The 72089-nt window shown below is 46.2% G+C and overlaps 3 protein-coding genes across 3 annotated transcripts in view; 1 reads left to right on the top strand and 2 right to left on the bottom strand.

Moving 5' to 3' along the window:
- LOC121003946 (gastrula zinc finger protein XlCGF26.1-like) overlaps positions 1-1012 on the top strand; it is a 12494-nt gene extending 11482 nt beyond the window's left edge. The window contains exon 7 of the mRNA XM_040435915.1: positions 1-1012. This exon is cut by the window's left edge and continues 1777 nt beyond it. The gene's annotated coding sequence lies outside the window, so the exon portion shown is untranslated.
- Positions 1013-12421: 11409 nt separating this feature from the next.
- LOC121005119 (gastrula zinc finger protein XlCGF26.1-like) lies at positions 12422-30619 on the bottom strand. Its single transcript, XM_040437680.1, has 7 exons — positions 30583-30619; positions 28802-28937; positions 28506-28670; positions 28302-28425; positions 28134-28222; positions 24789-24906; positions 12422-14831 (listed from the first exon to the last, which is right to left on the bottom strand). Exons 2-7 carry the CDS (start codon positions 28877-28879, stop codon positions 13657-13659), a joined length of 1749 nt encoding a protein of 582 aa, XP_040293614.1. The 5' UTR covers positions 28880-28937; positions 30583-30619; the 3' UTR covers positions 12422-13656.
- Positions 30620-44649: 14030 nt separating this feature from the next.
- On the bottom strand, positions 44650-55088 carry LOC121005121 (zinc finger protein 773-like). Its single transcript, XM_040437681.1, has 6 exons — positions 54303-55088; positions 53611-53790; positions 53406-53529; positions 53234-53322; positions 52563-52680; positions 44650-45939 (listed from the first exon to the last, which is right to left on the bottom strand). Exons 1-6 carry the CDS (start codon positions 54522-54524, stop codon positions 45089-45091), a joined length of 1584 nt encoding a protein of 527 aa, XP_040293615.1. The 5' UTR covers positions 54525-55088; the 3' UTR covers positions 44650-45088.
- Between the last annotated feature and the right edge of the window lie 17001 nt (positions 55089-72089).

Genomic DNA, 72089 nt, shown 5'->3' with positions numbered 1-72089 from the left:
GTTTTGTTACCTGTTTTGCAGCAACAAGGGCACAAGACCCCTTTTAGTGATACGGTGGTAGAAGATACGCAGGGTAGGAATGCCAGAGTGGTGTAGGGTGGCCTAATGTCTCTTAAAGGTGTTGCACTTGTCACGGTGCTCCTACCTGGATACACTGGAACCCCAGGTGTGGCCATCCGCTGCAGAAAAATGGTAGTTGGTGAAGGGGATGATGAAATAAATTGAGTCCAGACCTTGTGATGAACTTGATAACAGCTTTACTTGAATAAACTTTCATCAGGAAACAATCTTCCAGCTTTGTCTTGGTCACCAGCAGGCTTTGGCATTAATTCTGGCAGGCAAACACACTTGGCTCTGCTACATCTGTTACTCTCTGGCTCTGCTGTGCTAACAGGATTAAATAGGAACTTTTCCTCTCCTTTCTTCTGTATGCTGCAACTTGACTTTGTAAACTAGTCTGTCTCTCACTTTATCCAGGGAACTTTCTCCTTGGCTTCAGAGGCTTAAGGCTTCTGCCTCTAGGTCAGGGATCAGCAACCTCCAGCACTCCAGATGTTACAATGCCCAGAATGCTCCATTCACCTCTATGGGAGTTGTGAGAACAACCAAGCATGTTTTCATGCTGAGAGTTGTAGTTTCCCAGCAGCTGAAGTTCCGAAGGTTGCTGATCCCTGCTCTAGGTCCAGCAGGGCTGAAGGTGCTCTAGCTGGCTTAGAAAGGGCTCGCCCAGCAGGGACAAGCTCCTGCCGCACAACCTCCCTTGGCAGGGGGTAGGCTAGACTGACCCTTTCACTAACTAAAAACTTTTCCCCCAGAGGGAAAGAAGAGAATGGAAAGAAGGTTCTATCCTCTGTCCCTGTAGCTTTGCCATGCTTGCCGCCATCTGCTGGTGAACCAGACACATTACACATAAACAGTTACAAAATCAGAAATACAAATACACATTTTGTAGGATCTGGAAATAAGTGCACAGATGACTATCCATAAGAGATAGTGAAGAGGTATAAAAGGTGGTAATATAGAAGAAAGCGTCAACCTCTCTGGTGGCCAGGACCATGGTAGCGCACATAGGCTAGTGCTTTTTCCTATATTGTGCAAGCATGACCACCACTGATGGATTGCAGGGTGGTCTGTAACCATGGAAACGAGCAGTGTATAATGTGGTGAAAAAATGAATCCAGCCAGCAAAGGAAGCCATATGGACAATACATCAGTAAGTGCCTTTTATTAACTTTCTCTACATGATAGATGCCACTTACTAAAGTGAGAGGACCGCTTTAACATTAAGGGGTATGGATTAATATACCAAAACGTGCAGCTAAGTTCTCAAAGTATACCTACCAATAGGTAGCGTAAAATTAGACAAAAGTTCTAACTGCACCAAATTTATCCGTTTTGCACATCTGCCTGGTCTCACGCTACATTGTAACAATTAGACAAAATTAGTAAATCTATTCCATTGTGTTCTACCCACTGAATGGTGGATAGCTTCCTGCCGGTGTTCCATGACTGAGAATAGTATACGTCTGTCCGAAACGCGTAGGTCATAATGTACTACTTGGATGTTATGCTTTTAATGTGCTCTAATAAAGGAGAAGACTTTATGGACTTGGTGCTGGATTTCCCGTTTGGTTCATTGAATCTCGGTGTCTCGCCCCCACCTCTGCTGGTAGTGCACTAGTCATAACACATTGGGGCAGATTTACTGGTCCTAGGGTAGGAGAGTCCAAAGACGCCACAAGTTTATCACAGAGGCTCAGGCTGGATGGTAAATGGGGTGCACAGCTAGACAGTTCTAACTTTATGGCGACAATTTTTGGCTTACTTTGCGATAGAATTTTGTGCTGCAGTTTTGGTAAAATTGTTGCATCTTAGGTCACTAGTGCTGAACCACTCCCTCTTAGTGAGCTAGAGGCAGTGGATTTTTGTAAAACTAGATGCATAAAATTTTGCAGTAAGGTTGGCGCAATCACATAAGTATATTTATTTTATGCACTTATATTGCGCTACTATATTCCACAGCACTTTACAGACATTCGCATCCTGCTGTCCCCTATGGAGCTCACAATCTAAGGTCCCTATCAGTATGTCCGTGGAGTGTAGGAGGAAACCCACGGAAACATGGGGAAAACATACAAACTCAATGCAGATGTTCTCATTGGTCGGATTCAAACCTAGAACCACAGTGCTGCAAGGCACCAGTGCTAACCACTGAGCCACCGTGCTGCCCACATATCACAATTGTGTTATACCCAGTGCAGGGCTCGGGGGGGGGGGGCGAGGATGACTTCTCCCCTTGATGTTCTTTCACCCTATGTGTCGTGCCCCACCTCCGCTGGCACTGCCATGGGCATAACACAGTCTATCAGTTTTTCTGGAAACTTCCTTGAAACATTGAAGAACAAAGTAAAGTCACACATCATCCAAGAAAACGGGAAAGTACTGAGGACGTGTGAAATTACCAAGATGTGTCTGAATCCAAAAAGAAAATGGGATTTCATATGAGTATAAATAACTACGTATCAAAGCTTGGAACCAGTCATTAATAAATGTTTTTTTTAAATATTTTTTTTTGTTCAGTTTTTCCAGAACAGAAAAGAACAAAACAATTGTCAAGTCCGTCCACAGTTGTCTATGTGATGGATCCTCACAAAAGTGAACCAGGGTTGCCCTGTCTATTTGTATTTATGGTGAAGACAGTGGTGCATCAGGAGAGAGATAGCAGTAGCTCGATACAGTGGCTTAGCTACGGTAAGGTGGTGGAATCACAAGGGTTTACTAACGTTTCTGGAGATTGAAGACCATAGATTTAGAAATATTGTGTGAGGCGAAAGTGCCAGGAGTCCAGGCATATGTGGGACATACGGTACCCGTATTTTTCGGACTATAAGACACACCTAAGATTTGGAGAGGAAAATAAGAAAAACAATATTTTCCATCAGAGCAGAGCCCTAAATCAGACCCCCATTCTAAATCAGACCTCAGATAAGACTTCCATTCTTCATCAAACCCCCAAGCACCATCAGCCTCTGATCAGACCACCCCCAACCTCCATCAGACCCCTCAGTCTCCATCAACCTTAGACCAGCCCCCATCATACTCAGATCAGACCCCCAATCAGCCTCAGATTGGACCCCATCATCCTTAGATTCGAGCCCATAGGCTTCAGATCAGACAAAAAAAATAAAAAATTACCTCACTTGCTCTAGACGGTGCTGCCACACTGCAGATCTAGGACTCACTGATTCTTCCAGTTCACACAGAGTCAGGTTATAGTGCGAGCCTATGTGCACTACGTCCTGATGCTGTACACGGTCAGGACACAGTGCACAGTGGGACCCGGAAGAAGACCAGGGAGGGTAAGTACAGCCAGCGCAGCGCTTCCCTCACCTTTCTGTGACTCCTGTATGCAGATCACTAGTGTTGATCGAGCACCAAAGTGTTCGGGTGCTTGAGTAGAACACCTCAGGATGCTCGGGTGGTCTACCAAGCACAATGGAAGTCAATGGGAGAACCCGAGCATTAAACCAGGCAGCCCCTGCTCTGAAGAGGGGAAGGTGCCTGGTTCACATGTAAAGGTCAGAAATTGTTGGAAACACCACTGAAATGGTTCGGGAACAGCATGGGGAGGATGTCTGGAGGCATCTTGGACCCAGGTCGCTGATGGGAACGATGTTGTCCAAGTAGTACGCCACTGTTATAGACTGACAATAATACGCACCAAACTGAAGATAAATTTGATTTTAGAGGAAAAATTGTTTGGAAACATTCTTTCCTGTATATTTACTTGTATATAAAGTGCAAGTGCTGCCAAAAATTACAAGGAAGAGGCACTCCGATACAACCTGTATATCACATAAAGGAGGGCCTCATTCACATTGTGGTACAATTGTTCAGGTAGTGAGACTCCTACACTCATAAAGCCTATGCACTAAGGGAAAGGGCTGCCAAAAATTACAAGGAACCGGCACTCCAATACACTCTTTGTTACACATAAAGGAGGGCATCCTACACAGCCTTGAAAAATTATGATTGATGGCCTGCTGGTGACCCTCAAAAACATTAGGAGCAAGGGCCTGCTGGTGACCCTCTAAAACAATAGGGGCGAGGACCTGCTGCTGATCCTACCATCTAAAACATTAGGGGTGAGGGTCTGCTGCTGAGCTGACCATCTAAAACATTAGGGGCGAGGGCCTGCTGCTGATTCTACCATCTAAAACATTAGGGGTGAGGGTCTGCTGCTGAGCTGACTATCTAAAACAGGGGCGAGGGCCTGCTGCTGATCTGACCATCTAAAACATTATGGGCGAGGGCCTGCTGCTGATCTGACCATCTAAAACATTATGGGCGAGGGCCTGCTGCCGAGCTGACTCTCTAAAATATTAGGGTCGAGTGCCTGCTGCTGATCTGACCATGGAAAAAATTATGGGGCAAATGCCTGCTGCTGAGCTGATCATAGAAAAAATTATGGTTGAGGGCCTACTGATGAGCTGACCCTCTAAAACATTAGGAGCGAGGGCAGCCTAATAAGCATGTTGATATGATGGAGGAGGACGAGGACGAGAACCATATACCCTTTTTAGTGGTGGAAGGGGTGCATGGGAATACAGTGTATTCAATACACCATAAAAGCCACATTTAAAGTGCCTTTATGTTCAGCCGCTTTCCTCTGGTGGAGTAGGGAAGTCAGGGGCAATCCAGGCCTTGTTCATTTTGATAAGAGTCAACTGTCAGCATTTTCAGTTGACAGGCGGATGCGCTTATCAGTTATTATGCCCCCATCAAATACCCGCTCTGACAAAACGCTGGCAGCAGGGCAGGCCAGCCCCTCCAAGGCATAGAGTGCCAGTTCATGCCACATGTCCAGCTTGGACATCCAATAGTTGTAAGGCACAGAGGGATCACTGAGGACGCTGACACGGTCTTCACCATCTTCCAAACCTTTTCTCTCCTTGTGACACTAGGCCGCGCATCAGGGTGAGGTTGCTGGCGGGGTGTCATGAAACTGTCCCAGGCCTTGGAGAGTGTTGCCCTGCCTCTGTTGGAACTGCTGTGTCCCCCTCGTCTTCCCTCCTCGGTTGCCCAAGGAACTACGTACTCTGCAGCCAGCGTTGTCAGCTGGAAATTTTTGGAGCAATTTTTCCACAAGGACCTTCTGGTATTGCACCATTTTGCTAGTCCTCTCCACCACAGGAATGAGAGATGAGTTCTCTTTGTAGCGGGGGTCGAGAAGGGTGAACAACCAGCAATCGGTGTTGGCCAAAATGCGTATAACGCGAGGGTCACAGGAAAGGCTGCATAACATAAAGTCAGCCATGTGTGCCAGAGTCCCAACAGGCAAGACTTTGCTGTCCTCATCAGGAGGATGACTCTCAATCTCCTTATCCTCTACCTCCTGCTGTGGGTACTACCGTCATCATCTTGTAACTGTGGATGCTCAAGAGTTTGGGCAACAGTGCACACGATCTCCTCATGTACCTCTTCAAGAGGGCTTGGCGAGAGGCCCAAACCAAGGAATGGCGATGAAAAGAGCTCCTCGGAATATCCAAGTGTGGGATCTCTTGTTTGGCAAGACTCTCCATGGTGGGAGGAAGGAGGATCAGGGTGAGGATTCTGTTGACCAGACTCTTGGCTACTGAGACTGGACTTTGTGGAAGACAGGGTGGTGCTTAACCGACTGGAAGCATTATCTGCTGCAATCCAACCGACCACCTGGTCGCACTGTCCTGCAAACTGGGACATGAAGCTAGGTATCGTGGATGAGTGTGTTTCTTGTGATCTGGCAGCAGGCACAGTTTCACCGCGCCCAGTGCCACGGCCTCTGCGTGCACCATCAGCAGCATGCCCATTTCCTCGTCCCTTACTGTTCGCCTTCTGTTTATTAAATAGTATATATTCTTTTTAGTATGCGCACACGGTAAACAGGAGATGTAGCGCAGATAATGTCGCTGTCCGGAGCGTCTATGGAAAAAGTCATAGATATTTTTAGAATGGGCAAACGTTAGACAGGAGATGTAGCGCAGGTAATGTAGCTTCCCGCAGCGGCCAAACAATTGCAAGCTATTTAGCGCAGGTTGCGCTAAAAATAGATATTGCTGCCAGATACAACAATAGTCTTTAAAAATGCTTTTGGGTCTCTACAATTGCGCGCAGGTTGCGCTAAAAATATATATTGCTGCCAGACACAACAATGGTCCTTCAAAGGACTTTTGGGTCTCTAACACCAACCCTGCCTAACAAAAAAATGTAATTCAAGTCCCTACACTATCTGTCCCTTCTACAGCACAGCTCTCCCTGACTAAGACTGCCCGAACCACGTGTCATCGGGTGCTTTATAGCTCCCGATGACGCGTTCTGGCCAGCCAATCACTGTAATGCCAGTAACCAACATGTGAGTGGCGGTACTTACCTGAACGTTTATTGGAGGAGACTCGAGCATCGCGCTCAAGCACATGCGGTATTCGGCCAAACACCGCAATGTGCCGAGCATCGCGATGCTCGAGCCGAACTGGTGTTTGGCCGAGCATGCTTGATCAACACTACTGATGACCACCTCCATAATGGAAGCAGTCATTAACCTTTGGACTATAAGATGCACTGCCACTGTGTCTTATAGTCTGAAAAATATGGTAAGCATTTCTATTTGTGACCAGAACATTTTTCTCATCTCACAATGCCAACATTCATGTGAGTGACAGGAGGCCTGAGACAACAGCAGCACAAGGGAGTGTTGTGGGGATAGATCTGTGTACGGTCGCACCATCTGTGAGTGAGTTTATATGTTGACTCTGTCACAAGAGTTTCTATACACAGCTAGTATTTCCTATTTGGACAGAGAGATGGACGGCTCCCATTCCCATGTTTTCATATATGTTAAAGGATCATTTCTTGGACGTGTAAATTTGGAGTATAGAATGGATATGTTTTTTTTTTGTGGATTCTTCAGCAGAAATACCTTCTCCAGCCAACCAATGAGCACTCGTCTGGTCTGAAGGCTTCTAGGTAACTGTGTTTTACTTGTAAATAAGAGAGAAAGTGAAGAAAGACAAATCCCAGTAAGACTTTTAATTCAAAGGAAGTTGGAACGACACCGCCCCGAAGGATGGAGTCCTAGGCAAGTCTTCTTGACAGGTTAGGAAGCAACGGTGGTGGAGATAATTGTTCATCTCGGAACATAATTAAATCATCTTCATAACTGGGGACAGTGCTCTGCTGAAGTCCTGGAAGACGTTTATGGCGTATCCTTTTCATTTATCATAAATGCCTCTGGTGGTAACGCCACTTCTAGTCTTATTGTGGCCATTGAGTTTGATTTAATCTGACAATGTGGCCCTCAGACCAGAAAAGCTTATCAGGTCAGGTTAGGTCATCAGCATAAAAGATCTGGAAAACCCTTTTAAGATAAAAGCCTATTTCACAATCTGGCGAGGCTGGAGGGTGTTACATGTAGGGACTAATGATCTAAGATCCTTACTTTACATACAGAGGCTCCACAGACTTTAGTTCACAGTTCTGTCCGTTGGGTGGTGTGTTCTCTGTGCCTGCTAGGTGAGGGCGTGCACCATATGTGAAATTAACAGAATTTGAAAGGGGCCTAATCAGTGGCCGTACCTCCAATAGAGGCAGACAATGCAGCTGCTATGGGGCCCGTGGGGGAAGGGGGCCCGGCGTGTAAGATAGGCGGTGGCTCCATTCATGGCCGAGCGCTCTGTTTCTCTGCAGGGAGCTGGTCTGACCAATCAGCATAAGTAGGTCTATAAGAGCCTGCTGCTGACTGGCTGGCCCAGCACCCAGAAGAGAAACAGGACTTCAGTCATGCCGGGCTGACCCTACCACGAAGCACTGTCTGTGACTGTGGGACAGCAGCATCAAGAGTAGGAGTGACTGCAGTCTTCAGCGCTGCTTGAAGATCTGCCACAGTGATAATGAGCGCCCAGAAAAGTAAGTCAAGCAGAATGCAGCGAACCGGACCGCAGGGGCAACACGTGAGGTGACGGTGGGCCGATGGGGGTAGTAGTAGTTTGTACTCACGGTTAGCAGAACCACTTGTACACAAGAGGGAGGACGCTGCAAGAAGACAGCTTGAGAAAAAAAGTTCATGGGTGAGGGAAGTCTGGAGGCCTGGGGCTCAGGAGGAGGATATGGGACTGGGAGGGTGGCACACTATGTAGGAAAAACAACAGCCACACCGCAGTGATGCACTATATTATAGGCAGTAGCCTTCAGCAGTAGCAGGCACAATACTGTGATGGTGGGTATGGTATTGGTGCAGTATATAATAAGCAGTAGCAGACACAGTTCAAGGGGGGGTATGGTAGTGATGCACTATACTATAGGCAGTAGCAGGCACAATACTGGGGGGGGGGGTATGGCATTGGTGCAGTATATAATAAGCAGTAGCAGGCACAGTTCAAGGGGGGGGGGGGGTATGGCAGTGATGCACTATATTATAGGCAGTAGCAGGCACAATACTGGGGGGGGGGGTAGTATGGCATTGGTGCAGTATATAATAAGCAGTAGCAGGCACAATACTGGGGGGGGGGTTATGACAGTGGCGCTCTATAAAAAGGCTGAGCAGGCACATTTTACGGGGGTATGGCACTATAGAATATAATAATAAAATATAATAAGTGGCAGACACAGTTCATGGGGGGGGGGGGGGGGCGGTATGGTGGTAGTGCATTATATAACAGGAGCAGAATTACTAGAATCGCCGTCAGATCCAGCACATGCTGAACACCGCTGGCAGGTAGTCGGAAGGGCCATGGGTGGTAGTGGGAGGGGCTGAAAATAGGGAATGGGGTCCCAATTCAAATTCTTGCTATGGGGCCCAGTGATTTATATGTACGCCCCTGGGCCGAATAGTGCGTCTTCGAGAATCTCCTCTCCAGAAAAAAAACACAGAAATGAATGGAGCCTAGGTGCACACGCTCAACCTGCCATTCTGTTCATTTCCGAACACTCAAAGGCTAAGGGGTATCCGTTCTAATGGCACTCTCAATGGGCATCTACTTGCTTGGTATTTGAATGTAGTCCAATAATAAGCCACTAGAGGGGGCTGATAGAGCGATAAGGGAATACATGAGAAATGTAAATATATAAACTAACCACAAGATGGCAGTCACACACATGAGCGCTAGGTGACTGACTTCAAGAGGTAATACGAAAAGGAATATTATATCCACAGCCATCCATATCCATTAGTAAGCCACTAAATAATGTATGGCTGCCGAATAAGAAGCATGGTTTATATAAAGTGTATGTGTGCAGCACTGAAAAATATCATCTAAGATTAGGAAGATAAAAAAATAAAATACTTGACCACAAAAAAAGAAAAGAAACGATAAGCTACTAAACCACCAGATGAAGTACATGTGTCTTACAGGGGTCATAGCAAATTTCAAAGTTATCCCCTGTCCACTGAGGTCCCCACCGATCTAATGGAGCGGCAGGTTGGGTAGGAGCCCTGCCCCATTTATTCCCTATGAGACAGCCGGAAATAGCTGAGCACTGAACTCGGACAGAGAGCGAGAGGGAGAAAGGAAGGCAGGGAGAGAAGAAGGAGGGGAAAGAAATAAAGGAAGAGAGAGAGGGGGGGGGGGAGAGAGAGGGAAGGAAGAAGAGAAAGAGAGGAGAGAAAGAGAGGAAGGCAGAGAGATAATAAGGAGGGGAAAGAGATAAAAGCAGAGAGAGGGGGGGGGAGAGAGAGAGAAGGAAGAAGAGAAAGAGGGGAGAGGAAGGCAGAGAGAGGGGAAAGGGGAAATAGATGGAGAGAGATAAGGAGGGAGAGAGGGGGAAAGAAGAGAGAGGTAGGAAGAGGAAGAAAGGGGGAGGCAGTGATAGGGAGGGAGGTAGGGAGAGCGGGAAATAGAGAGAGAGAGGCAGAGAGAGGGAGGAGGAGAGGCAGAGAGAAAGGGACTTTTTCAGGCAATCACAGTAACTTTGATTAGGGTCGAATTCAATCAGACCCAAATTGAATCACATGGCCAAATTGGGCCAGTATCAAATATTTAAAAAAATCACTCATCTCTATTTTTTTAAGAGTCAGAAATTGATGCTTCAAATCACGAAGAGGCCGACGCACAGTTTGAGCTCAATGTCCAATATTTCAAATATTTCTTCTACTATATTAAATATTTTCAACACATTTATTGTCTTCTTTACGTGTGAGCGAGGCGTGCAAGCAGAAGACTGGTGACAATAAACCTATCTCCTGAGGAAGACTCAGAGGGTTGTCAGCCTAAACCAACCCGGTGCAAATCTTCACATTGCAAAGTGTTTCTGAGACGAAATCCCTCCAGCCAACCGTGTCTCACTTACCAAAATTACTTGATGGAATGAGTCTTCATTAAGAGGAACTTACACAATTTGTAGCAATAATGAATAACGTTACACGTCCTGTATTCGATCCAACTCAAAGCGAGCCCTGTCATGGTCGACGTATGATGGATTTCTGCTGTTTTGGGGAAGCATCACCATCTTTTCATTGCATCTTGTGTGGTTTCGAGAATTTACAAAACCTTTTGCGATGGTCATTATACATGGGGTAGGGTGCGGGGAGACATCTAGAATTCATATGGCACAATGCAGGGCCTAACCTATTATATAACAAGTCAATGGGAACTCGTTTATGAGGCTTTTACACGAGCTGATAAGTATTGTTTGTGTACCCTGTTGTGCTGATGACAATCGACTACTAAAGGTACCTTTACACGAGACGATTATCATGTAAATTATCACAAAATTGTGCAAAACTGCACGATTATTGAGCCGTGTAAAAGTAATGAACAAGCGAGCAACCAGCGACAATCTGTAAATTTCTCGCTGGTTCGATTGTTTGTGTGGGCACAACCATCGTCATTGGTCATTAATGATTTTATACAGGAATCGTTCAATGCACACACAATGAAACATCGCTTTGCGTAATCCTACGGTCGGCTTTAAGAACGATATAATATGCGATTGCAACTACAATGTTCTGAACGATAATCGGCGAGTCTAAAGGGTCATTGTTAAAACGTTTATTACACCCAGAAACGACTCGTAGCGTTAATCGCTTTGTGTAAAAGTACCTTAAAAGATCCGCTCAGCCGATAATTGAGTGGTGAGATGTTTAGACGGGATGAAATTTGGGTGACATTCCTGATCATTATTCTGTATTAAAGGGTCTGTTATACATTTTTTAAAACATGACATTTACGGACCATTGCTTGGTTATGATTTATGATTGCGCATACAACAAAAACGTAACTAAAAAAAATTACTTATGGGGCAAATGATCAAAACAGCTTCTGAAGCTGCAGCGTCTTCTCTGCTCCTCAGAGGAGCTAATGATCAAGTGCTAAGCAAGTGATACAGAGTTACCGTCATTGCACTCGCTGAGAATTTAATCTGAGAAGCAAAGAAGATGCTGCAATGTCAGATGCTGCCGGCTCACCGCCGGACAAGGGAGAAAGGCAAGACTGAGCATGCCAGTGAGGAGGAGGGGAGAGGGGACCCTGTGGCCACTGCCACCAATGATTAATACTGGGGGGCTTGGGTGATGGGGCACACGGCGCCACCAATGATTAATACTGGGGTTTGGGGGTGGGGGGCGCACTGCACCACCAATGATTAATACTGGGGTTTGGGGGGGGGCGCACTGCGCCACCAATGAAGATAACTCATTAATATACAGGAGGCGGGAGCTGGCTGCAGAATCACATAGCCGGCTCCCGACCTCTATGAGCGGTAGCTGCGATCCGCGGCAGTTAACCTCTCAGGTGCGGCACCTGAGGGGTTAACTACCGCAGAGCGCAGCTACTTGTCATAGAGGTTATGTGCCAGCCAGCTCCCGCCTCCTGTTGAATTTGAATGAATGAGAATTATCTTCATTGGTGGCGCAGTGGCCACAGCCCCTCCCCTTCTCTTGTCCTCCCTCCTCTCATTGGTGGCAGCAGCAGCAAAGGGGGAGGGAGACACTGCTTCCTTCTCCCCTGTGCTGCTGAGGGAACACGGAGAGAGCTGAGAGCAGCGCGATCCTTGTTCCCAATACGTTATCAGTTAGATACCGATAACGTTCAAAATCCTGAATATCGGCCGATAATATCTGCAAAACCGATAATCGGTCGATCCCTACTTCATTCCCCAGAAATTGCCCTCACCCTTTTGGTTCCACCTCCTTACCATAGATAAGTCACTGATCCCCCTGTATTGGGCTACTACAATCCCTCCTCTGACGCACCACTGGCAAAAAAAAAGGTCACAGAATTAGTAAAATTATCATCTGGATCTCAACCCCAAATATAAATAGATATGGCAGCCCTGGTTCACTTTTGTGTATTTGAAAAAAAAAAAAAAAAAAAAGATGAAAAAAAACATTTATTAATTGGCTACAAGCTTTGAGATGCAGTGTATATATATATATATATATATATATATATATTTATTCATATGAAATATCCCATGCCCACATTATCTGGATCCCATTTGCTTTCTGGATGCAGACATATCTTGGTAATTGCATACGTCCTCAGCGCCTTCCCGGTCTCTTGAATGATGTGTGACTTTACTTTGTAACTGTTGCAGTTTTTATACTATTTGTCAATAAAACAAGTTGAACAAAAGAAAATGGCGACTTCACTGATAAGTTCCGTTGTTTCAAAGAAGATTCCATAAAAACTGATAGATTGTGTTATGTTCAGGGCAGGGCCATGGGGGTGGAGCACGACACATAGGGTCAAAGAACATCAAAGGAAGAAACCAGCCCCCGGCCCTCTCATGCCCTGAAATAGGTATAATACAAAGGCTGACATTAACTAATGTGATTGCGTCTAGCTTGCTGTAAAATGTTTTACAAAAATCTACTACACCTAGCTTGCCAAGAAGAAGTGGTTTATCAGGAAAGGGGCGTGACTTAACAGGAAACAAGCGTAGCTCATGAAGCAACAATTTAGCCAAAATTGCAGCACAAAATTCCATCACAAAGTAAGCCAACCAATAGTTGATAGAAAGTGAGACAGATTTACAGTTCAGCCTGAGCCTCTGTGATAAATTTGAGGCATCTTTAAATATCATACACTAGGACTAATAAATCTGCCCCATTGTGCCATGCCTAGTGCACTACCAGCAAAGGTGGGGGGCAAGACACAAATTCAAATAACACCATCCACTGCCCCTTCAGGCTCTGCACAGGGTATAACACAATGGGACAGATTAACTATTTTTGTCAAAATTTTTACTCAGCGAGACAAAATAGGTGAGAAATCTAGGGCAGTTACACAATTTTTGTCTAACTTTACACTACCTATTAGTAGGCATACATTTCACGACAATTGTGCTGCACATTTTGGCTTATTAAGCCATGCCTCATGTAGAGCAAGTGGCAAAACACTTCATAAATGTGGCTCATGGTGTCTGCACCAGAATTCTGCCTCAACCTGAATTTGGGCCCACTTCTACTAGTACATTTGTCCAGATGTATCAGCTTTTCCTGGAGTGTTCTTTTTAAGATTATGTGACTTCCCATATTCAGGACGTGACTACGGCTTTGGCCTTGTGCGAGTATTTCTGACGTCAGCAACACTTGATTTCCCAGTAAAAAAAATTCCCACTGCTTTTGAAAATGGCTTCTCCCCAGTGTGAATTCTCTGATGTGACATTTCTCACGTTTTGAACCTATGGTTTCGCCTCTTTGTGTTTTCTCTCATGTTTAACAAGAAGTGACTTTTTCGCATAGCCTTTTCCACATCCAGGACATGAATATGGCTTCTCCCCTGTGTGAATTCTCTCATGTGTAACAAGATGCGATTTTTTCATAAACCCTTTTCCACATTCAGAACATGAATACGGCTTCTCTCCTGTGTGAGTTCTCAGATGCTCAACAAGATATGATTTCTTAGTAAAACATTTGCCACAGTCGGAGCATGAAAATGGCATCTCCCCAGTGTGAATTTTCTGATGTGTAACAAGACTCGATTTCTTGCTAAAATATTTCCCACAATCTGTACATGAAAATGGCTTCGCCCCTGTGTGGCATCTCTCATGTTGAAGAAGACTTGGTTTATGTTTAAAACATTTCCCACATTTGATGCATGAAAATGGCTTCTCCTCTGTGTGGCTTCTCTTATGTTTAACAAGGTTTGATTTAATTGTAAAACATTTCCCACATTCTGAGCATGAAAATGGCTTTGCCCCCGAGTGAATTCTCTGATGTGGAATAAGATCAGATCTTTGGTTAAAACATTTCCCGCATTCGGCACACGAAAAAGGCCTCACCCCTGTGTGAATTCTCTGATGTGCAACAAGAATCGATTTCTGGCTAAAATGTTTCCCACAATCTGCACATGAATACGGCTTCACCCCTGTGTGACATCTCTGATGGATAACAAGACTTGATCTCTCTGTAAAACATTTCCCACACTCAGTACATGAAAATGGCTTCTCCCCTGTGTGAATTCTTTTATGTTTAGCAAGATTTGATTTGGTTGTGAAAAATTTCTCACATACGGAACACAGAAATGACTTAATCCCAGTGTGAATTCTCTGATGTAAAGCAAGATGTGGTCTCTGGTTGAAACACTTCCCACATTCTGAACATGAAAAAAGCTTTATGTGAATTCTCTGGTGATTGACGAGAGACGATTTTTGGCTAAAACATTTTCCACATTCTGAACATGAAAATGGCTTCTCCTTTGCGCTTTGATGTTCAACACCCAATAGATCTGTGTTGGGAAGGGGCGAGGGTTTATCAGGGATAATGGTGTGCTCCTCGTACATATTTTGTGTGATATAATTATCTGCATTAAAATCTGAAGATATTGGATGTCCCTCTGAGCTCCCGATGCAATCATCTGCCAAGAAAAAAAACAGATTTTTATTATCGGTGAAAAATATTATAATAAACCTTGAGGGGAGTCTGTCAGCAGTTTTGACCATGCTAAACTGTTGACAGCTCTGGGTAAGTGCTGGGGAAAGCACAACAAATTTATCTTCTGTGGAGCTTATTTCATCAGGAGTAGTGTGAAAATGCACTTTTATTCTGCCAGATTATGCTTCACTATGAAGTCCTCTCTGTGCTACTTCACAGCCCCTCCGAGTGACAGCTGTAATGGTCTCATGGTTTGATGCTACAGCACTTCACATTGAAGCTCCACCTCCTGGGCATTTGCAGAAGCAGAATCTGGCAGAGTAAAAGTTGATATAGATACTACTCCTGATAATAACTCCACAAAAAGGTATGGTTGCCCTGCTCTCCTTTTTTGTCCTGGTCAGTCATCTTATATCTGTAATTTAAAGAGTTTAATGTGAAAGAAAGCTTGTCTATTAGTATGTCTTGTGTTCTTTTTTTTTATATATATATATTTTTAAATATATTTATTGAGATTTTACATATATAATGTACATTAACATCACGTAAGGATAGGATAATCCATGCACAAAGCCAGTATACATATGGGTGTATTGGAAGTTAGGGTTAAATATCACCCAGAGAATATGCATAGATATTAGATACATCATAGACAAAAACTAAATGCAAAAACGAACCGCCCCCCCCCCCCTTTCAACTGGTGCTTTTCCGTCGGGTCTTGAAAGATGGCGCCCGCTCCCGAGCGGAACGTGCGCCATAGCAACCCGATGCCTGCTGTTTCCTTCAGCAGACACCGGTGGCTTATGTCCGCGACCTCTAGTAATTACGATTACTAATCAAAGTTAGGAGCCGTTTTATTTTATTTTTTTACCTTATAAAGCCTTATTTTCAGCGATAAAAATAACACCTCTTAAATTAACATATAAAGAAGTCTAGAACCAAACAACATGGGCATTAACAACATATACAGTCGCAGTGTACAGTACCGCACACACATATACAGCGGCAGTGTACAGTACCACACACACATATACAGCGGCAGTGTACAGTACCGCACACACATATACAGCGGCAGTGTACAGTACCGCACACATATACAGCGGCAGTGTACAGTACCGCACACACATATACAGTCGCAGTGTACAGTACCGCACACACATATACAGTGGCAGTGTACAGTACCGCACACACATATACAGTGGCAGTGTACAGTACCGCACACACATATACAGTGGCAGTGTACAGTACCGCACACACATATACAGCGGCAGTCGATTTTGATACCACACAAAAAAATAAACAGAAAAAAGCCACGTGCATTCCGCATTTAAAAAAAATGGCGAATCGCGCAGTTTCATTAATTTTTTTCTGTTCCGGCGTTCACCGCATAGATTTTTTTTTAGATTTTAATTGTTTGGACTTTTCTGACGCGGCGATATGTGATATGTTTATTTATTTATTGTTTATATATTTTATATGTGAAATTGGGAAAGGGGGGGATTTATACTTAATATTTTACTTTTTATTTAATAACTATTTCCCCCCTTAGGGGCCAGAACCGGGGATCTTTTCATCCCTTGTCCTATCCACCCTGATAGATCTCTATTAGGATGAATAGGACCTCACACTCTCCCTGCTGCCCTGCGCATAGTACACACAGCAGCATGGAGCTGACTATGGCAGCCAGGGCTTCAGTAGCGTCCTGGCTGCCATGGTAACTGATCGGAGCCCCAGGATTACACTGCTGGGGCTCCGATCAGAAGCTGCCACCAATGAGGAGGAGGGGAGGGGACCCTGTGGCCACTGCCACCAATGATTTTAATACTGGGGGGTTGAGAGGGGGCGGGCGCACTGTGCCACCAATGATTTTAATGGGGTGGGGGGGGGGAAGGGAACACTGCGCCACCAATGATAATTAACCCTTAATACAGGAGGCGGGTACTAGCAGCAGATCAGCAGCAGTTAACCCCTCAGGTGCCGCACCTGAGGTGTTAACTGTGCTGATCGCAGCTCCCTGTCAAAGGCAGGGTGTCGGCTATGCGATTCTGCTGCCGACACCTGCCTCCTGTATTATTATGTGTTAAAGACGTGGGTCCAGAATTTGAGTATCAGGCTACACAGAGCGGCGCCCAGGGATGTCCACGTAGAGGCGGCAGAGTGTCGGGAGCGCCCCGGATTACTGGGGGGGCAGCCATGTGAGGGCAAATACCCAGGCGCCAGGACAGAATTCCTGATCGCCATGGCGACCTTGGATTTGTCGAGCCCTGTGCTAGCGCCGATCTAGCCGTGCATGTCCGCATCTCTATAAGCTAAAACGAGGTGACAGAATCCCTTTAACCCCTTACGGACACATGACGTACCGGTATGTCATGTGTTGTTCCGATCACCGGTGATCGGAACAAGGTGCCTGCTCAAATCATTGAGCAGGCACCTCGGCTAAATGCGCACCGCAGGTCAATTCAGACCTGCGGTTTGCGGCTTTTACCTGGTGCGGTGGTGGTGCCATCGGGTCCCCATGGGGCTGTGAGGGGGACCCGATGGCATGGAAGGCAGCGCGATGCCTTCCTGAGGCATCTGCGCTGCCTTCCGGTGAAGAGCCTGTGAGATCCAGCCCCCTGGCTCTCACAGGCCCCGGAATCTGTATGAGTAATACACACAGTATTACTCATACAGCCAAGGAATATACCCCCAAAAGTTCAAGTCCCAAAGTGGGACAAAAAATAAAGTGAAAAAAAAAAGTTGAAAAAATAAAAAGTTTCCCCCCCCCCAAAAATTCAAAGTTTCAAGTAAAAATAACCAAAAACGTAATTTTCCCCAAATAAAGTTAAAAAAAAATTGGTAAAAAATATGGGGGGGGGGGGGGAGTATACATATTAGGTATCGCCGCGTCCGTATCGACCGTCTCTATAAACATATCACATGACCTAACCCCTCAGATGAACACCGTAAAAAAAAAAAAAAAAAACTGTGCTAAATAAACCATTTTTTTGTCACCTTACATCACAAAACGTACAACAGCAAGCGATCAAAAAGGCATTTGCCCACCAAAATAGTACCAATCTAACCGTCACCTCATCCCGCAAAAAATGAGCCCCTACCTGAGACAATCGCCCAAAAAAAAAAAAAAACTATGGCTCAAAATATGGAGACACTAAAACATCATTTTTTTTGTTTGAAAAAAGCTGTTATTGTGTAAAACTACCTAACCTCTCAGATGAACACCGTAAAATATAAAAATAAAAAATAAAAACTGTGCTAAATAAACCATTTTTTGTCACCTTACATCACAAAAAGTACAACAGCAAGCGATCAAAAAGTCATATGCACCCCAAAATAGTGCCAATCAAACAGTCATCTCATCCCGCAAAAAATGAGACCCTACCTAAGATAATCGCACAAAAACTGAAAAAACTATGGCTCAGAATATGGAGACACTAAAACATGATTTTTTTTTGTTTCAAAAATTAAATTATTGTATAAAACTTACATAAATAAAAAAAAAAAGTATACATATTACGTATTGCCGTGTCCGTATCGACCGGCTCTATAAAAATATCACATGACCTAACCCCTCAGATGAACACAGTAAAACATTTAAAATAAAAACTGTGCTAAATAAACCATTTTTGGTCACCTTACATCACAAAAAGTGTAAAAGCAAGCGATCAAAAAGTCACACGCACCCCAAAATAGTGCCAATAAAACCGTCATCTCATCCCGCAAAAATCCTACCCTACCCAAGGTAATCGTCCAAAAACTGAAAAAATTATGGCTCTCAGACTATGGAAACACTAAAACATGATTTTTTTGGCTACAAAAATGAAATCATTGTGTAAAACTTACATAAATAAAAAAAAAGTGTACATATTAGGTATCGCCGCATCCGTGCGAAACGATCGTCGGGCGGCTGTTTCAGACCAGGGTCAGTAGGTATTCATTTGCACTTGCACTTTAAACTGTGTTTTCTCCCCCCCTCTGCCTGGTGAGGGCGGCACCCAGGTTTACACTCCCTTAAATGTTTGGAGTGTTTGTTTATGTATGCTCTGGATGCTATTATCGCTATATGCGCCCCACCAGGCTGATACTGTTTTATTGCGTATGGGGGGATACTAGTCCCTTATTGGTTTGGAGCTTACTCTGTTTTTTTTTTTTATACATTTATTGTAACACCGTTGTGTTCCCAGTATGTGCTGTCTTTGTATATGTTTTAACTGATATACCATCTAATGTGTTGGATATCCAAAAAAAAGAATAATTAATGAGAATTGCTCTCTGTGTGGTTGCTCTTTGAGCTGTGTAGGTGATAATCCGTGACAACCTGCTCTATAAAAATATCACATGATCTAACCTGTCAGATGAATGTTGTAAATAACAAAAAATAAAAACGGTGCCAAAACAGCTATTTCTTGGTATCTTGCCTCACAAAAAGTGTAATATAGAGCAACCAAAAATCATATGTACCCTAAACTAGTACCAACAATACTGCCACCCTATCCCGTAGTTTCTAAAATGGGGCCACTTTTTTGGAGTTTCTACTCTAGGGGTGCATCAGGGGGGCTTCAAATGGGACATGGTGTCAAAAAAAAACAGTCCAGCAAAATCTGCCGTCCAAAAACAGTATGGCATTCCTTTCCTTCTGCGCCCTGCCGTGTGCCCGTACAGCGGTTTACGACCACATATGGGGTGTTTCTGCAAACTACAGAATCGGGGCAATAAATATTGAGTTTGGTTTGGCTGTTAACCCTTGCTTTGTAACTGGAAATAAATTATTAAAATGGAAAATCTGCCAAAAAAGTGAAATTTTGAAATTGTATCTCTATTTTCCATAAATTCTTGTGGAACACCTAAAGGGTTAACAAGGTTTGTCAAATCAGTTTTGAATACCTTGAGGGGTGTAGTTTATAGAATGGGGTCATTTTTGGGTGGTTTCTATTATGTAAGCCTCGCAAAGTGACTTCAGACCTGAACTGGTCCCTAAAAATTGGGTTTTTGAAAATTTCTGAAAAAATTTCAAGATTTGCTTCTAAACGTCTAAGCCTTGTATTATCCCCAAAAAATAAAATATAATTCCCAAAATGATCCAAACATGAAGTAGACATATGGGGAATGTAAAGTAATAACTATTTTTTGGAAATTTGCAATTTCTTTTACAAATTTTGGGTAAATTTGGTATTTTTTCATAAATATAATTTTTATTTTTTTACTTCATGTTACCAGTGTCATGAAGTACAATATGTGACGAAAAAACAATCTCAGAATGACCTGGATATGTCAAAGCATTTTAAAGTTATCAGCACTTAAAGTGACACTGGTCAGATTTGCAAAAAATGGCCTGGTCCTTAAGGTGAAATAGGGCTGAGTCCTTAAGGGGTTAAGTACCGGCCAGTTAGGACGAGCATTCTCGTCCTAGGTCGGCAAGAGGTTAAAGATTATTTTTATATGACTCCTAACAGACTATATTGGGTATTGACTTGTTGGACATGACTGAAAACTTTTGTCGAATTAAAAATTACAAAGTTTAAAGTGTAACTTCTCCTACGCGTATTCGTTTTGTCATGAATATTAATGGTTTAATGCTGTCACGTGAATAAATATTAATTTCCTGGACGTCCTACGGCAGCACAGTCACAAATGATTTAAAGCTCCTAGACAGGTTAGTAAGCAGTAATGGTCAATTAACCAATCACCCTGAGCAGGAGGAAGGAGCCAGTGGATTTTTATGTAGGTCTGAAGCTGGTGTGGACAACCCGTTATATCTAGGATTCCCACTGAGGTTGTTAACGCTATGCTAGCTGCCTGAAGGCCCAGGATATTTTTGTAGAATGTATTGAAAAAAGACTCATGGTGCAACTCATCATCATCAAGACAGTTGCAAAGTAAGGTTCCTATCCACCATCTTGTCAGGTTTTTGTTTCAGAGCCTTAAAGAATCTCAGTCCAGCATTCAATGCCGGCACCTTCTCGTGATAGCTGCATTGGCTAACCATCATTTTACAGCATCGCAAGATTCTGCTCTCAGATTCATCATTTTCTAGGTCTTCTTGATAGTTTTCATCGCCCTTACAAGGGGCATTAGTGAACTACAGGATCTGTACATACAAGGGACCTTATCCTGGGGATGTAGGATCTGTACATACAAGGGACCTTATCCTGGGGATGTAGGATCTGTACATACAAGGGACCTTATCCTGGGGATGTAGGATCTGTACATACAAGGGACCTTATCCTGGGGATGTAGGATCTGTACATACAAGGGACCATATCCTGGGGATGTAGGATCTGTACATACAAGGGACCTTATCCTGGGGATGTAGGATCTGTACATACAAGGGACCTTATCCTGGGGATGTAGGATCTGTACATACAAGGGACCTTATCCTGGGGATGTAGGATCTGTACATACAAGGGACCTTATCCTGGGGATGTAGGATCTGTACATACAAGGGACCTTATCCTGGGGATGTAGGATCTGTACATACAAGGGACCTTATCCTGGGGATGTAGGATCTGTACATACAAGGGACTTTATCTCGGGATGTAGGATCTGTACATACAAGGGACCTTATCCTGGGGATGTAGGATCTGTACATACAAGGGACCATATCCTGGGGATGTAGGATCTGTACATACAAGGGACCATATCCTGGGGATGTAGGATCTGTACATACAAGGGACCTTATCCCGGGGATGTAGGATCCACAACGTCAATCTCTTGCGGTCAGAAACCTTCAGAGAATCTGAGGCCCTGTTTTCTTTAGCATCAAGGGCCCAATGAGGGCCAGACAGCAAGTAATGCCACTAGCTCGGTGGATCAGGGGATCTAAAGAGAAGTGCTACCAGTTTCATCAGTCACTCTACCTGCTTCACTGCCATCTCCTGAACTGAACGCAACGCTGCCGCATGCTCAACATCTTTGCGCTTGTGACTGCACCGCCATAGGACATCCGGGAAACAAAAATTTATTTACCTGAAATTTTCATTTCCTGTAGTCCGCAGGCAGCACAACTTTCCTTCCCTTTAATAAATGTAATATTGCCGCATAAAAATATACTGGCTCCTTCCTCCTGCTCAGCATTTATAGGGTCCAGGGTGATTGGTTGTTTACTTAACTGCCTCTGTCTAGTTTAACCCAGGGGGATTTAACCCATTAATGACCAGGTGGGTGATCGCACTCCCCAGTGTATTATTATACACAGTGGGATCGTCCTCGTCAGGATGGCAGTTCTGCTTCAGGGAGGGACAGGTACGACGAGCATCTTAGGTTTTACTGCGATAAGTTGGTTTGTGGTTTTTGGGGAATATTTTAACCATGTGATTAAAGGTTAACGTTTAGCCGGAAATTTATTTGATGTGATTTTTCCAATTAAAATTTTCTCCCCTGTGCTATGGTTTACTGATAGCTGTCTTATCAGACCTGTGTAATAGTCAAGGAAATCATGAGACAGGAAGACCTGATTACTGATGCAGAGGTACAGCGACCTCCATCACAAAGGCTTGGTATCACTGGTCACCTTTGAAAATCAACACGATTATTCGATTCTCTGTTGGGAGATGTTGAAGGGTTTCTGTCACCACAATTATCCCTATTAAACAGGCTGACATTATAAATGTGCCAATGTCAGCTGAATCTATCTGTGCTATTCATTTCCTTCTGCGCCCTGCCGTGTGCCCGTACAGCGGTTTACGACCACATATGGGGCGTTTCTGTAAACTACAGAGTCAGGGCCATAAATTCCCGGCTAAACATTAACCTTTAAATATTCCCCAAAAACACAAACCAATTTACCGCAGTAAAACCTAAGATGCTCGTCGTATACCCCCGTTTTTTAGCAAATTTAAGTTTTATTATATGCAAATTAGCCTCTAGGAGCAAGGGGGGCGTTGCTCCTGCTCCTAGATGCTCCGTTCTTCCACCTCAGGTCACGCTCCCTGACATCCGTGATTGACAGGGCCTGGTAGCGTTCTTCTCCTCTTGCCGGCCCTGTGTGCTGGGGAAATCTCGCCTCTGCGCCGTCCTGTTCAGTATTCGGCGCAGTAACGCTTCTTCCACACGAGCGTGACGGATTAGGTCCGGATGCGTTCAGTGAAACTAGCACCATTTTGCAAGTAAGTTCAGTTTCATTTTTTTCCGCGCGGGTGCAATGCATTTTGATGCCTTTTTCACGCGCGTGATAAAAAAACATCTCTTAGCAACCATCAGTGAAAAACGGCGCACTTGCTTGCAGATGCAATGCATTTTTCACGCAGCCCCGTTCACTTCTGTGGGGCCAGGGCTGCGTGAAAAACGTAGAATATATAACATGCTGCGATTTTCAGGCACCGCACAAGTGATGCGTGAAAAACAATGCTCATGTACGCAGACCTATTGAAATGAATGGGTCCGGTTTCAGTGCGGGCGCAATGCGTTCACTTCACACATTGCACCCGCATGGAAAACTCGCTTGTGTGAAAGGGGCCTAAGGCAGCCGGCGAGCGTCCTTTCCCTCACTGGGTCTGCGCCGAATACTGAACGGGACGGCGCAGGGGCGAGATTTCCCCAGCACACAAGGCCGGCAAGAGGACATGAACGCTGCCAGGCCCTGTCAATCAAGGATGGCAGGGCGTGACATGAGGGGGGAGAACAGAGCCTCTAGGAGCAGGAGCAACGTCCCCTTGCTCCTAGAGGCTAATTTGCATATAATAAAACTAAAATTTGCGCAAAAACGGGGGCATACCTTAGAAAATGAATAGCACAGTTAGATTCAGCTGACATTTGCACATGTATATAATGTCAGCCTGTTTAATAATAGGGATAATTGTGGTGACACAAACCCTTTAATGCTATATGTGTCCATGTGCTGCCACTCAGTGGTTGCGATGTGCATTACACCATCAAAGGTTTCCCTAGTATTCACTAACTTGTATTGAATTTGTATCCCGAAAACCTGGACACTTACTGTATTTGATGCCTATATCCAAGCTGAATTTTAAGATCTGTATTTGAAATTCTCATCTGAATTAAACGGACGGGACATAAAGCTTAAAGGGAACCCGTCATCAATTTTATGCTGTCCATACTGACGGCAGTATAAAGTAGAGACAGGCGAGTTGATTTCAGAGGTCGGTCATTTAAAAGTAAGTGATTGCCGAGAACCAACATCACAATCATTGCAGACTGGGCATGGAAAAGAGTCCCGGCCACCTGAGAAGAGTCCTGGTTATTCATGATCTCCTGCTCTCCTGCTGATGACTGACCGTCTTCTATCTAGTTTTCTCCCTTTCTCTCTAGGAGAGAACTGCCAATCATCAGCAGATGGCGGGAGAGCAGGAGATTATAATAACCAGGACTCTTCTCAGGTAGATTTGACTCTTTTCAAAGCCTGGGCTGCAATTTTTATGATGCTGGTTCTCGGCAACCACTTACCTTTAGCTCATGAGTGACACACCGCTGACATCAGCATTTCTGTCACTATTTTATGCCGCCTTCAGTGAGGATAGCTTAAAGTTGATGACAGGTTCCCTTTAAAGGGGTTTCTGAGACTTTAACTGATGACCTATGCTCTGGATAGGTTGTAAGTTTCTGAACGGTGGGGGTCCAACACCCGGGATCCGCATTGACCAACTGTTTGAGAAGGCCCCACCGCCTAGGCCTTTTCTCAGTTTTGCCCAGGTCATGTGATGTCACGTTCATCGGTCACATGGACGAGGAGCAGCTCCGACCAATTCGAATGATACCAAGCTGCGACACCAAGAACAGCCACTGTACAACGTAAGGCGCGGTGTCTGGTAAGCTGTGAGGAGACTGCGACACTTTCAGGATCCCAGTGGTCAGAACCCCACCGATCAAATACGGATGACCTATCCGTAGGATGACCAGAGGATAGGTCGTCAGTTCCAAGTCTCGGAAAATCCTTTTTAAACACTGAACACAATCTTGTCTGCATTTTGTGGTCATTTCTCACCTGGGCGGTTGTCTTTAGGGAGGTTTCCGTTGCACTGCTCATCACCCCTCACATAGGTCTCATCTTCTTTTATTATGGCCGCAGCATCACTCTGCTTCAGATTACCCCGATCCAAAAGCTGAGAAATCACCACACAGTCCAAGTAGTCATGAGGAACATTTTACATCCATTCCCTCCTCATCACAAACGTGGTTCTCTCCTGGATCTCCTCATACCTCACCAGTTCCTCATCCCATACTGTCTGCTGGTGTCCCTTTAGGGCTCTGTCCAGGGATCCCTAACCTTCTAAATGTATACCTCTGGCCTGGAAAAGTTCATACAGTCCAATGGCTTTTAGTACCACTTCTATACTGATGAGACTCAGATGTCACTTCCGTCATCGAGAATCCCATCATGTCTATTAGCTATATCCTCCTTCCGCTTTCTAAAACTCCACATAGAAATAACTGACTTCATCATCTTTGCCCTGTGTCACTCAGCCTCCTCCGCCCCCCCCCCCCCCCCCCCCCCTTTCCGGTTCTACCTTAACCCTGACATAAGGAAAAAATGCTACTGACTGCCTTAAAGGCTATGTTCATGAATGCATTTTACTCATTTCTGGCTAAAAATCATAATTTTCAATTGGACTTTATTGAAAAAATATCGAGCCGTTCTGACACAAAGGGTTAACTGATTTTCTAACTGTGTGACTTGTACTTTCACTTTGTGCCTCTAATAAACCTTTTCTCTAAATAACTAAGACGTCATAAAAACTTACTTAAACCACATTCTTATCAGTAAGATAAGAACTGAGCTCTAATGAGTGTTTGTAATGTCAGAGAGCAGAGATAAGGAGCCCGTCAGCTCCCCAACTGACGGAAAAGAGAGAAAACCCAGCTCTGTACAGATAAAAAGGCTCCATATTTGTAATAAAGACCAATTGAAAAAATGACTTTTAGCTCAAAATAAGGACAATGCAATAATAAGAAAATTTCCCCCAAAGGTATACAAAGACTTTATAGGGTCACTGAGCTTTCAAAAAACTTTTGATATGTTAGGGCTCTTTCACACCTGCGTTCTTGTCTTCCGGCATAGAGTTCCATCGTCGGGGCTCTATGCCGGAAGAATCCTGATCAGTTTTATACTAATGCATTCTGAATGGAGAGAAATCCGTTCAGGATGCATCAGGATGTCTTCAGTTCCGGACCGGAACGTTTTTTGGCCGGAGAAAATACCGCAGCATGCTGCGCTTTTTGCTAGGGGTGCACCGAAATGAAAATTCTGGTCCGAAACCGAAACCGAAAATTCAGGATGCCCTTGACCGAAAACCGAAACCGAAACCGAAACTGCCTTTTTGCCCAAATACTTTTAAAATACTTTTTTTTTAATGATTTTATTAATAATTCTTTTTCATGAATGAAATTCATCTGTGGGTGGCGCTGTTATGGAGAGGGGGATCTGTGGGTGGCGCTGTTATGGAGAGGGGGATCTGTGGGTGGCTCTGTTATGGAGAGGGGGATCTGTGGGTGGCGCCGTTATGGAGAGGGGGATCTGTGGGTGGCGCCGTTATGGAGAGGGGGATCTGTGGGTGGCGCCGTTATGGAGAGGGGGATCTGTGGGTGGCGCCGTTATGGAGAGGGGGATCTGTGGGTGGCGCCGTTATGGAGAGGGGGATCTGTGGGTGGCGCCGTTATGGAGAGGGGGATCTGTGGGTGGCGCCGTTATGGAGAGGGGGATCTGTGGGTGGCGCTGTTATGGAGAGGGGGATCTGTGGGTGGCGCTGTTATGGAGAGGGGGATCTGTGGGTGGCGCTGTTATGGAGAGGGGGATCTGTGGGTGGCGCTGTTATGGAGAGGGGGATCTGTGGGTGGCGCTGTTATGGAGAGGGGGATCTGTGGGTGGCGCTGTTATGGAGAGGGGGATCTGTGGGTGGCGCTGTTATGGAGAGGGGGATCTGTGGGTGGCGCTGTTATGGAGAGGGGGATCTGTGCACTGTTATGGGCATAACAGTGCACAGATCCCTTTCCCCATAACAGTGCACAGATCCCTTTCCCCATAACAGTGCACAGATCCCCCCTCCCCATAGCAGTGCACAGATCCCCCCTCCCCATAGCAGTGCACAGATCCCCCCCTCCCCATAGCAGTGCACAGATCCCCCCTCCCCATAGCAGTTCCATAGACCGATCCCCCCTACCCATAACAGCCCCGGCCCTGCTGCTCACAGCATCTTTATTTTACCTTACAATCGTGAGGCTCCAGTAACTAACAACTCTGCAGGCAGAGCGGAGGGCGGCGTAACGTCACTTACTCACGTGACGCACCTGCTCCGCCCACTTTATGAATGAAGGAGGCGGAGCAGGCGCGTCACGTGAGTAAGTGACGTTACGCCGGCCTCCGCTCTGCCTGCAGAGTTGTTAGTTACTGGAGCCTCACGATTGTAAGGTAAAATAAAGATGCAGTGACAAAGTAAACCGCCCGCCCGCAGATGGTGGGTGACAAATCCCACACCCCATATTTTCGGCCGATATGTAACAATATCGGCCGAAGTGGATTAGGTGCATTTTCGGCCGATATTTTCGGCTGCCGAAATTTCGGTGCACCCCTACTTTTTGCTCCGGCCAAAAATCCTGAACACTTGCCGCAAGGCCGGATCCGGAATTAATGCCCATTGAAAGGCCTTAATCCGGATCCGGCCTTAAGCTAAACGTCGTTTCGGCGCATTGCCGGATCCGACGTTTAGCTTTTTCTGAATGGTTACCATGGCTGCCAGTCCTGTTTGCCATGGTAAAGTGTAGTGGGGAGCGGGGGAGCAGTATACTTACCGTCCGTGCGGCTCCCGGGGCGCTTCAGAGTGACGTCAGGGCGCCCCACGTGCATGGGTGACATGATCCATGTGATCACGTCATCCATGCGAATGGGGCGCTCTGACATCATTCTGGAGCGCCCCGGGAGCCGCACGGACGGTAAGTATACTGCTCCCCCGCTCCCCACTACTACTATGGCAGCCAGGACTTTAATAGCGTCCTGGCTGCCATAGTAACACTGAACGCATTTTGAAGACGGATCCGTCTTCAAATGCTTTCAGTTCACTTGCGGTGTTACGGATCCGGGGGCACCTCCGGCAAATGGAGTGCACGACGGATCCGGACAACGCAAGTGTAAAAGAGGCCTTATAGTATGTCATAGTGACATATCTAAAGATTTGATCGGAGGCCGTCTGATTGCTGAGACCGCCACTTATCACCTTTCCCTTTATAAAAGTATAAAACCTATAATACTGCTGGAGAAAACAAGACTGAACACAGGATGTTCACAGCCTTCTACAGATCATGGGGGAAGATTTCATGAGACCTTATCTCCATCTACCTGATCATCTTGTAGGACACTGTGATGCTCTTCTGAACCATCCTGTGGACTGGGACATCTCCCCAGTGCTGTTCTCTTACTGGATCTCGCTGTAGGAGACACACACAGTGACTGGATTCATTCTTTACATGTAATTACAGCATGTATGTATTTAGTCATGTCTACTACCTGGTGATGTGTAGGGTCTGTGATCCTTCATCATGACGTCCTTGTACAGATCCTGGTGTCCTTCTACATACTCCCACTCCTCCATGGAGAAATAGACGGTGATGTCCTGACACCTTATAGGAACCTGACAACACAATGATGGTCATAACACAGAACCCTCCATAGCGTTCCTGTATAATGTCCCAGCATTCCCCGCGGTGTCACCTCTCCAGTCAGCAGCTCAATCATCTTGTGGGTGAGCTCTAGGATCTTCTCTTCATTGATCTCCTCATATATCAGGGGGTGAAGTGAAGGCCCCATGATTGGATTCAGGATTCCTCCCCATCCTTCAGAGGACTGACTAGAAGTCTTCTTCACCACTGTGTATTCCTGGATATAGGGAGACACATCAGTAAATATCAACCGGTAACAACTCTACTCAGGTACCTACCTAACAAAGACTCCAATACAGATGTGAGCACAGCCTAATGTAATGTGACATCACACTCATAACGTCTCACCTCTCCAGTAAGCCGGAAGAGCATCTCTAGGGTGAGAGTTAATATTCTCTCCGCCATCTTGTCCCTGTCACTGTCCATCCAGGAAAATGATGTCACGTAGAAGATATCCACGGAGAGGATCCTACAATGTACAAACCTGGACGGAGAAAAGGTGAAAGATACAATGACTGGAGACAATAAAACCCTTGTCAGATATTGATGAGCAGATGTTGTATATTCTCTCTCATTCTGTGTTCACATGAGATGAGCAGCTTGTCGATGGCTGACGTCACGCACGTCGCGTCCTCCACACGACCGCTACAGACAGCCGCTCACGTATCGCAAAGGTGACGCCAGTATGAAGCTGAGATCTGGTAAAGCACTTCATAAATCTACAATAATAACAGGCGTTAGAAACCAAAACAGATCATCTTGGAGCCATTCCACCATGTAGAGAAGCCGAGGTTCAGACACCAGCGTCTAGTGCTCCGATTCTATCCGTCTCACCCTCCACCATCACTCCTGGACAGTAAGGGGTGTCCCCACCTGAGACATGTCCGGAACTTCCATAAGACAAACCAGAAATGTCCGATAGGAGCAGGTCTCAGAGATGGGATCTAAAGGACGAAGCCCCATTGCACACGGCCAGGAACGGAGAGGTGGCCGCCCGAGTGTTCTTGAAGTGAACGGAGAGAGCGGTGTATGTGCGGTCTCCTCTCATTTCCTGGCTGGGCTTGATGGGTGCAGAGGTGGGACTAGCACCCATCTTGTAGATATGCCATAAATGTCCCAGATGGGAATACCCTTTAACTTTGGTTTGCAACTGTAAACTCCGAAACATTGTTCACAGCAAACCCCCTTCAGTTCCCCAACGGCAGATTTGACCCCTGATGAAGCCGGAAGGTGAAGCAGTCGTCATTACCCTGAATCTTGCCCCTTCTGTGTTTCTGATGCGCTAGCAGGCAAGTATTGAGGGGAGTTGCCCTTTAAGCCAGGTTCCCCCGGGGTCTGAGGTCTCTTCCCATAATTCTTCGGCCATTAGGCCCAGTACAGACACGGCAGCAGATTGGATGTGGATTTTCCGCAATCTGTTTTCTGAGGACTGCAGGAAGCTTGTCCTGAGCGGTGTACCCGTAGTTTACTCCAGCAGAGGAGAGCGAGCGTCCTTCTTGCACACGCCGAAACGGGGAGCGGCGCTCGACCGCTATTATAGTTTGTATTCCAAAGCTTTATTGCCTGTTAGTGTAATAGTGACAGACAAGCTATTAGGCAGCGCCTCCGGTGTGTGCTACTAGGATGGTAGATGTGAGAATCATTCCTTAGACCCCCCGGCTGCCATGGTAACCACCGACACCCCACGACTGTGTCCCCGGGATCAAAGCCCCTCCGACCTCCGCCATTACCGCGCGGTTTTGGTTTTTCTTAAAAAACCTGACTCAAGAAAAACCCTTGTACGGCGACAGCAATAGAAAAACTAAAAAACGACTCTGCGAAGGCGACGACATAAAATCGATTATATCACGACATACCCTACAATAAAACCCCTCACACACATACATCCGCCATCGCGGTCATCAGCTTGTATAATACAATAATGCGCTATTTAAGCTCCACGATCAATAGTGTAAAAAAACTGATGAATTGATATTTTCCCCAATTCCTGGTATAATGAAAGGTGTTAATAGTTCATGGATAAGTGACAGGTACGGCTTAAGAATCCCCAGAAAGCGACAAGAAAATTAAAAAAGTCGGTGGCCACGCAGGGGTTAACGAGCGGGGTGACTGCACAGATCTTCCCCTACCTCCATCTGCAGAGTCTCTGGGCGTGCAGGACCTGGCGGTGACGTCACCGCCACGTGATCAGTCACATGTAGGGGCGGAGTCGAGAAAGTCACATGTAGAGGCAGGGTTCATGGATCACATGATCAGTTGCCGTAGTTACTGCATCACATGGGCTCTCAGGCTGTTGTGCGCTGGGCGGCGGGAGGATTATGTCAGAGCAGGATGTGCTCACAGTGTGGATGTAGCAGAGCTGTGTGTGTCGGAGACACATGGAGCAGAGCTGTGTCCGTACAGTGTATGGAGACCTGAGGGCCTGGCTTTACAGGGGAGTGTGTGCAGGACAGGGTTACTGGTGCCCCAGGATGTCCATCATACCTTACTAGAAATGCTGGGAGTTGTAGTTCTATCCTTGTATACTCCCTCCCTGTAATGTCCGCTGGTGTCCCATAATAACAGCCTGGACATGCTGGGGGTTATAGTTCTCCTCTTTTACCCCCTCCCTGAATTACCCTCTAATTTCCAGTAATAACCTGGTTATGATGGGACTTGTAGTTCTCTTGTCATTATAATGATGTTCTGTCCGGTTTCTATCAGCATTTATGACCTGATCTGCGACTGCGGCCCCGACACAGATGTGATCACAGCCTAATGTGTTCTGTGGCATCAGATTATCATGTTCTGCAGCAGCTGAGGTGTGTATTAGGAGGTTCTGCAGCAGCTGAGGTGTGTATTAGGAGGTTCTGCAGCAGCTGAGGTGTGTATTAGGAGGTTCTGCAGCGGCTGAGGTGTGTATTAGGAGGTTCTGCAGCAGCTGAGGTGTGTATTAGGAGGTTCTGCAGCAGCTGAGGTGTGTATTAGGAGGTTCTGCAGCAGCTGCGGTGTGTATAAGGAGGTTCTGCAGCAGCTGAGGTGTGTATTAGGAGGTTCTGCAGCAGCTGAGGTGTGTATTAGGAGGTTCTGCAGCAGCTGAGGTGTGTATTAGGAGGTTCTGCAGCAGCTGCGGTGTGTATAAGGAGGTTCTGCAGCAGCTGAGGTCTATATTAGGAGGTTCTGCAGCAGCTGCGGTGTGTATAAGGAGGTTCTGCAGCAGCTGAGGTCTATATTAGGAGGTTCTGCAGCAGCTGCGGTGTGTATTAGGAGGTTCTGCAGAGGCTGAGGTGTGTATTAGGAGGTTCTGCAGCAGCTGAGGTGTGTATTAGGAGGTTCTGCAGCTGAGGTGTGTATTATGATGTTCTGCAGCAGCTGAGGTGTGTATTATGAGGTTCTGCAGCAGCTGAGGTGTGTACTATGATGTTCTGCAGCAGCTGAGGTGTGTACTATGATGTTCTGCAGCAGCTGAGGTGTATGTTAGGAGGTTCTGCAGCAGCTGCGGTGTGTATAAGGAGGTTCTGCAGCAGCTGAGGTGTGTATAAGGAGGTTCTGCAGCAGCTGCGGTGTGTATTAGGAGGTTCTGCAGCGGCTGAGGTGTGTATTAGGAGGTTCTGCAGTGGCTGCGGTGTGTATAAGGAGGTTCTGCAGCGGCTGAGGTGTGTATTAGGAGGTTCTGCAGCGGCTGAGGTGTGTATTAGGAGGTTCTGCAGTGGCTGAGGTGTGTATTAGGAGGTTCTGCAGCGGCTGAGGTGTGTATTAGGAGGTTCTGCAGCGGCTGCGGTGTGTATAAGGAGGTTCTGCAGCGGCTGAGGTGTGTATTAGGAGGTTCTGCAGCAGCTGCGGTGTGTATAAGGAGGTTCTGCAGCGGCTGAGGTGTGTATTAGGAGGTTCTGCAGCGGCTGCGGTGTGTATTAGGAGGTTCTGCAGCGGCTGAGGTGTGTATTGGGAGGTTCTGCAGTGGCTGAGGTGTGTATTAGGAGGTTCTGCAGTGGCTGAGGTGTAAATAAGGAGGTTCTGCAGCGGCTGAGGTGTATGTTAGGAGGTTCTGCAGCTGAGGTGTGTATTATGATGTTCTGCAGCAGCTGAGGTGTGTATTAGGAGGTTCTGCAGCAGCTGAGGTGTGTACTATGATGTTCTGCAGCGGCTGAGGTGTATGTTAGGAGGTTCTGCAGCGGCTGAGGTGTATGTTAGGAGGTTCTGCAGCAGCTGAGGTGTGTATTAGGAGGTTCTGCAGCGGCTGAGGTGTGTATTACGAGGTTCTGCAGCAGCTGAGGTGTGTATTATGATGTTCTGCAGCGGCTGAGGTGTGTATTATGATGTTCTGCAGCAGCTGAGGTGTGTATTATGATGTTCTGCAGCAGCTGAGGTGTGTATTAGGAGGTTCTGCAGCGGCTGAGGTGTGTATTAGGAGGTTCTGCAGCGGCTGAGGTGTGTATAAGGAGGTTCTGCAGCAGCTGCGGTGTGTATAAGGAGGTTCTGCAGCAGCTGAGGTGTGTATTATGATGTTCTGCAGCGGCTGAGGTGTGTATTATGATGTTCTGCAGCGGCTGAGGTGTGTATTATGATGTTCTGCAGCGGCTGAGGTGTGTATTATGATGTTCTGCAGCGGCTGAGGTGTGTATTATGATGTTCTGCAGCAGCTGAGGTGTGTATTAGGAGGTTCTGCAGCAGCTGCGGTGTGTATAAGGAGGTTCTGCAGCAGCTGAGGTGTGTATTATGATGTTCTGCAGCAGCTGAGGTGTGTATAAGGAGGTTCTGCAGCAGCTGCGGTGTGTATAAGGAGGTTCTGCAGCAGCTGAGGTGTGTATTATGATGTTCTGCAGCGGCTGAGGTGTGTATTATGATGTTCTGCAGCGGCTGAGGTGTGTATTATGATGTTCTGCAGCAGCTGAGGTGTGTATTATGATGTTCTGCAGCAGCTGAGGTGTGTATTAGGAGGTTCTGCAGCGGCTGAGGTGTGTATTAGGAGGTTCTGCAGCAGCTGCGGTGTGTATAAGGAGGTTCTGCAGCAGCTGAGGTGTGTATTATGATGTTCTGCCGCAGCTGAGGTGTGTATTATGATGTTCTGCAGCAGCTGAGGTGTGTATTATGAGGTTCTGCAGCGGCCGAGGTGTGTATTAGGAGGTTCTACAGCAGCTGAGGTGTGTATTAGGAGGTTCTGCAGCTGAGGTGTGTATTAGGAGGTTCTGCAGCGGCTGAGGTGTATGTTAGGAGGTTCTGCAGCAGCTGAGGTGTGTATTAGGAGGTTCTGCAGCTGAGGTGTGTATTATGATGTTCTGCAGCAGCTGAGGTGTATGTTAGGAGGTTCTGCAGCAGCTGCGGTGTGTATAAGGAGGTTCTGCAGCAGCTGAGGAGTGTATTATGGAGGCCCTCAAGGTACTGTACTATTATCATGCTGGTGTCTTATTACATGGCAGAGGGGTCTTTGGGCCTAGAACCCCCTAGAGCTAAGGCTCTGGCCGCAGAGACTCTGGAGTCTGTGGGAGAACCTTTCATGGCGGTCTGGGGCGAATGGAGGAGAAAAACTAAAGTGAACGACTCCAGTCAGAGAAGCATCAGCTGTAACGGCTGGAAGTCCTTTAGTTTTCTGTGTCGGCCCCTTGTAAATGGCAGAGACGGGAGAGATGACCCGGAGGACGTGTGACACACAAGATGGCCTTCAGCTTCATCGTCTTTTCATTCCAATTAGGCCTCATGCACACGACCGTTGTTGTGTTCCGTTCCGCAAAATGGGGTTCCGTTGTTCCGTGATCCGTTTTTGCTTCCGTGTGTCTTCCTTTATTTTTGGAGGATCACCAGACATGAAGGAAAGTAAAAAAAAATCTAAGACAGGTTTGCCATGAAAATGATAAGAAAAAAACGGACGCGGATGACCATCTTGTGTGCCTCCGTGTTTTTTAGCGGTCCCGTTGACTTGAATGGGTCCGCGAACCGTTTTCCGCAAAAATAATAGGACAGGTTGTATTTTTTTGACTTGAACCAAGGATCACGGACGCGGATGACAAACGGTGCATTAGCCGAGTTTTCAACGGACCTATTGAAAGTCAATGGGTCCGCAGAAAATCACGAAGAACGGCGCAACGTACACAGAATAAAACAATGGACGTGTGCATGAGGCCTAATTGTGAGACCTTTTATATTTTGGCTGTAAAGCCGGAGGTTGGAGTTTATATATAGATGTCTGTTCTTTATCCACCACCAATGACCGGACTGATCTGCAGCCATTTGCCATAGTTCAGACCAGGTCTCCGCTCTCCAGGACGAATGGTTCTTGAGATCTTCCCAAAAACGCAGTTATTATGACACCATCACATGACCCGTATTAGCCAATAGAAACTTGTAGGTCCTTCAGTCATCAGCTCAATGACAGACGAACCATTACATACCAGGTTTCCAGAACAACCCAGATGATTTCCTTCACTGTTATGGGGGCGCTGTGGATGTCACTGTTATGGGGGCACTGTGGATATCACTGTTATGGGGGCACTGTGGATGTCACTGTTATGGGGGCACTGTGGATGTCACTGTTATGGGGACACTGTGGATATCACTGTTATGGGGGGCACTGTGGATGTCACTGTTATGGGGGGCACTGTGGATGTCACTGTTATGGGGGCGCTGTGGATGTCACTGTTATGGGGGATCTGTGGATGTCACTGTTATGGGGGGCACTGTGGATGTCACTGTTATGGGGGCACTGTGGATGTCACTGTTATGGGGGCGCTGTGGATGTCACTGTTATGGGGGCACTGTGGATGTCACTGTTATGGGGGCACTGTGGATGTCACTGTTATGGGGGCACTGTGGAGGTCACTGTTATGGGGGCACTGTGGAGGTCACTGTTATGGGGGCGCTGCGGAGGTCACTGTTATGGGGGCGCTGTGGATGTCACTGTTATGGGGGGCACTGTGGATGTCACTGTTATGGGGGGCACTGTGGATGTCACTGTTATGGGGGCACTGTGGATGTCACTGTTATGGGGGATCTGTGGATGTCACTGTTATGGGGGCGCTGTGGATGTCACTGTTATGGGGGCGCTGTGGATGTCACTGTTATGGGGGATCTGTGGATGTCACTGTTATGGGGGCGCTGTGGATGTCACTGTTATGGGGGATCTGTGGATGTCACTGTTATGGGGGCGCTGTGGATGTCACTGTTATGGGGGCGCTGTGGATGTCACTGTTATGGGGGCGCTGTGGATGTCACTGTTATGGGGGCGCTGTGGATGTCACTGTTATGGGGGCACTGTGGATGTCACTGTTATGGGGGATCTGTGGATGTCACTGTTATGGGGGCACTGCGGATGTCACTGTTATGGGGGCACTGTGGATGTCACTGTTATGGGGGATCTGTGGATGTCACTGTTATGGGGGCGCTGTGGATGTCACTGTTATGGGGGCGCTGTGGATGTCACTGTTATGGGGGCGCTGTGGATGTCACTGTTATGGGGGCACTGTGGATGTCACTGTTATGGGGGATCTGTGGATGTCACTGTTATGGGGGCACTGTGGATGTCACTGTTATGGGGGCACTGTGGAGGTCACTGTTATGGGGGCGCTGTGGAGGTCACTGTTATGGGGGCGCTGTGGATGTCACTGTTATGGGGACGCTGTGGATGTCACTGTTATGGGGGCGCTGTGGATGTCACTGTTATGGGGGCGCTGTGGATGTCACTGTTATGGGGGCGCTGTGGATGTCACTGTTATGGGGGATCTGTGGATGTCACTGTTATGGGGGATCTGTGGATGTCACTGTTATGGGGGCGCTGTGGAGGTCACTGTTATGGGGGCACTGTGGATGTCACTGTTATGGGGGCACTGTGGATGTCACTGTTATGGGGGCACTGTGGATGTCACTGTTATGGGGGTGCTGTGGATGTCACAAACAACAAATGAAATAGAGCTGTGAGAAACGCGGTAATTCTTTTAGTTGCAGGTAAAAAACAAGTGAAAAGTTTTTCTTACCAGCCTCGGTCGTGTCCCCGGACCCACGTTAAACCGTGTAAACATCCAGTGTACATAGGAGAACTGCAAGTCAGCTCTTCATTAAAACCTTCTCATTGAACTCGGTCTTTATCCATCTCACAATGTTGTCTGTCCACATATCCTGATCATGTGTATCGTCTCCGACCCTTCAGGCTCCCGCGGTCATACACATATCTCCATAGGTACAATCATCAAGGGGATACATAAACATGGTATAAAGTGTCCTGTCTCCTGTGTGCGGGCAGATAAAATGAAAGTTTACTCACCGAAATTTTTCTTTGCTGGAGTCCGTAGGCAGGACACACCAAAGGGTTAAGTCCCCTAGGTACAACCAGAAATAGAGACCAATTAACAAGCCATAGATTGATTAATTAACATGGTACCTCCCAGTATAAAGCCCCACAGAACACGCAGAGCCATGTATTGTATGCAGCAACACTTTATTTTAAGGGGGGGGTATATTGTGCTGCCTATGGACTCCAGGAAACAAAAATTTCGGTGAGTAAATCCCACACCGAAGGGACTTTCGTTTGCCAAAAGAAGCCTCTTCTGCTGCCTGTAGTGTTTAATGAAGGTTGGTGATGTAGACCAGGTCGCAGCCCTGCCGATTTGTTCCAATATAACCTGTGCCAGCTCAGCCCAGGATGAAGCTGTAGATTTTGTTGAATTGCAGCGTCCCACTACGTGTGTGTGGGCACTGCTTAAAAGCACTTTTTATATTATTAAGAGCACTAGGTTGTCATGTATAACTTTGCATTTATGTATCTGCAAAATCCCTGTTAACAGGCTTATTAGGTGTAATTTATACATCCCGCCACTAGAGGGGGATAAAGTTCAGGTCCTATATATATATACTCAGGTCAGGCCTAGTGAGGCAGAGGAGTTGAGACCAGGGGAGATGTTGAGCAAGAGAGCTAGGAAAATGTAGTTCAGAAGAGAGCAGATCTGAGGAGTTCAGATCAGATTAGTGGGAGGAAAGATAGAGTGAAGACTTCGCAACACAGATTAGTGAGTGGAGCCAACTTCGCTAGGAGGTGATACTCAGATGTGAGGCGCAGAAGAGCGTTTTCCTTCTATAGCCGGACTATAGACTTGCATCCCTGACCAGTAGGAGAAGAGTTTGCCTCCCTGGAAAAGAAATAAGCATTTCTGGGAATTCATCGGTGATAAGAGCCATATTTGAGGGCCACAGACACCTTTGCATGGTGGAGGTTTATAGCTTCAGGCAGCCACACCAACCTTCTAAGAGACAGTTGAGTTTTCCTGTCTAAAAATATTTAGCTTGTAGGGAAAGACAAGGAATAGGATCCAAAGCATCTAAGGGAACCAGTTACACCTAACCCACTGCTCCAAAAACCAAGAAACCCGACAAGCCTAAAACAGTGGATTTGCAGAATTAACTCTGTACCATCCAGAGACTGCATAATGGTACTACTGCAACCAAAAGACATCCAAAGTAAAAGTTGTGAGTTGCATCTTACCACTGTCTACCTCATTATTACTACCTATGGTTGTACCACCATTAACGGTACTAGCGTCACGACAAAAAACATCAAGGGACTCAGCCGCAACAAGCACCCTTAACATCAAGGGCACCTCAACCACCATCTTGGCTGATGCTTCCCTACCACAGAGCGTGCCCCGGAGGATTTCGTGCTGTCCACCTCAACACTGTGCTGCCAGCCCAGGGAGGCTATCTGCTAACCGTGAGTAAACTGATGAAATGTGTGTTATATGATTTGGCCCCTCATCGGTCCACCGTGCACCTCACGTGTTGCCCCTGCGACTGGCTGGCTGCAGAATGAGCCTTTAATAATAACGGACACCGTAAATCAGCCATTGAATAGGCCAACTCTATTGACTGTTTAATCCATCTTGCAAAGTTTGCTTTACTGGCCCTTTTACCCTTATTTGGGCCTTGGTGCTGTAAAAAGAGCTTTTCGAATTTTCTGAATGATGAGGTGAATTGAAGGTAGTTCAAAACTATTCTCCTGACATCAAGGAGATGACTTTGATCTTGAGTATTCATTAGTGATGATCGAGCATGCTCGGTTGAACACCTGTTCGGCACGAGCATCTCGATGCTCGGCACATGGCGGTACTCGGCCGAGTACCGCATGTGCTCAAGCGCCATGCTCGAGTCTCCTCCCCGCACGTTTCTTGACTGCTATGCAGCCAATCAACGTACAGGTAAGTACTGCCCTCACTGTAATGCCAGTAGCCAGAAAGAATGTTTCCTAACAATTTTTCCTCTAAAATAGATTTTATCTTCAGTTTTGTCCGTGTTATTGTCAGTCTGTAAAAGTGGCTAACTACTCAGACAACATCGTTCCCAGCAGCGACCTGGGAGTCCAAGATGCATCCAGACATCCTCCCCATGCTGTTCCTGAACCATTTTGGTGGTGTTTCCATCAATTTCTGACCTTTTCCTATGAACCAGGCACCCTCCCCTCTTCAATGCAGGGGCTGCCTGGTTTAATCCTCGGGTTCTCCCATTGACTTCCATTATACGGCCTGAGCACCCGAGCACTATGGTGCTCGATCAGCACTAGTATTCATCTGAATTAATGGTAGAGATATTTCTTGGTTAATGCTAGTAGTTGAAGCAACCTTGGGTTAAAAACCTGGCACAGTTCGTAGGACCAAACAATGGCCTAAGTCCCTTAAATATGGTTCTCTGCAGGATAGGCCTTGTAGGTCACTTATACGTCTTGCTGACGCAATTGCTACTAAAAACAAGGCTTTTGCAGAAAGATGTTTTATGGATGCTTCTTGACGCGGCTCAAACGGTGGTTTACACAAGGCGGACAATACCACCAACAGGTCCCAGGATGGAACTGGAGAATGGAAGGAAGGATTAATATTTTTCAAGGCTTTGAAAAAGGTGCGGATCAATGGATTATTTGTAAATTTCCCTTGCTGCTGCGCATTTATCGCAGTAAAGTGAACCTTCAAAGTGTTGTTTTCAGCCCTTTTTTGAAACCTTCATGAAGAAAGTGTATGACTGTATTTAGGGATTCCGGGTCTTCAGAGCTGTTTTGACACCAGGTTTTGAAAATACACCAAACTATATTGTAAATTTTAACCGTAGCCAGTTTTCAAGCTGCCAGGAGTGTATTGATCACTTCCGCAGGAAGACCTAAATGAACTAAAGAATCCCGCTCAATCTCCAAGCCGTCAATTTGAGGCTGCTGGGGTTCGGATGGAGAAAACCATTTTGACTGAGGAGATCCCATCGGGGCGGAATCTTCCAAATCCTCCCTTTGGATAGACGGCGAGCTAGGGAAAACCACGTTCTTCGTGTCCAATAAGGCAGGATCACAATTGCTCGGTCCTGCTGAATTTTCTTGAGCACCTTCGGAATCATCAGAACTGGTGGAAAGATGTATATCAGATCTTTCTTCCAGCTGATTGATAATCCGTCGATCGCATATGCTTGAGCGGAGCGGTAAATGGAACAGAACAGTTTGGTCTTGTTGTTCTGTTCTGTCGCCATAACATCTATATGAGGCTTCCCCCACCAATTCTCGATTTGCATAAACATGATGCTAGATTGAGACTCCATTCTCCCAGATGAATTTTATGAATTTTTTTGCGACTGAGCAGGTCGGCCATAATATTCAATGAACCCTTTATGTGGACTGCTGTTATTTCTTGTCTCCATACTTCGGCCCATTCCATGAGACGACTGCATTCCTTGAAGAGATCGCTGTTTGTTTATGTAGTACACTGCGGACCTGAAAATGAAGCAATGCTAGCCGTACTGCCCTCAATTCCCTCCAGTTGGAGGACTTTCTGGAGTCCGCGTTACTCCCACTTCTTCTGCACCCATAGATTGCCAACATGAGCACCCCAACCCCAGGAGAAGGCATCCGTAGTGAGGTGAATCTGGGTCTGAGGTTGCAGACTTTTTCCCTTTTGAAGGTGATTGGGTGATATCCACGATTTGAGATGTTGACGCGTTGACCATGGTATCACAAACTTCCTGTTCAGGGAGTGATAATTCTTGTCTCATGCTGCTAGGATGGCATGTTGTAGCCCTCCGAAGTGGGCTCTTGCCCAAGGTACTGCATCCACCGAAGATGTTAATAGACCCAATACAGAAATGGCCCGCCGAAACGATAATTTGGGAGAGGAGATCAGGTTCGAGACATTTTTGTGGATGGCCACTATCATTTCTGAGGACAACCTGACATTCATTTGATTTTAATTCAGCCTGAATCCCAGATACTTTATCTCTTGGGAAGGAACAAGTTGGGATTTCTTGTAATTTACCAGAAACCCATGATTCTGGAGCATTAGCAGAGCCTCTTTTAAATCTGCTAAATCAGTTGAGCTGAAGATTTCGCTATCAATAGCCAGTCATCTAGAAACGTATGCAACATATCCCTTTGAGGTGTAATGCTTCCGTCAGGACCACTGCTACCTTCAAGAATACCCCGGGAGCTGAGGATATCCTGAAGGGTAGATAGGTGAACTGCAGATGAGATATTCCTCATTGAGTCTGAACAGCTATTCGCAGATATTTCCGATGTTTCAGAAAGACAGACATGTGTAAGTAAGCATCCTGGAGATCTATCGGTGCCATATAGCTGTTCTCTTCTAGTAGTGAGATTACTGAGCGGATCGATTCCATTCAGAATTTTTTCTTGGCAATGTATTTGTTTAGGTACGTTAGATCCACTTCTAGTCTCCACTTGTTTCCTGGTTGGGGCACCGGGAAGACCTTTGAAGAAACACCTATCCCTGCTTCTACATATGGCACCAGAGCCAATGCAGCTTTTTCTTTGGATTCTTCTAGTAGTTGAAGGATCACTGGATTTATTTGATTTATAAGATACCCATCTGGAGGGTATTTTTTGAACTCCAGGACATAACCTTTTTGAATAGTGGAAACGACCCAGGCATCGCCTGACGTAGTTCTCTATGTTCCGGAAAACTCCTTTAATCTTGCTCCTACCAGGGGCTGAGGCCTGGCGTCATAGCTCTGCGGGCTTCTTATCTTTTTTTTTAAAGTCGGGTCTCTCTGGTCTGTAACGAAATCTTCTCTGTCTGTCAAACTGCTGTTTGTTTCGAAATCAAGGGGATCTTCTTCTTTGAAACTTAAAGGATCTAAAAGGCTTCTTTTTTATTTCTGGAAATTTAGTAGCTTTTCCATCATTTAATGACTGTAGAATTTTCTCCAACTGTGGACCAAATAAAGATGTGGGCTGGAACGGAAGGAACGAAAGAGGTCACCCGACCATTGCTTAATCCATAGGGATCTTCTGGCGGCATTAATAATCGCCAATGAACGGGATGCAAATCTCAACGAATCTAGTGGAGAATCGCACATGAATTCAGAAGCATGTTTCAAAACCGGAATACTTTTTAGAAAATCCTCCCTTGGGACCCCATCTTCTAGGTCATGGGATAATTGGGAAAGCCAGATCCGCAAAGATCTTGCCACTGGTACAGAGGCTAGGGCCAGTAAACAGGAAGATGAAGTGGACGCATATGCTTTTTTAACCGGATCCCTGATTAGGGAAGCCTCTTCAGAGGGAAAAACGCCCTTTTTGACAATCTGGCTATTGGAAGATCTACTTCAGGGACCAACATCCATTCTTTGCATGTATTGTCCACTAACTTATACGTATATTTGAATCTGGAACTTGGATCTGTTTTTTTTGTCTGGTCTGTCTCAATCCTGCTTCCGCCAATCATTAAGCAGCGGGTGCTCTGGAAAGGATTTGCCTCCCGTTTTAGGAAAATAAAACAATTTGTCACATTTTAATTTGTCAGAAACATCTCAGTCAAATTCAATAGTGTCCTTGACTCCTTTCAGAAGACCCCCTAGTTTCTCTTTACGGAACAGCATAGTGTCCTCTATATCCTCAGAACCTGAGTCTATTTTACCCTCAGATAAGGAGCTGTCAGAAGACGATATATACTGTGGCCCAGAATTTTTATGAGATGTTTTTACTTTCTTATTTGAGGCTCTGACTTCATCAAATATAGACAACTGATCTTTAAACCAGTCCAGAAAACCATTATTCTGAGGAGACTCAGATTCCACAGAAGTGCAGCCCTGACACAGATCAGAAGGAGCATTATCTGGCATAGGTTGTTGGCAATTCCTGCAGGAGCGGTGTCTGGACTTCCTTTTTTTCTTAAGAGATTCCTCTTGAGAGGCAGACATCTGAATGAATGAATAAATAAATAAGGAGTATCAGCAAAGAGTTTCTTAATACCCCAACAACAACGAAGAGTGTGCCCTGAGGAAGAAAGACGCATTCGAAACCTATGCCAGATGTTGCCAAGTATGTTATCCCCGTACGCTATCTTTTCTTACCTTGGCAAGCAGCAGGAGTAGCGTCTTGGCGAGTGCACATGGTTACTGTGCCACAGAGTTAAATACTTCCAGGATGCGCCAGCGTGAGTGTGCATGCGCGAGACATCTTGGTTCCCCAGTATCATCTCGCGCGTCTCTGCTGCCTCAACCTCAACCCATGTCCGTACAGAGGGAGGCAAGCAGAGAATGGAGCGAGGTGCTGCCTGAATGCACTGGGGAAAACACTCTCGCCTCCATTTTCAGGGTGAGGGACAAAAGTATCACACCTGGCAGGGGATAACTGTGGGTGATGGTCTCTACAAGTTGTTCTTAGAGAAAATAAAATACATGGCTCTGCGTGTTCTTTGAGGCTTTATACTGGGAGGTACCATGCTAATTATTCAATCTATGGCTTGTTAATTGGTCTCTATTTCTGGTTGTACCTAGGGGACTTAACCCTTTGGTGTGTGCTGCCAAGGATGATCAGGAAATCAGGCACAACTGTAGCATCGTACTTCTCCACCTCGTGTTGGTCGTCACACCCACCCATACCCCTATAAATGATTAGTTACTTCACTTCTGTTTATAAAGTTCTGTTCTTTTGTATGTTGAAAAAAACTCAGTTAAAATATATAAAAAACATTTTATTAAATTAGTTACAAGCTTTGAGATGCAGTTATTTATATATATATATATATATATATATATATATATATATATATATATATATATTCCATGTCCATGCTATCTGGATCCCATATTTTTTCTAGATGCAGACACATCTTGGTAATTGCACACATCCTCAGAGCTTTCCCGGTCTCTTGGATGATGTGTGACTATACTTTGTAACTGTTGCAGTTCTTATACTATTTGTCAATAAAACTCTTCACTGAAGAGTTCTCCGATGTTTTAAAGAAGATTCCAGAAAAACTGACTGTGCTATGCCCAGGGCAATGTCAGCAGGGGTGGGGCACGACACATAGGGTCAAAGAACATCAAATGGAGAAACCATCCCCCGCCCCTTCGAGCCCTGCACTGGGTATAACACAATGGATGACATTAACTAATGTGATTGCATCTACCTTTTTATAAAATTTGGTACACCTAGCTTAGCTACACACTTAGCTGGAAAGTGGTGTGACCTAAGATGCAAAAACTTTGCCAAAACTGCAGTACAAAATTTCATCCAAAGTAAGCCAATAGTTGGGCTAAAGTTAGACAGACTTTCCAGCCGTGAACCAGATTCATCCTCCAGCCGGAGTCACATTGATAAATTTCTGGCATCTTTAGATCATCGTACACTAGGACTAGTAAATCTGCCCCAATGTGTTAAGCCTAGTGCAGAGGTGGGGGCGAGACATAGAGCTTCAAAGAACACCAGAAGGAAGCCATCCACCGCCCCTTCAGGTCCTGCACAGGGTATAACATAATGGGGCAGATTTCCTATTATTATCTAATTTTTATACAGTGTAAAGTAAGACCAGGCAGATGTGCAAAATGGATGATAAATTCGGTGCAGTTAGACACTTTTGTCTACACTACCCATCGGTCGTCATACCTTGCCCAAAATGTTGGTGTACCTTTTGCATATTAAGCCAGACCTATTTATGTTAAGTCGCGCCTGATGCAGAGCAAGAAGCAACTAAAGCACTTTGTTAATGTGGCTCCTGCCGTCTGCACCACAATCCTCACTCAATTTGAGCCCGAATTTAAGCCTGTTTTTTGATTAGTAATTTGTCCCAATGGTGGACTGGGAACTTAAAGTGGCCAGGGAAAAAATACTAAAAGTGGCCCCGTTTTGTAGCTGGGTCCAAATTGATGGGAGGCAGGGCCAGGAATACCATATTGTAGCACATTACACCACCCCAATACCACAGTCCATCACAAAATACTGCCAGCAGCACAAAATCCATCCCCAAAAACTTCCACTGGCAGGCTGTGAGGAGGGCTCAGGTGGCCCCCTGGGCATCGGCCTACCAGGAAATTTCCCTGTAAGGTTTATGGCCAATCCACCCCTGTTCCGAATGTATCTGCTTTTCTAAGAGTGTTCCTTTAAAGGGGTTTTCCAGAACACAACAGGAACCACAAAGCAACCTTAAAGGGGTTTTAAGGTTAGGTCATCAATATTTGATCGACAGGGGTCCAACATCAGACACCCCTAAGGTTCTCTTCATCACACTATGCATCATCTCCCTTTGCAGCAGCGCCGTAGTGTAATTACAAGTACTCGGAAGCCGATCCATGCAACTTCAGAATAGTAAGTATATTACAGCCGTTCTCCTACAGGTATATTCTGTGTAATTAAAGCAGGATTCAGAAAATGACTATGGCGTTGGCCTTGTGTTTTTCATGTTTATGACATCAAGAAGACTTGCTTTTCCAGGGCTTATCCCTTGTGTGAATTCTCTGATGTTTAACAAGATCAGATTTTTTCGGAAAGCCTTTCCCACATCCAGAACATGAATACGGCTTCTCCCCTGTGTGACTTCTCAGATGCTCAACAAGGTTTGCTTTCCGAATAAAACATTTGCCACAATCGGAGCATGAAAATGGTTTCTCTCCTGTGTGAATTCTCCGATGTGTAACAAGGTGTGATTTCTGGGTAAAATATTTCCTGCAGTCTGTACATGAAAACGGCTTCGCCCCCGTGTGACGTATTTCATGTTTGACAAGATTTGATTTATCTGTAAAACATTTACCACATTGAAAACATGAAAAGGGCTTCACCCCGGTGTGTCTTCTCTTATGTTTAACAAGATTTGCTTTAATTGTGAAACATTTCCCACATTCTGAACACTGAAATGGCTTCGTCCCAGTGTGAATTCTCCCATGTGGAATGAGATCGGATTTCTGGTTAAAACATTTTCCACATTCAGCACACGAAAATGGCTTCTCCCCGGTGTGAATTCTCTGATGTTTAATAAGATGTGGTCTCTGGGTAAAGCACTTCCCACATTCTGAACATGAAAAAGGCTTCTCCCCCGTGTGAATTCTCTGGTGTTTAACAAGATCTGATTTGTGGCTAAAACATTTTCCACATTGTGAACATGAAAATGGCTTCTCATCTGCTCTTTGATTTTCAACACCCAATAAGGCTAAGGGTATATCGGGGATAATGGTGTACTCTTCATATGTATCTAGTATGATACCAGGATTATCTGCTTTAGAATCCAAAGATATCTGATGTCCTTCTGAGCTCCTGGTACAATCATCTGCCAAAAATAAAACACATTTTTATTATTTGTGGATAACATTATAAATGAACCTTCAGGGGAGCACCAGCTAGGGGCATCACACACATATCTTTTACAGAGCTTATATTATCCGGAGTAGTGTGAATATGAACTTTTATTCTGCCAGGCTCTTCTCCTGTAAGTGCCCTGGAGGTAGAGCTTCACTATGAAGTGTTCTCTGCTCTTTGCATTGAGCTGCTTCACAGCCCCTGCCTTCTGAGTGACAGCTGTAGATTTTTCCTGGTTGGATGCCACTGCTGTCACTCAGAGCAGAGGGGAAGGGCTGTGAAGCAACTAAATGCGAAGCTCCATCACCGGGGCTCTTGCAGGAGCAGAACCTGGCAGAAAAAGGCTTCATGCACACCAGCCGTGTCAGCATTTCAGTCCTCAAAAAAACAGATACCTTTCATATGTATTCCATATTTTTCTCACTCCCATCATTAAAAAAGGGCTATTCTCATATATGTTCTGGACAAGAATAGGACATTCTCTGTAATTTGCAGAATGGCTATACGGATCAGCAAAAATATAGATAATAAATTAATGATATTTGTATTGAAAAATTTGGCCAGCTCAATCACCAGATCTCTCCCTCATTTAGAATGTCTAGGACTGGATGGGGTGATGGATCTCCCATGTACAACAGCCGACAACCACCTTGTCTCAACTACAGCACCAAGATGAAAGAGCTTGCAATGACCACAGCAGGATATCCAGCATCTGTATGACCACTACCGCAGGAGGATATCCAGCATCTGTATGACCGCAACCACAGGAGGATATCCAGCATCTGTATGACTGCTACCGCAGGAGGAAAAACAGTATCTGTATGACCGTTACCACAGGAGGATATCCAGCATCTGTATGACTGATACCACAGGAGGATATCCAGCATATGTATGACTGCTATCACAGGAGGATATCCAGCATTAGTATGACCACAACCACAGAAGGATATCCAGCATCTGTATGACTGCTACCACAGGAGGATATCCAGCATCTGCATGATTGCTACCTCAGGAGGATATCCAGCATCTGTACGACTGCTACCTCAGGAGGATATCCAGCATCTGTACGACTGCTACCTCAGGAGGATATCCAGCATCTGCATGACTGCTACCTCAGGAGGATATCCAGCATCTGTACGACTGCTACCACAGGAGGATATCCAGCATTAGTATGACCACAACCACAGAAGGATATCCAGCATCTGTATGACCCCTACCACAGGAGGATACCCAGCATCTGTATGACCGCTACCACAGGAGGATATCCAGCATCTGTATGACTGCTACCACAGGAGGATATCCAGCATCTGCATGACTGCTACACCTCAGGAGGATATCCAGCATCTGTATGACCGCTACCACAGGAGGATATCCAGCATCTGTATGACCGCTACCACAGGAGGATATCCAGCATCTGTATGACTGCTACCACAGGAGGATATCCAGCATCTGTATGACGCTACCACAGGAGGATATCCAGCATCTGCATGACTGCTACCACAGGAGGATATCCAGCATCTGTATGACTGCTACCACAGGAGGATATCCAGCATCTGTACGACTGCTACCTCAGGAGGATATCCAGCATCTGCATGACTGCTACCTCAGGAGGATATCCAGCATCTGTACGACTGCTACCACAGGAGGATATCCAGCATTAGTATGACCACAACCACAGAAGGATATCCAGCATCTGTATGACCCCTACCACAGGAGGATACCCAGCATCTGTATGACCGCTACCACAGGAGGATATCCAGCATCTGTATGACTGCTACCACAGGAGGATATCCAGCATCTGCATGACTGCTACACCTCAGGAGGATATCCAGCATCTGTACGACTGCTACCACAGGAGGATATCCAGCATCTGTATGACCGCTACCACAGGAGGATATCCAGCATCTGTATGACCGCTACCACAGGAGGATATCCAGCATCTGTATGACCGCTACCACAGGAGGATATCCAGCATCTGTATGACCGCTACCACAGGAGGATATCCAGCATCTGCATGACTGCTACCACAGGAGGATATCCAGCATCTGCATGACTGCTACCACAGGAGGATATCCAGCATCTGTATGACTGCTACCACAGGAGGATACCCAGTATACTGGGGAGATGCCACCCAATATTAATGTGACTTCAATATATACTGCAGAACCCAAAATAAAGGGGGCACCACCTTGTGTGATCAGTGACCGAGCAGCACCAACAGTTTATAGTTTTGGTAATAGCAAACAAACTGAACATGTAGCACCCTGCTCCAAGCACAAAGACACATGCAAACACTGGAAACATGGATTAGGCTGAATTGTATTACTGCTATATATGAAAATTAGAAGCTCTTTGCGCACATTTTTGACCAAACTTTTGACGGCCCCATCTAGTAATGGCAAGTTGGCTTCTACAAATAGGAATCCAATACTATGAGAATTGTCTGTCCTGGGCCTATAACATTCAGGGCAATGTAGGATCCAACTATACTATGCTCAGATTACAGTATGCAGAAGCCACCTTGCCGTTGGTAGATGGGCCTCACACAATTTGGATAAAAAATGTGTGCAAATGGCTTCTTCTTCTTGTTGTTTGCTTTTTCATGTAAGTCATGGTTGCTTGCTCCTGTACTTACCTGTACTGTTCATATTGTTTGGAGGTGCTGGTCAACTTTTTTTTTTTTGTAATGTCACTAATCTCTGTACCCTTCAGTCCTTCTCCATTGGCCCAATTTATTTCTTGGCCAGATAATGCTCTACTTATAGTTGATTTAGCCCCGACTGCTCTAATATGTCACATGAGCAGCTATTGAGTACAGTACTGTGCAAAATTTAAAGGCAGGTGGCCAATAAGATAATGGGTTGCATCAAAAGGGGCATAGGTGCCCGTGATGAGAACATAGTCCTACTACTTTACAAATCATTAGTCAGACCACACATGGAGTACTGTGTACAGTTCTGGGCTCCAGTGAACAAGGCAGACATAGCAGAGCTGGAGAGGGTCCAGAGGAGGGCAACTAAAGTAATACCTGGAATGGGGCAACTACAGTACCCTGAAAGATTATCAAAATTTGGGTTATTCACGTTAGAAAAAAGACGACTGAGGGTCGATCGAATAACTATGTATAAATATATCAGGGGTCAGTACAGAGATCTCTCCCATCATCTATTTATCCCCAGGACTGTGACTGTGACGAGGGGACATCCTCTGCGTCTGGAGGAAAGAAGGTTTGTACACAAACATAGAAGAGGATTCTTTACGGTAAGAGCAGTGAGACTATGGAGCTCTCTGCCTGAGGAGGTGGTGATGGTGAGTACAATAAAGGAATTCAAGAGGGGCCTGGACGTATTTCTGGAGCGTAATAATATTACAGGCTATAGCTACTAGAGAGGGGTCGTTGATCCAGGGAGTTATTCTGATTGGAGTCTGGAAGGAATTTTTTATTCCCCTAAAGTGAGGAAAATTGGCTTCTACCTCACAGTTTTTTTTTGCCTTCCTCCAGATCAACTTGCAGGATGACAGGCCGAACTGGATGGACAAATGTCTTTTTTCGGCCTTATGTACTATGTTACTACTATGTTAGGTGTGGAAAAAATGCTGCAACGTAAGAATTCTTTCAAAAATGGAGGTATTAATAGTATATCAATATTTAGGGTGACCGTCCTTTGCCGCCTTCTACTTACGCTGTACACAGTTTTTGAAGGAACTGGGCAGAAGAAGTAAGCAGAGATCTTCTGTAGATGTAGACTTGCTCAGATCCTTCTGTCTCTTCATGTAATCCCAGACAGACTGGGTAATGCCGAGATCAGGGCTCTGTGGGGGCCACATCATCACTTCCAGGACTCCTTGTTTTTCTTTACACTTTAGATCTTAATGACCTTGGCTGTATTAACTCTTCTATTTTTTTTAAAGCATTCTTACTTTGCAGCATTTTTTCCACACGTGCCTTAAATTTTGCACAGTACTGTACTCATGCAACCTCCATGTCTTTCACTATACATAATGGTAGCCGACAGGGCTGTCCCATTTCCCCTCTCCTATTCGCCATCTGTATTGAGCCCCTGGTTGCTACAATTCATTTATCTCCCGATTTAAGTGGGTTGATGGTTCAGGATAGGAAATTAAGAATTGCATTATATGCAGATGATCTGCTTCTCACGACATTCACCCTATGGTCTATCTTCTGGGCCTTCACTCCCTTATGTCACACTTTGCTATTAACACTTCTAAAACTGATGCCTTACCAATCAATTATGGCCTCGTTTCAACAGAATTAGACCTCATGCACACGACTGTTGTGTGTTTTGCGGTCTGAAAATTACGTATCTGCAAAACACGGATGGCGTCCGTTCCCCAATTTGCGGAAAGGCATGGACAGCCATTAATATAAATGCCTATTCCTGTCCGCAAAACGGACAAGAATAGGACAGGTTATATATTTTTTGCGGACCACGGAACGGACCAACGGATGCGGACAGCACACAAAGTTTTCCGCGCGGGTGCAATGCGTGAGGTGATCGCATTGCACCCGCACTGAATCCGGACCCATTCATTTCTATGGGGCTGTGCACGAGTGGTGATTTTCACTCATCACTTGTGCGTTGCGTTAAAATCACTCTACTTTGTGCGTTTTTCACGCAACGCAGGCCCCATAGAAGTGAATGGGGCTGCGTGAAAATCGCAAGCATCCGCAAGCAAGTGCGGATGCGGTGCGATTTTCACGCACGGTTGCTAGGAGAGGATCGGGATGGGGACCCGGCGCTTATCACATGGTCTGTCACATGATCCATCACCATGGTGATGGATCATGTGAAGAACCATGTGATGAGCGCAGTGATGTCATCAAAGGTCCTTTACCCAGGTCCTGAAGAAAGAAGACAGAAGAGAAGCCGGGCTGCTCGAACAAGTGGATTAAGGTGAGTTAAATTATTGTTGTTTTTTTTTTTTTAACCCTTCCAGTCCTATTGTACTATGCATTCTGTATTAAAAATGCTATTATTTTCCCTTATAACCATGTTATAAGGGAAAATAATACAATCTACACAACACCTTTGGGTACCAAACATGCCGATTTTTCTCACGCGCGTGCAAAACGCATTAAAATGTTTTGCACTCACGTGGAAAAATCACGCATTTTCCTGCGACGCACCCGCATCTTATCCGGCCCAAAACCATGACGCCCGTGTGAAAGAGGCCTTAGTGACCAGCCTGTTTTGGGCCTTACTGACCAAGCGTTTTTCTTCCTTTTTTCATCGTCGCCTACCAAGAGCTATACATTTTTATTTTTCCATCTATGTAGCTGTATGAGGGTTTTTTTTTCGGGAAAAGTTGTAGTTTTTAATGGTGCCATTTTGGGATAAACATAACTTTCTGATTAAATTTTATAAACTTTTTCTGGGAGGGAGATGGGAAAAACAGCAATACTGCCACTGCGCTTTACATTATAAATTTTACGGCGTTCATTTTTGGGTATAAATAACATAGTATCTTTATTCACTGGGTCAGTACGATTACAGTGATACCCAATACATATATTTTTTTTTTTTTTACATTTTACTAATTTTTTTAAAAGGAAAAAAAATGTTTTGCATTGCCGCTTCCCAACACCCATAACTTTTTTCTTTCTATGGAGTTGTGGGGGGGGCTTGATTTTTGCGGGACAAGTTGTATTTTTCATTGGTATCATTTTGGAGTAAATTACACTTTTCGATCGCTTGTTATTAAGTGGCAACTAAGAATAAATTAGCAATTCTGTTATAGTTTTTTTTGTTTTGTTTTGTTTTTTTACGGCGTTCACAGTAGGGGATAATTTACATGATATTTATGTAGTCCGGGCCATTATGGACGCGGAAATACCAAACATATGGGGGAGATTATTATTTTTTTTTTGCAATTTTTTTTCATTGAAAAGAGTATTTTTAATGAAAAAAAAGTGGATTTTTTTTTTTTTTTACCACTTAATAGTCCCACAAGGGAACACAATATTCAGATTGATTTAAAAATGCAATGCATTATCCTATAGTGCAGGCATACTCAACCTGCGGCCCTCCAGCTGTTGCAAAACTGCAACTCACATCATTCACTGACAGCCTAGAAGCTATCATCCTACAGCAGGGCATGGTGGGAGTTGTAGTTTTACAACAGCTGGAGGGCCGCAGGTTGAGCATCCCTGCTATAGTGCATTGCATTTCAATGTCAATGCTATACTGACATTCACCAGCAGACTGCACCAGAGAGGCACAGCATGCTGGAAACTACTCAAGGCAGGCTTGGGGCTGATGGGAGACAAAGGGAGTCTGCTCCCTCTGTCAGTGCTTTACATGCGGTGGGCGCCATTGCCCGCGGGACTCCTGCTGGTCCGGGCTGTTACAGCAGGCCCGCGGCTCTCATGGGTCCCACGTGCAGAGCTTAGACTGGCCGTAAAATGGCGTATGGGTGGTCACTAAGGGGTTAATTTTTCACACCTGTATTGTAGTCATACTACTTTTAGACTATATGTTGTACAGAAACTCCAGGACATATGCAGACTCTTGTAATTACTTTTGAATGAGTAGAATCGGTGACTCTAGTCTGCATTTTGTGGTCATTCCTCACCTGGGCGGTTGTCTTTAGGAAGGTTTCCGTTGCACTGCTCATCACCCCTCACATAGGTCTCCTCTTCTTTCATTATGGCCGCAGCATTACTCTGCTTCCGATTACCCTGATCCAAAAGCTGAGAAACAAATATTGTAAAAATCACCACACAGTCCAAGTAGTCATGGGGAACATTTTTCATCCATTACCCCCCATCAGGGGCGTAACTACCATAGTGGCAGACCATGCGACTGCTATGGGGCCCAGTTGGGATCATCTCGTCTTTTATTGGGGGTGAAAACTTGGTCAGGACTCTACCCTCTAGAAGAACCACCTTTAGCAAATGAGGCAGTGGAAAAATAGCCCAAGGGTCATTAAAAGGGGTTTAGGCGGAAACCCTTCTGTCCTGTGTGGGGGGCCTGGTTTGATCCTTGCTATTGGGCCCTTACTTCTCTATGTAAGCTACTGCTTCCCATTACAAAGTCTCTCATCCCACAGGCTTGGCCTTCTCCTGGACCTCCACACTTCACTAACCAAACATTCCCAATCATTTCACCCTCTCTCAAGGCTCTGTCCCGGGACCCCTACTCTTCTCTAGCCTGGGAAAGCTCATAGAGCTTTTCATTATCACCTCTATACTGATGACACCTCAAATCATGGAGAATATTTCATGAGACCTTATCTCCATCTACCTGATGATCCCGTGGGACATTGTTATATTCTTCTGAACCATCCTGTGGACTAGGACATCTCCCCGGTGCTGTTCTCTTACTGGATCTCGCTGTAGGAGACACACACAGTGACTGGATTCATTCTTTACATACAATTAGTCACAGGACGTGTGTATTCAGTCGTGTCTATTACCTGGTGATGTGAGGGGCCGGTGATTCTCCATCATGATGTCCTTGTAGAGATCCTTGTGTCTTTCTATATACTCCCACTCCTCCATGGAGAAATAGACTGTGACGTCCTGACACCTTATAGGAACCTGACAATACAATGATAGTCATCACCCAGATCCCTCCATAGCGTTCCTGTATAATGTCCCAGCATTCCCCCGTGGTTTCACCTCTCTAGTCAGAAGCTCAATCATCTTGTGGGTGAGCTCTAGGATCTTCTCCTCATTGATCTCCTCATATATCAGGCGGTGAATTGGAGGTCCCGTGATTGGAATCGCGGTTCCTCCCAATCCTCCAGACACAGGGGCCTGACGGCGCTCACTAGAGGTCTTCTTCACCACTGTGTATTCCTGGTTAAGGGGAGACACATCAGTAAATATCACAGCTCTGCACCCATTTCCATCCGTTAAGGCTCTGTTCACATCTGCATTTATCAATCCCATTGTTCTGTTCCATCATAGAATCGATGACATGATGGTCTCTCTCATCCCACAGGCTTGGCCTTTTCCTGGACCTCCACACTTCACTAACCAAAAATCCCTGATAATCTCACCCTCTCTCAAGGCTCTGTCCCGGGACCCCTACTCTTCTCCCCTACTAAAGTCCCATGGCTTTTCATTATCACCTCTATACTGATAACACCTGACAGACCCCACTCATTGATATTGGGTCCATTGTGTTTGCATCCTCGTGTCCATCATTTCACCAATAAAAAAAAAATGATGCGGCACATTGCATTATTTTCTCCAGCATTTAGGATGGAATCGGTGTATCTGGATTGGTGAGAACTCCTAAAGGTGACCCCAACGCAGATGTGAACACAACCTAATATAAAAGGGACATCAGAGTCATAAACTCTCACCTCTCCGGTAAGGTGGAAGAGGATCTCCAGGATGAGATTTAATATTCTCTCCGCCATCTTGTCCCTGTCACTGTCCATCCAGAAAAATGATGTCACGTAGAAGATATCCACTGAGAGGATCCTACAATGTACGAACCTGAACGGAAAGAAGATAAAACAATGTACACAGGATATGCCATAAATGGCTAACAGATTCAGCACCCACAACGACGACTCACTCATATCTAAAGAATGTCACCTGGCCAGAAATGGAGCGATGGCAGTGCATGCGTCACTGCTCGGCTAGTTTCTGAAGTGTTTTGTAAGTGAATGGAGAGAGGGAGACACCTCAGCTCTCCTTTCCCAGCCAGTCACAATGGGTCCCTGTTCTTCAAAAATGACACGCCCTTATCAGACATTTGTAGAATATACTGTAGATAAATGGGAACACCCCTTTAACTTGGGCTGTTAAAGAAAGATGCTCGTTACTGTAAACTACGGCTACACCGCTCAGACCAAACTTCATTCAGTCCTTAGAATGCAGATTCAACCCCTGATGAAGCCAGAAGGTGAAGTAGTCGTCACTACCCTGAAGCGCGTCTCTTCTGTGGTTCTGATGCATCTTTATCTGTAGAGCAGAGGGCCGGGCATGTGTGCGGCCTCTCTATTTATTTCTATGGTAATTCTTGAGATAGGTGAGCGTTGTACTATTTCTGGAACTCCCACAGAAACTCTGTTCATTTCTGGGGGGGCTACAGGGGGTATGGGACCCCCATTCTCGTGATTGGTGGGAGACCCACACTGATCTGACAGTTATCCTCTATACTGTGGATAGGTGATAACGTCCTATAACCAGAATACCCCTTTAAGCCCGGTTCACCCAGGGTCTGCTTTCTCTTCCCATAGGCCCAGTACAGACACGGCAGCAGATTGGATGTGGATTTTCCGCAATCTGTTTTCTGAGGACTGCAGGAAGCTTGTCCTGAGCGGTGTACCCGTTTACTCCAGCAGAGGAGAGCGAGCGTCCTTCTTGCACACGCCAAAACGGGGAGCGGCGCTCGACAGCTACAATCCTTAGTATTCCAAAGCTTTATTGCCTGTTAGGGTGGGTTCACGCTAGCGTTATGGAGTCTGTTATGGCTTTCCGTTATAACGGAATCCATAGGATGGAATGCACAACGGACGCCTTTAAGAGGCATTACGTTTTGCTCCGTCCTAATGGAAGTCTATAGGAAAACATAACGGATCCGTCTGGGTCCCGTTATGCAAGACGGAAAACAAAGTCCTGTCCTTTGTTTTCCATCTTGCATAACGGGAACCAGGCGGGTCCGTTTTGAATCCCATAGACTTCTATTAGGACGGAGAGAAAACGGAATGCCTTTTAAAGGCGTCCGTTTTGCATTCCGTCATAATGCAAGTCTATGGGCAGCAAAACGGATCCTTCCTTCCGTCTTACGGATTTTGTTATGTTCCGTTATAACGGAAAGCCATAACGGACTCCATAACGCTAGCGTGAACCCACCCTTAGTGTAGTAGTGACAGACAAGCTATTAGGCCGTGTCTCCGGTGGGTCCTACTAGGCAGATATTGATGGGAGACGTGGGAATCATTTGTTAGACCCCCGGCTGCCATGGTAACCATTGACACCCCACGGCAGGACAGTAGGAGCTAAATGGTGAAGATCAAAGCCTCCCCTGACCTCCGCCACTACAGCGCGGCTCCAGATTACTGCTGCTATTAGCGATAAGTACCCAAATACGGCACCACTGAAAAAAAAACCTCATTCCATAACAAAAATAACTAAATGAATACAAAGCCGTTGTACAGCAACACTGAATGAAGATTCATAAAGTTCTGGCTTCTAGAATGTAAAAATAAAAAAATAACAATTAAAAATGCTTGGTCCTTGAGGCTCAAACCAAGGCAGATATGAAGGGGTTAATAAATGGGGTGACTACGAAGGAGATCTTCCTGTACCGGCATCCGTTGAGAGTCTGTGCTTACAGGACCTGGGATGATGTCACAGTCATGTGATCAGTCAGGGATCACATGATCCGTTACCTCAGTGAGTGTGCAGTGCTGGATGGTGGGAGGTTTATGTGTGGATGTAGTAGAGCTGTGTGTGTGTGTGTATCAGATACATCCAACAGCATTCCCGCTGAAAGCTGCTCCTGTGTCAGGTCCTCACAAATCTCCTGTGCACCATGTTACACTTCCACAAACCCGTGTTGTGAAGATCAGACTTTGATAGAACCCTGTTCTGTACATAAAACAGATCGCCCCCTCTGACCCGATAGTCATCCCATTGACTGAAGACATCCGACCCGACAAATTATCTGCTAATTCTAAAGGTTCACATCATTTATCACCAGGGGTGCACCTAGCCTTCCTGCTGAGGCGAAAATTAAAACGGCCTCCCCCATCTCCATGCCAAATTCTTAACCTAACCTCTTCCCTCCTAACATTACATACAGAGCTACAGAACATGCAGGGTAATACAGCGCCCGTACCTCTTACATACAGGGTAATACAGCACCTCTTACATCCAGGGTAATACAGCGCACATACCTCTTACATCCAGGGTAATACAGCGCCCATACCTCTTACATCCAGGGTAATACAGCGCCCATACCTCTTACATCCAGGGTAATACAGCGCCCATACCTCTTACATCCAGGGTAATACAGCGCCCATACCTCTTACATCCAGGGTAATACAGCGCCCATACCTCTTACATCCAGGGTAATACAGCGCCCATACCTCTTACATCCAGGGTAATACAGCGCCCATACCTCTTACATCCAGGGTAATACAGCGCCTCATACCTCTTACATCCAGGGTAATACAGCGCCTCATACCTCTTACATCCAGGGTAATACAGCGCCCCATACCTCTTACATCCAGGGTAATACAGCGCCCATACCTCTTACATCCAGGGTAATACAGCGCCACATACCTCTTACATCCAGGGTAATACAGCGCACATACCTCTTACATCCAGGGTAATACAGCGCCCATACCTCTTACATCCAGGGTAATACAGCGCCCATACCTCTTACATCCAGGGTAATACAGCGCCCATACCTCTTACATCCAGGGTAATACAGCGCTCATACCTCTTACATCCAGGGTAATACAGCGCCCATACCTCTTACATCCAGGGTAATACAGCGCCCCATACCTCTTACATCCAGGGTAATACAGCGCCCATACCTCTTACATCCAGGGTAATACAGCGCCACATACCTCTTACATCCAGGGTAATACAGCGCCCATACCTCTTACATCCAGGGTAATACAGCGCCACATACCTCTTACATCCAGGGTAATACAGCGCCCATACCTCTTACATCCAGGGTAATACAGCGCACATACCTCTTACATCCAGGGTAATACAGCGCCCATACCTCTTACATCCAGGGTAATACAGCGCCCATACCTCTTACATCCAGGGTAATACAGCGCCCATACCTCTTACATCCAGGGTAATACAGCGCCCATACCTCTTACATCAAGGGTAATACAGCGCCCATACCTCTTACATCCAGGGTAATACAGCGCCTCATACCTCTTACATCCAGGGTAATACAGCGCCCATACCTCTTACATCCAGGGTAATACAGCGCCCATACCTCTTACATCTAGGGTAATACAGCGCCCATACCTCTTACATCCAGGGTAATACAGCGCACATACCTCTTACATCCAGGGTAATACAGCGTCCGTACCTCTTACATCCAGGGTAATACAGCGCCACATACCTCTTACATCCAGGGTAATACAGCGCACATACCTCTTACATCCAGGGTAATACAGCGCCTCATACCTCTTACATCCAGGGTAATACAGCGCCCATACCTCTTACATCCAGGGTAATACAGCGCCACATACATCTTACATCCAGGGTAATACAGCGCCTCATACCTCTTACATCCAGGGTAATACAGAGCCCATACCTCTTACATCCAGGGTAATACAGCGCCACATACCTCTTACATCCAGGGTAATACAGCGCCACATACCTCTTACATCCAGGGTAATACAGCGCCTCATACCTCTTACATCCAGGGTAATACAGCGCCCCATTCCTTATACATCCAGGGTAATACAGCGCCCATACCTCTTACATCCAGGGTAATACAGCGCACATACCTCTTACATCCAGGGTAATACAGCGCCCATACCTCTTACATGCAGGGTAATACAGCGCCCATACCTCTTACATCCAGGGTAATACAGCGCCCATACCTCTTACATGCAGGGTAATACAGCGCCCATACCTCTTACATCCAGGGTAATACAGCGCCCATACCTCTTACATCCAGGGTAATACAGCGCCCCATACCTCTTACATCCAGGGTAATACAGTGCCTCATACCTCTTACATGCAGGGTAATACAGCGCCCCATACCTCTTACATCCAGGATAATACAGCGCCCCATACCTCTTACATCCAGGGTAATACAGCGCCCCATACCTCTTACATCCAGGGTAATACAGCGCCCCACACCTCTTACATCCAGGGTAATACAGCGCTCCATACCTCTTACATCCAGGGTAATACAGCGCCCATACCTCTTATATCCAGGGTAATACAGTGCCCATACCTCTTATATCCAGGGTAATACAGCGCCCCACACCTCTTACATCCAGGGTAATACAGCGCTCCATACCTCTTACATACAGGGTAATACAGCGCCCATACCTCTTATATCCAGGGTAATACAGTGCCCATACCTCTTATATCCAGGGTAATACAGCGCCCATACCGCTTACATCCAGGGTAATACAGCATCCATACCTCTCACATCCAGGGTAATACAGCGCCCCATACCTCTTACATCCAGGGTAATACAGCGCCCCATACCTCTTACATCCAGGGTAATACAGCGCCCATACCTCTTACATCCAGGGTAATACAGCGCCACATACCTCTTACATCCAGGGTAATACAGCGCCCATACCTCTTACATCCAGGGTAATACAGCGCCACATACCTCTTACATCCAGGGTAATACAGCGCCCATACCTCTTACATCCAGGGTAATACAGCGCACATACCTCTTACATCCAGGGTAATACAGCGCCCATACCTCTTACATCCAGGGTAATACAGCGCACATACCTCTTACATCCAGGGTAATACAGCGCCCATACCTCTTACATCCAGGGTAATACAGCGCCCATACCTCTTACATCAAGGGTAATACAGCGCCCATACCTCTTACATCCAGGGTAATACAGCGCCTCATACCTCTTACATCCAGGGTAATACAGCGCCCATACCTCTTACATCCAGGGTAATACAGCGCCCATACCTCTTACATCTAGGGTAATACAGCGCCCATACCTCTTACATCCAGGGTAATACAGCGCACATACCTCTTACATCCAGGGTAATACAGCGTCCGTACCTCTTACATCCAGGGTAATACAGCGCCACATACCTCTTACATCCAGGGTAATACAGCGCACATACCTCTTACATCCAGGGTAATACAGCGCCTCATACCTCTTACATCCAGGGTAATACAGCGCCCATACCTCTTACATCCAGGGTAATACAGCGCCACATACATCTTACATCCAGGGTAATACAGCGCCTCATACCTCTTACATCCAGGGTAATACAGAGCCCATACCTCTTACATCCAGGGTAATACAGCGCCACATACCTCTTACATCCAGGGTAATACAGCGCCACATACCTCTTACATCCAGGGTAATACAGCGCCTCATACCTCTTACATCCAGGGTAATACAGCGCCCCATTCCTTATACATCCAGGGTAATACAGCGCCCATACCTCTTACATCCAGGGTAATACAGCGCACATACCTCTTACATCCAGGGTAATACAGCGCCCATACCTCTTACATGCAGGGTAATACAGCGCCCATACCTCTTACATCCAGGGTAATACAGCGCCCATACCTCTTACATGCAGGGTAATACAGCGCCCATACCTCTTACATCCAGGGTAATACAGCGCCCCATACCTCTTACATCCAGGGTAATACAGTGCCTCATACCTCTTACATGCAGGGTAATACAGCGCCCCATACCTCTTACATCCAGGATAATACAGCGCCCCATACCTCTTACATCCAGGGTAATACAGCGCCCCATACCTCTTACATCCAGGGTAATACAGCGCCCCACACCTCTTACATCCAGGGTAATACAGCGCTCCATACCTCTTACATCCAGGGTAATACAGCGCCCATACCTCTTATATCCAGGGTAATACAGTGCCCATACCTCTTATATCCAGGGTAATACAGCGCCCCACACCTCTTACATCCAGGGTAATACAGCGCTCCATACCTCTTACATACAGGGTAATACAGCGCCCATACCTCTTATATCCAGGGTAATACAGTGCCCATACCTCTTATATCCAGGGTAATACAGCGCCCATACCGCTTACATCCAGGGTAATACAGCATCCATACCTCTCACATCCAGGGTAATACAGCGCCCCATACCTCTTACATCCAGGGTAATACAGCGCCACATACCTCTTAAATCCAGGGTAATACAGCGCCTCATACCTCTTACATCCAGGGTAATACAGCGCCCCATACCTCTTACATCCAGGGTAATACAGCGCCCATACCTCTTACATCCAGGGTAATACAGCGCCCATACCTCTTACATCCAGGGTAATACAGCGCCCCATACCTCTTACATCCAGGGTAATACAGCGCACATACCTCTTATATCCAGGGTAATACAGCGCCCATACCTCTTACATCCAGGGTAATACAGCGCCCATACCTCTTACATCCAGCGTAATAGAAACATAGAAACATAGAATGTGTCGGCAGATAAGAACCATTTGGCCCATCTAGTCTGCCCAATATACTGAATACTATGGATAGCCCCCGGCTCTATCTTATATGAAGGATGGCCTTATGCCTATCCCATGCATGCTTAAACCCCTTCACTGTATTTGCAGCTACCACTTCTGCAGGAAGGCTATTCCATGCATCCACTACTCTCTCAGTAAAGTAATACTTCCTTATATTACTTTTAAACCTTTGCCCCTCTAATTTAAAACTGTGTCCTCTTGTGGTAGTTTTTCTTCTTTTAAATATGCTCTCCTCCTTTACCGAGTTGATTCCCTTCATGTATTTAAAAGTTTCTATCATATCCCCTCTGTCTCTTCTTTCTTCCAAGCTATACATATTAAGGTCCTTTAACCTTTCCTGGTAAGTTTTATCCTGCAATCCATGTACTAGTTTAGTAGCTCTTCTCTGAACTCTCTCTAGAGTATCTATATCCTTCTGGAGATATGGACTCCAGTACTGCGCACAATACTCCAAGTGAGGTCTAACCAGTGTTCTGTACAGCGGCATAAGCACTTCACTCTTTCTACTGCTTATACCTCTCCCTATACATCCAAGCATTCTGCTGGCATTTCGTGCTGCTCTATTACATTGTCTTCCCACCTTTAAGTCTTCTGAAATAATTACTCCTAAATCCCTTTCCTCAGATACTGAGGTCAGGACTGTGTCAAATATTCTATATTCTGCCCTTGGGTTTTTACGCCCCAGGTGCATTATCTTGCACTTATCCACATTAAATTTCAGTTTCCAGAGTTCTGACTATTCTTCTAGTTTTCCTAAATCCTTTTCCATTTGGCGTTTCCCTCCAGGAACATCAACCCTGTTACATATCTTTGTGTCATCAGCAAAAAGACAAACCTTACCATCGAGGCCTTTTGCAATATCACTTATGAAGATATTAAACAAAATCGGTCCCAGTACAGATCCCTGTGGAACCCCACTGGTAACATGACCTTGTTTTGAATGTTCTCCATTGACTACAACCCTCTGTTGTCTGTCACTCAGCCACTGCCTAATCCACTCAACAATATGGGAGTCCATGCTCAATGACTGCAGTTTATTGATAAGTCTTCTATGTGGGACAGTGTCAAAAGCCTTACTAAAATCTAGATATGCGATGTCTACTGCACCTCCACCGTCTATTATTTTATTCACCCAGTCAAAAAAATCTATAAGATTTGTTTGACATGATCTCCCTGAAGTAAACCCATGTTGTTTTTCATCTTGCAATCCATGGGATTTTAGATGTTCCACAATCCTATCCTTTAATAGGGTTTCCGTTAATTTGCCTACTATTGATGTCAGACTCACTGGTCTATAGTTGCTCGATTCCTCCCTACTACCTTTCTTGTGAATGGGCACGACATTTGCCAATTTCCAATCTTCCGGGACGACTCCTGTTACTAATGATTGGTTAAATAAATCTGTTAACGGTTTTGCCAGCTCACCACTAAGCTCTTTTAATAATTTTGGGTGTATCTCATCAGGCCCCTGTGACTTATTTGTCTTCACCTTAGACAGCAAACTTAGAACATCTTCCTCTGTAAAGATACATGCATCAAACGATTTATTAGTCATTCTTTCTAGTGGAGGTCCTTCTAATACAGCGCCTCATACCTCTTACATCCAGGGTAATACAGCGCCCCATACCTCTTACATCCAGGGTAATACAGCGCACATACCTCTTACATCCAGGGTAATACAGCGCCCCATACCTTCTACATCCAGGGTAATACAGCGCACATACCTCTTACATCCAGGGTAATACAGCGCCACATACCTCTTACATCCAGGGCAATACAGCGCCACATACCTCTTACATCCAGGGTAATACAGCGCCACATACCTCTTACATCCAGGGTAATACAGCGCCACATACCTCTTACATCCAGGGTAATACAGCGCACATACCTCTTACATCCAGGGTAATACAGCGCCTCATACCTCTTACATCCAGGGTAATACAGCGCCTCATACCTCTTACATCCAGTGATGTCTCCTCTGATGTAGACGTTCTCTTTCTTTATCTTCTCCTTTCAGACCAGACCACCATGATGATTTCTTTCACCCATCTGTCATCTCTGCAGGGTTTGCCAAACAGACATCTTAGGGTACTTTCACATTAGCGGCAGTGGAGTCCGGCAGGCTGCTCCGGTGGGCGCTCCGTCCCCATTGACTAAAATGGGGGCGGAGTTTTGGCGGCAGCACGGCGAGAGGCAGCCGGACTAAAAGTACTGCATGTCGGAGCGGCAGTCCGGGGGCACACGTGAACTAGCGGCAGGACGGATCCGACATGCTGTTCACCCACCGGAACAGCCTGCCGGACTTCCCTGCCGCTAGTGTGAAACTAGCCTAAGTTTCCTACTTTTCCATCATCGTCCCACCTTCTGAACACCCCAATACTGTGCCCGCTGTGCTCCCCAATACTATACTGCAGAAATAGTCCCCCTGAAAATACTAGTACCACACAGCTAGTGCTCCCTTCAATAATTATTGGCAAAGTGCCCTAAAAAATACAGCGCCCAGTAAATACTGTCCAACACTAATAGTGTACACATAATATCCCCCAAAAAGAATTGTGCTAAGCTGATACTGTGCCCCCCCCCCTAGTAATAATGCTCCCCAAAAGTCCCACCAATAGTAATATTTCTTAGTAGTAGTGTCCCTACAGTAATAATGTGAAAATCCATCGGTCATCTACATCGATGATCAATTACGTGTCTCATCTCATTATTTGACAACTGGATGAATGCAACAGCAGTTTGGAGGTTCTTAGCCTTTGTTATATGAAGTGTGGGAATTGGTATTTAGACGCTCTATATCAGGCATACTCAACCTGCGGCCCTCCAGCTGTTGCATAACTACAACTCCCAGCATGCCCAGACAGCCTACAGCGGGGCATTGTGGGAGTTGTAGTTTTACAACAGCTGGAGGGACGCAGGTTGAGCAGGCCTGCTTTATATGATTGGCCCGGTTTTGGCCTAATAGGGTATGAGGTCGGAGTCTGCTGAGATAGTCTTGTGGTAACACCCACGAACTGACTAAGGACCGAAATACGGACCTATGATAAAGATGGGCGTGAAGAGAGGTGGGCTTCCCTCTTTTACCCCTGAGCGAATGGCAATCTATGGACCGATAGCCCCACCGTCCTGGACGGAGGCCATGGGATGATGGGCCCTACATGAACGGTCCTCTGGTATGAATGGTGGGGTTTGTAACCATTTGCCACGTTATATTCAGTGCCTGTCAGCGGTCACCTAACCTGCCCATATGTAGATATACTCATTGGCATTCCATTGGTCCTGGTTTTTATACTGCCCTTACTTCATACAGGGTTATGCCTCCTCTCCTGGCTGTATCAATCAGTCTTTCAATGATGAGCAAGACTAATAACACAAGTGTTTTATTTAGATTGAAGATTTATTGACAAATGGGGTGCTAATGTAGGCAGTGCATAGGTCAAACTACTTCTAGAGTCAAGTTACCACGGCATCTCCTGTTTTACAATACACTATAGCGCTGGAGAGTGTGGTTGGTTAGCAACGGGACGCTCCGCAAGTCATGTGGCCGGAAGTTCCGCAGGTCATGTGACCTGAAGCTCTCGAGCGCTCTCACCGGAAGCCATGTCAGCGCTGCTGCCAGAAACCCGGACCCCGCTGACACACGTGGAGGGGGACGCCGAGTAGTATAGCCATGCATCACCCCTTTGGCAGGTCTCTGCGTGATCTCCTTCAGCCTGAAGTAAGTGTATGTTGAATATAATATTGGTGATTGATATATTATTACTGTATGTTGGTGATAACATTGTTGTGGGACATATGGGTTAACTCATGTTGGGAAAGAGGGACAGACCGCCCACCCAATTAACATTAGGGGATGTGCAAAAAATACCACCTGGAACCCAGCGGCACAGAGGAGCCAATTCTGGCGAGGCCTGTCAGAATTAATAAAGGACGAACTCGCCAGAGTTGAGGCCCCGGACGATCTGGATGACTTCATTCAGTTATGCATCCGGATAGATCAAAGACTCTCCGAGAGGAAGAAAGAAAGACTCTGGTCCTCGGACCACAGACCCACTTACTCCTTCTCCTCCAGCGCCCAGCGCGACCCCCAATCAGCAACTGAACCTACGCAGGTCGACGCTCTACATAGGTCTCTATCCACTACTGGCCGAAAACCTCTGCCTCTACTGTGGGGAGCCGGGTCATTTTGCCATCAAATGTCCTCATAAGATCCGAAAGACTATTGCCGTCACGGAACTAAAGGAACAACCACAGACTCCAACCCCGCCAGCAGCCCCGGAAAATAACAACACGGCGGCTCATGGATCCCACTTCATCGTTCCCATCCTCATCGACTTTGAGGGGAGACAACTCCCCTGTTCAGCGATGTTAGACTCCAGGGGGGGGAGGCAACTTCATGGACCTAACCTTCGCCCGCGAAAAGAACATTCCACTGACAATCAAGGCAGCCCCCGTTGACCTGGAAACCGTCGACGGATCCCCACTCTCCTCGGGGCTGGCCACTCACGAGACCACCGAACTACAACTCCTCATAGAACCCGATCACCGCGAAAAGATCCACTTCTCGCTGCTCGCTTCCCCGAAGTTCCCGGTGATCCCATGGTTGGCCACCCACAACCCCTCGGTGGACTGGGAAACCCGCTGCATACGATTCCCGTCCGAGTTCTGCTCGCTAAATTGCTCCCACAAACCCGTCCTTCCACCCGAAGACACCACCATCTCAAAACTATCCGTCAAGGATCTGCTACCCCCTCAATACAGCGAGTTCCAGGATGTCTGCGACAAGAAAAACGCAGACAAGCTGCCACCACACCGACCCTACGACTGCCCTATAGAACTGTTGCCCGGGGCCGAAATACCCTTTGGCAGTATCTACCCCCTCTCAGAGCCTGAACTCAAGGCTCTAAAAGAGTACCTGGACGAGGACCTGAGGAAGGGGTTCATCCGGCCCTCTACCTCCCCAGCGGGAGCCCCCTTTTTCTTCGTAGAGAAAAAAGACTCCTCCCTGTGTCCCTGCATAGACTACAGAAAGCTTAACAACATAACCGTAAAAAAACGGTACCCGCTCCCACTAATTTCAGAACTCCTCGAGAGACTCCGGGCAGCGAAGATCTTCACTAAACTCGACCTTCGAGGGGCCTAAAACTTCTTCCGAATCCGACCTGGGGACGAAGGGAAGACCGCCGTCCGGACACGTTATGGTCATTTCGAGTACCTGGTCATGCCTTTCGGACTCTGCAATGCTCCCGCCACCTTCCAGCACTTCATTAACGACGTCCTCAGGGACATGCTGGATCTGTTTGTAGTCGTTTACCTGGACGACATCTTGATCTTCTCTGAAGACCTCGAGCAGCACCGCGAACACGTCCGCAGGGTACTGCAGAGACTCCAACAGAACTCTCTCTATATCAAGCTAGAGAAATGCGAGTTTGAGCGAACCACCACTCAGTTCCTCGGATACATCATCTCCCCTGAGGGCCTAAGTATGGATCCGGGGAAGGTCCAAGCTGTGATGAACTGGCCCGTTCCGAGAAACGAGAAGGAGATACAAAGATTCATTGGCTTCGCCAACTTCTATCGGAAGTTTATCCGGAACTTCTCCAAGGTCATAGCACCAATCACCCAACTCACCAAGAAGGCAGTCCCCTTCTCCTGGACACTCAAGGCCCAGGAGGCCTTCACCAAGTTGAAACTCCTCTTCACTTCTGCTCAAATCCTAATCCACCCGAACCCCGAGCTGCCATTTACAGTAGAAGTGGATGCATCAGACTCCGCGGTGGGGGCAGTTTTGTCACAAAGGACAGGGGAGAGGATGCTATTACACCCGTGCGCATATTTCTCCCGCCAGATGTCCCCCTCTGAGAAGAACTATGACATCGGGAACAAAGAACTACTGGCGATCAAGGATGCCTTCTCCGAGTGGAGACACCTGCTGGAGGGAGCCACCAACCCCATAATCGTACTAACTGACCACAAGAACCTCGAGTTCATCCGCAGCGCTAAGAGACTCTCAGCCAGACAGGCCAGATGGAGCCTATTCTTTTCCCGCTTCAACTTTCTCATCACCTATCGCCCCGGATCAAAAAACGGCAAGGCTGACGCCCTCTCCAGAATGTTTTCCGAGCCCTCACAGAGTAACAAGGGCCAAAATTACATCCTACCCGAGAGAAGGGTCGTAGGGGCCACCTACTCTAAAGAACTCCTGGGCACAATCCAAGAAGGATATGAAAATGACCCCTTCCTCTCCCACCCCACAGGGAATGTCAGCCTTACGTTTAAGAACGGTCATTGGTTTCATCAGGACCTACAACTATATGTACCAGAAATCGCACGGCTCGAAGTGCTCAAACTCAACCATGACTCCAAGGTGGCCGGCCATTTTGGCACAAGAAAGACCCAGGAGCTTCTCTCCCGCTCCTTCTGGTGGCCAACATACAAGGAGGACATCAAGAGGTACATCTCCTCGTGCACGGTCTGTGCCCGCAATAAGACTCCTCGTTCCTCTCCAGTGGGTCTGTTACAACCCCTCCCGATTCCCTCCCGCCCCTGGGGCTCGATCTCCATGGACTTTGTTGTAGACCTTCCTCCTTCAAAAGGGATGAACACCATCCTGGTCGTGGTCGAACGTCTCACCAAGATGGCCCATTTCATCCCCTACAAAGGCCTACCCACCGCCAAACAGACGGCCGATCTTATTCTCAGAGATGTCTTCAGGCTGCATGGGATCCCGGACGACGTGGTCTCCGACCTAGGCATACAATTTGCCTCAAAGTTCTGGAAGAACTTCTGCCTGGCGCTCGGGGTTAAAGTGAACCTGTCCTCTGCTTTCTACCCTCAGTCAAACGGGCAGACGGAGAGAACTAATCAGACCCTAGAGCAATACCTACGCTGTTTCAGCTCCCATCTGCAGGATGACTATCTTGATCATCTCCCCACGGCCGAGTTCGCCTACAACAATGCTGAGCACAGCTCAACCAAGCACAGCCCCTTCTTTGCTAACACAGGCTCGCACCCGGTGTTCATTCCCCACCTACCCGTCGCCTCCACCCTCCCAGCAGTGGCCAAACGCCCTACAGGAGGCACAAAAGAACATTATAGACAACCTCTAGCTTGCCCAGAGGCGCTTTAAACAGGGAGCAGACAGACGTCGCAAACCCACCCCGGGCTTCCATGTGGGAGACAAGGTGTGGCTGTCCACCAGGAACCTCAGATTGAAGGTCCCCTCCAAAAAATTGGCCCAAAGATACATGGGTCCGTTCCGGATCACCGCACAAATCAACGAGGTCACGTTCCGGCTCGACCTTCCGGACTCCATTAGGGTGCACCCTGTCTTCCATTGCTCTCTCCTCAAGCCATACGTGGAGAACACCTTCACAGGCCGCCACTCACCCTCTCCACCACCTGTGAGGGTACAGGGTGAAGAAGAATACATTGCCACAAAGATTCTCGACTCCAGGATCCACCAGGGAAGACTACAATACCTAATTGGGTGGGAGGGTTACCCTCCCGAGGATAACTCCTGGGAGCGAGAAGAAAATGTCCACGCCCCCAAGGAAGGGGGGAGTACTGTCGGGATTCGAACCCGTGACCAGCCACATCCCAGGCGGTAGCCCTGCTTACTAGGCTACCGTCCTCTCTGGACATTCCTCCCTGAAGCCTTTTAGTTAACCTCAGTCTTGCCAAGCCTTCCTCATTACCCTTGATTTCCCACACCTGGTACTTCCCTATATAAGTCCAGCCCCTTGCACTCCAGTTTGCTGATTATTGAGCTCCTGAGCCTTGATCAAGCTTCTCCTCATCTGCTGCTCTTGCTACTGCTGGAAGTCCACTGCTGACCAGGAATTGCCTACCGACTACTCTTCTGCTTTGTCCCTACCTACCAAACTGCTACCACCGTTGCCATCCGGATTGTCTGACCACACTTATTGCCGCCTGCCCTGACCCACCGCCTGCCTGCTGACTACTCTTCTGCTTTGTCCCTACCTACTGAACTGCTTCCACCATTGCCATCCGGATTGTCTGACCACCGCCTGCCTACCGACTACGCCTCTGCCAGACTTCCTGCACTTACTACCTGCCTGCGGTCCTTGCCACTGGGCTTCCCCTCCCACCTCCAGCAAGCGGTCCTCTGACTCAGGTGAGCCTGTAGGACTGTTACAGCCACGTCCACAGTCTCCTCAACTTCCTACTCCACTTGGACCTCCGCTTCTTGGTTCAAGATTGTTATTTTTTATTTGTATGTATTTTATGTTATTTTAAGTCATTCCCCTATCCATATTTGTTTGCAGGGCAATTGTTCTCCCCCTATTCCCACTTTGAAGCCTTTTGCAGCCCTCTAGCCCTTTCTATGACCTTTTTACAGTCATTTTATGCCCCAAAGTTCAGGTCCCCATTGACTTCAATGGGGTTCGTTGTTCGGGGTCAAGTTCAGGTCAAGTTCGGAACCCGAACCGAACTTTGAAACGAAGTTCGGCCAAACCCCTCGAACCAGGACATCTACCGGTATGTTCATCCCTATTGATGATCAATCATCCAGGGCCTTGTCTTTGTAAAAGATGTTCTACAGGAGCGGGACCCATGTCCATCCTCCAGCCTGTCTAATCTCTGACCACCAACCACCACTTATACCACAAGACTGTTTTCTTCTGACAACCTCATACTTAGATTTTCTTCTTTTCTTTCTTAGATTCCTGAGACAATTGTTCTGTGAACCCATGGAGTGGACGGAACAGAGAGTATACAAGGTACAGTCCTCCCTCCACATAGATGACTAGTGATGAGCGGTAGGGGTAATATTTGAATTTGCGATATTTCACGAATATTTGGGCGAATATTCATCATATATTCGAGAATTCGCGATTATTTTCTTGATTGCGAAAATCGGCAATGTAATATTCGCGGAATGCGCGTGCAGTACAGGCGCGGGTCACTACATTTTTCAAACTGCTAGAAGTTTCCTGAGACTGGAGAAAATGGTTGGCACGGCAGAACATTACAACAGCTTTATATGCAGATAGAGTGCTCCAATATATTCGCGATTACACAAATCGACAATTAATGATGTGCATATTTTTGCGCAATACGTGCAACTTCACATTTTAGCAGGTCTCATATTACTGATTGGTGCACTAAGTATTGTTGTGAACTTGTGACGTCACAGCACTATGTCTGTAGCATCTATGTGCAGTGTCCTGAAACACACTGCTTAATACGGTGATCGTGTTTCATGTAAATTGTGCTTATATAGGAGTTCATAGGGAGGGGAAGGGTCTAACAAGCCTCCCAGGGCTGACTCCGCCCTGCACACAGTACAGGGGAGAAGGAGAAGAAGGTCAGTGTGTGTGATGTCTGACCTCAGCAGCCATTTTGGAGAGTTATCCAAACTCCATAGTAGTTCTATGTACCAGCCCATAGAAGGGAAAGATTACAGAGGAACCAGGCAACTCAGAGAGGCTCTAGTCTCCTTTGCATTAGGTGGAGAGATTCTAAGCTACAAGCTGCCCACCATAACCAAGGACAGAAAGGCCATTTGTCAGCATATAGTATTCCTAGAGAGGATACAGAAGTATATGATTATACAGTACCGCAGAGATAGTACATCCCTCCAACCTGGAGAAACAAGGGAGAAAGATTGATTGTCATGGAAAACTGCTCCTTATGCAACTTCTGGAAACTAATTTGAATCACTGTAAAAGCTGCCTTGCTATAAGTGTCTTTTGCATACATTGATGACATTTGGATCAGCTTCAGTAAAGTACTGGGAGTTTGTTAAGAAACTTGGTCTCCTTATTCCACATCATCTCCTAATTGCACCTCACGGTGCTGACATCACAAATAGTGATGAGCGGCATAGGCAATATTCAAATTCTCAATATTTTGCAAATTTTTGGCTGAATATTCGCCATAAATTTGCAAATTCGAGAATTTGTTATCTCCAGTCACTGTTTACTTGATTGCAAAAATCGGCAATGTAATATATTTGCGATAAATTTGCGATAGAGGTCCAACTCCCCTGCAGCCTGAGAACCATCCATGAATGTCAGAGTGAGTGCAGTTGGGAAAATTAACCTTAATAAGGACTGTTTGGGATCACAATCTGCTTTACAGAACACCATATCTATATTAAGCTGTCACAGACACCTACAAAGTAGCGGTTGCCCATAGCAACACAACTCAAAAATTGTGTGAAACCATATTTAATCTGCATTACATTGAAGGACTGTCATTGCCATGTCTGAACAAGGGGATAGTGAGCAGCCTGTTCTCACCAGGTTCCCTGCGGCAGCTGCAGCTAGTTCCGTCGCAGCATCAGCCGCTGCAGCACCAAGCATCATGCCCTTAACAAAGCCTTATTTTCTAGGGGCACCCTGGTTCCCACGATACGCTGGGGAAGCTCATACTTTAAGGGAATTTAAAGAAAACATTTTGGCTATATCCAGATTGTACCCTGTGTTAACAGAACAGCAAGTAGAAATCCTCATTGCACAATTGGAAGGAGCCGCCCTCAGAGACGTGAAATCCTGGCTAAGCTCAGAGAAAAGAACAGTGGAGCAGATATTTTCTTCAGCAAGAGCCAGCAGCCCGGTGAGTCACTCAGAGACTTTGCATTATCCTTACAGGAAACCCTGCAAGCTGTTATACAGGTAGACCCCCATGAAGCAGAGGATCAAGATAAAACAGAACAATTCATTGAAGGTGTTAGTACAGAAACCTTAAAGATCCAGTTAAAGATGTTAGCTGCACAGCACCCAAGTTCTACCTTCCTAGACTTCAAAGAGCTAGCTATCAGTATTCTGGGGAAAGACCCACAACCAGAGCCTTCTGGGCCTGTTGAAATGTCTGTGAATAAGCCAGCTATATCACCAAAATGTCACCCTATAGTCAGTCAAGCTCCAGTTCCTGATGCAGTTGCTGACTTGACAAGTCAACTTCCT

This window comes from Bufo bufo, chromosome 6, assembly GCF_905171765.1.
Source record: "Bufo bufo chromosome 6, aBufBuf1.1, whole genome shotgun sequence".
NCBI lineage: Eukaryota > Metazoa > Chordata > Amphibia > Anura > Bufonidae > Bufo > Bufo bufo.
This window is presented reverse-complemented; position numbering and strand designations above follow the sequence as displayed.

Excerpts from the sequence above, each read along its gene's own strand:
- LOC121005119 (XM_040437680.1), bottom strand. The coding sequence starts at position 28,879 with ATGGACAGTGACAGGGACAAGATGGCGGAGAGAATATTAACTCTCACC. Across the intron at positions 28,671-28,801 it reads TCTTCCGGCTTACTGGAGAG|GAATACACAGTGGTGAAGAA; the intron begins GTGAGACGTTAT and ends CCCTATATCCAG. Across the intron at positions 24,907-28,133 it reads GTGTCCTACAAGATGATCAG|CTTTTGGATCGGGGTAATCT; the intron begins GTAGATGGAGAT and ends GTGATTTCTCAG.
- LOC121005121 (XM_040437681.1), bottom strand. The coding sequence starts at position 54,524 with ATGAGTGAGTCGTCGTTGTGGGTGCTGAATCTGTTAGCCATTTATGGC. Across the intron at positions 53,791-54,302 it reads TCTTCCACCTTACCGGAGAG|GAATACACAGTGGTGAAGAA; the intron begins GTGAGAGTTTAT and ends CCCCTTAACCAG. Across the intron at positions 45,940-52,562 it reads TCCTAAAGACAACCGCCCAG|ATGATTGTACCAGGAGCTCA; the intron begins GTGAGGAATGAC and ends TATTTTTGGCAG.